At 44.2% G+C, this 72,089-nt stretch overlaps 2 protein-coding genes across 5 annotated transcripts; one reads left to right on the top strand and one right to left on the bottom strand.

Annotated features, from left to right (window-relative positions):
• Positions 1-41,311: 41,311 nt before the first annotated feature.
• On the bottom strand, positions 41,312-50,132 carry dusp11 (dual specificity phosphatase 11 (RNA/RNP complex 1-interacting)). Of its 4 annotated transcripts, none has more exons than XM_018734410.2 (10): positions 49,661-50,132; positions 48,538-48,788; positions 48,226-48,301; positions 47,733-47,864; positions 47,414-47,537; positions 47,214-47,274; positions 42,818-42,864; positions 42,594-42,669; positions 42,267-42,389; positions 41,312-42,140 (listed from the first exon to the last, which is right to left on the bottom strand). In XM_018734410.2, exons 2-10 carry the CDS (start codon positions 48,570-48,572, stop codon positions 41,834-41,836), a joined length of 981 nt encoding a protein of 326 aa, XP_018589926.1. In that variant the 5' UTR covers positions 48,573-48,788; positions 49,661-50,132; the 3' UTR covers positions 41,312-41,833. The 4 variants fall into 4 exon arrangements, with proteins under 4 accessions (XP_018589926.1, XP_018589923.1, XP_018589925.1 ...); XM_018734407.2 differs by lacking the exon at positions 49,661-50,132 and adding an exon at positions 48,885-48,995; XM_018734409.2 differs by lacking the exon at positions 49,661-50,132 and adding an exon at positions 48,885-48,995 and having other exon boundaries at positions 48,538-48,785.
• Positions 50,133-51,691: 1,559 nt separating this feature from the next.
• LOC108923620 (caspase-7-like) lies at positions 51,692-56,316 on the top strand. Its single transcript, XM_018734489.2, has 4 exons — positions 51,692-52,023; positions 53,899-54,062; positions 55,257-55,392; positions 55,894-56,316. Exons 1-4 carry the CDS (start codon positions 51,816-51,818, stop codon positions 56,202-56,204), a joined length of 819 nt encoding a protein of 272 aa, XP_018590005.1. The 5' UTR covers positions 51,692-51,815; the 3' UTR covers positions 56,205-56,316.
• Positions 56,317-72,089: the final 15,773 nt, after the last annotated feature.

The raw sequence follows: 72,089 nt of genomic DNA, 5'->3' as shown, positions 1-72,089 counted from the left end.
GTTCATCTGCTGGGCAAGGAGGTCACTAAGCCCAGGGTGAAGAATCATACACAGCAGCAGGCAGTGAAGGCCTCTTTCTTGTAATTAAACCCTTGCTTTTTTAACTACTGCCACATGGCAAAGGTGGTAACCATCACATCATGCTCCACTACATGCAAAAAACTTTCCTGGGGCATCATTGCAGCTTCAGAGTTTTGAGTTAATTGTGGCTGAAGAGGCCTGATATCATCAGGATTTTGGAAGCCAGACACTCAGATTTGAGAGGCCTGACATCATTGAGTTTTCAAAAGACTGTTATGAAAAATTCAGAACACTGAGATTTCAGAGGTTTATCATTGAGGTTTCAGAAGCATGACATTGAGAATTTCAAAGTCTGACATTATCCAGCCTTCAGAGACCTGATATCACCGAGATTTGAAAGGTCTGGAATCATCAACATTTCAGAAGCCAGACAAAGATTTCAATCTTTATATCATCAGGAGTTGGGCTTGAATTGAGAATTCTGTGATTTTCATTTAAGTTTTAAAGGTCTGACACCATGAAGATTACAGAGGTCTGGCACCTTCAAAATTTTATAGACCTGATATCAAGATTTTATACTGTAGATCTTCAGCCCTGAAGGACCACACGTGGTCTGTCCAACACAATCTTACTCAGAAGAGGACTTCAGATATCTTCTTTATTTTTGTAAGCATATGATTGAAAGTATGACTCAGCAGTATGAATAATCAAAACTAAATCACATGGGCTTCAGAGCACACACACACACACACATTGTCTGAACCACTTGTCCCATATGGGGTCGCGGGGAACCGGAGCCTAACCCGGCAACACAGGGCATAAAGCTGGAGAGGGAGGGGACACACCTAGAACAGGATGCCAGTCCATTGCAAGGCACCCCAAGTGGGACTCAAACCCTAGACCTACCGGAAAGGAGGACCCAGTCCAACCCACTGCGCCACTGCACCCCCCACCAGCTTCAGAGTAATGCTACAAAAAAACAAAGCTTTTAGCATCAGCAAGTTCTTGCTTTCATTTCCATCACTTACTGTTACTCACATCCAGGAGCATGAATTCAGCACTGCTAGACATTTCTGAGCCCAGAAACTCTACTGTTTTCTAATGAGAGTCTGTCACATAGGTCAAGCAATAAGTAATAACTCCCCCCATTGTCTAGTATGTTACAAGAAAATTGTAATATATAAAGTATTATATTTTATTTTAAAAAGTTACATGACATCTATCCACTGTCAGTAAATGCTTGTTAAATGGAGGGTGGCATTTATTGATAATAAAAGGCTCATAATGCATGATGGCGCCGCGAACGGCCGCCTCGGTGTGGAGCTCCACAGTTGTTTCCTCAGGCCATCTACCTCATGAACACCTAAATCTCTCCCCTAGAGAGTAAACCAGTGCAATACATAATGCTATTTATATTTATAACTATTTATCACATCATATCTCTTCTCACACTCCCTTGCATTTGTATCTAGTGACTATTTTTGTATATTGGGTACTTTATATTTTTAAATATTTTTCATCCCTTATTCACATACTCTATCTTCTCACCTGTCTTGTCACTGTCATTCTGTCTGTGCTGTGGTAGTTCCTGTCACCAAGACAAATTCCTTGTATGTGCGAACATACTTGGCAATAAAGCTCGTTCTGATTCTGATATTTAAAAATTGGTACCGTTTGCTCATAGGTACAAACTGTAACAAGTAAAATGTGACAAATGCTGAAGATTTAAACCATTTAAATAAAATAAGGCTTATTATTTGCAACAAGTTAAACTGATTGAATTAATTACATGCATATATCACCAAGGTCTGTAAGTATAAAGCAATACATTACAACTGAATTTCAATTGTATTTTCAGCAGCATTTCATGATCAGAACCTCAGATGTTTGTCAGCAGTCTTTAGCTATGAAGGTATTACCCATCCCTCTTCGTCTCCATTTGCCATACAGTGTACCAGTGAAGTGTTGTGAAACAGAACACAGACTGTAATATGTGTAGTTTATTTATTCAGCTGAATTTTTTTTCCCAAAGCTACTGACAATTATTTACCCATTTACAGAGATTACTACTTTTAATGAAGAAATTTAAGTACATTTCTCCAGGATACTACAGCTGGAGGTAGAATTCAAACCTGCAACCTCTGGGTCCAGTTGCAGCAGTGCTAACCTCTACACTAACAGCAGCACAGATTTTGTACACTAGTAGACATGCATGACTACCTACAGAGAATGTAACCTGCTGTGCAGGTCACCCTGGCCCTTAGTCCTTGTGCTGTCACCCTAATACATCACAAGTTGGGATGTTCTCCTGACACCTCGTCTAATAGTCAGACTGCTGTTTCCGTCTGGCATCTGTTATGACCATGGGGCAGCAGAGGAATTGATAATCAGTATAGAGATGCTGCCACTCTGCAAATATCATGGCACTAGCACAGCTGCCATCAACCAGTGGGATGAAACCTGTAACCACCTGAGGAGGTTTAGTAAACAAATGAATTTGCAAGTAGCTGATGAGACTGCCACTCATGCAGGAGGAAGAAGGCAGCTGCCAGGCACAGAAGGGGGAAGTATCTAGGCACTGGCAGGAAAATTTATCCCAAGAACGGTACTAGCCTGTGAGCTGCCAGGACGAGAACTGAAGAATTTTCAGTCTCTCATGCTCCAGCCCAGAAACATGCACTTCATGAGGAAGTGGGGAGTTAGGAAAAGAGTTTGTAGTCTTCAAATGGTGGTTATGGTTGGGGTTAAGGTTAGGGTCAGGATTAGAATTGAGGTTAAGGTTAGGGTTAGGTAAATATTACCCATTTAGAACTAATCCTAACATTTACTCAAATGAAGAAAGTCAGAGTGTTTACAACCCTTATGATGAAGAGGGACGTTTTCTTTGAGGATGTAAATTACACAGTAAAGTAAGTGTCTTGTCATTATTGGATTTTAAAACTAACATATTTCTTCAGTACCACCCATGATTCGGCTAGATAATGTAAAATTTCATTCAACTCAACAGCATTTGTATACCAGTTTGATCGCATGGTTCTTGTGCTCACTATAAAATGTACTGGCATCCTCATAACTCTTTCCCTTTTTCATTCTGAGTGTGGCCTACGATCTTACACAGTACGTGTAAAATAATGTTTTATTTATCATCGAGGAAGCCAATGGCCCAGACAGAGACCAGGTCTGATGAGTGACCTGTGCAATGCATTGTGGGTGTCAACACCACTTCATCACTTCCCTTCTTTACAGCACTGTAGCTGTCAGGGGCAGGATCCGGTTTTCCGGATTATGCCAGGAGTTCACTTATCAGCCATCACAGAAAGACAGAGGAGGAAACCTACAAAGCGGAGAGCAAAGAGTCAGACCTCCAGCACAAATCCTGAAAAGCAAATACAATATGATTATATAGCCACTGCTATAGCATCAGTTCCTGAACTCAGCTTTTAGATTTTCGTTTTCAGATTCACAGGAGTGCTTGAGAAAAGTATGAATAGGTGTATTTGTCAAGTCTTAGAAGGTTGTTATTAATTAAGTCATGCATTCATAGCTCATGTGAACATTTCTGCTGATTGATTTCAGGACAAGCACATGACACTATGTGTTGGTACAGGCGCGCATGAGAGCACAAACTCACGCCTCAGAGACTCAGGCAACAGCGGCTGTCCAAGCACTTCTGCCCAGAGTCTATAATTAAGCACTCTCATGTGTTTTACTTGATAATTAGTCACTTGTTTGACTCCCCTGGGTGTAATCTTCCCCTCCCTACTGCCGTTTTGCAATAAAAATGGGATTCCATTTAACATGCTATTTACCTTTTTATCTACGGTATTAATTTTGCTGAGTATTTCTGGGAACAAAACACAGTAACCATCCCATACATTTAAATTCATTGTTATAAAAAGTATTTTACAGGAGATTTCACATGAAATAGGACTAGGTGAGGCCCTGCCCTAAGTGGGTTTGCAAGCATACAAATAAGAAATGTGAGCTGAAAGTGCTCTACATGGAATAGATACTCTGGATGCGAAATAAGGGAGAAAAAAGATTATGGGGTAAACAAAACTTATGGAGGAGGGAGTATCAGGACCAAGGGAGGGCACAAGCTATGAGATGACAAGGGCTCATGTGGATGACGAGGATTTGAATGGTGGTCCAGGACCATTGAAGAGCAAAGGTTATGGCAGGAAGAGAGCTTAAAATGAAGAACCAGGATTCATATAGAGGACCAAGATCTGGGGAAAAGTAAAGACTGCAGGACAACCACAACCACTTCATTGTGAAGATGCTTTAAGAAATTCAGTGTCTTCCAGCAGAATATAATGTGCAATGTATGACTTGTCTTTGTACAGATATTTTGTAAGTGTACATTCTTCTTGTGACATAGAATCTGAACTATATGTAATTATTTTCCTTTTTTAAATGATTTTTGAACCTCTATAAATATTTATGGCAGTTTATGAAAGTGACTGAAAATAGCACACGTGGGTTCACTGAACAGACCACTCACAACTAATCCTTGCTCCTTGGGCATTCTACCCATCTCCCTGAATCATCATGAGAGCTGCCATAAAAGCAAACAGTGAGGAAAAGAATGGTTTGCATGGCTCAAGATGCAAAGTGATGAGGCATGTCCCAAAGTGAAGCTGTTCAGACCTTCGTGTCTTCAGGCACTCAGAGGTTTGCCAACAGCTTAGCTAGATCATACAGACACAGCCAGCACCAGAAATGATGAAGGCCTCCCCATTGCCACTGCTATTGCAAGTGCTATTGCTATTACTTTGAGTGAATTTCAACTCTTAGCAAGCGTCTTCAGAAGGCTCTGAACTCCACTTGTGTCCTTAATGATGAAAGGGCTGTGTTATTGTGTTCTGTTATTCATTATATATTGAAGCAACAATTTGGTCCTGCAGGTAGATTCTGCATAACAGCCATATGATCCACCCTTATCTCACAACAAACTCAACGCAACTCATGGCCACTTGGTCCAGTCCATGGTGATATCACCATCAAACCTTTCCTGCTGATACAGAATGCTGCTGCACAAATTGTGTTTGACCTGCTGAAGCATTCCCATGTATCCCTCCTCCTTGTTTCTCGGCATTAATTTCCTATAGCTGCCTGGATCAAATTCAAGACTCTGGTTACGACCTACAAAATCATCAACAAATATGCTCCCCAGTATCTGCAAGATCTGATCACTTGCCACACCCTAATTAGGCTGCTAGGCTCCTCTGCATCTGCCCCCTTGGTGGTCCTGTGCATAAAAGGTCCAAAGCCACAGAAACAGGCATGAAAGTTTTAGGTTCTGGCTTCAATGTGGTGGAATGACCACCGCCCCCTCACTCATAACTGTTGAATCTCTCTGTACATTTAGAAATTGTCTCTTTCCCCTGATCTTGTAAGTGCTCGAGACACATGTAAGTGTGTATGTTTAATATTTTTTTAATAAGAAATTGTTTAATAATGGATAAACATTTATGCAGCTACTTGTGTCATGTAAACTGGTTCATAAGTGAAATGTGACAAACTGATTGTACTCTGGAATCACATATCTGCATCCAAATCTCTCCTTCTGTTGATGAAATGCACTCATTGTATTTTTGTTCTAAGGTGTACTTCACGTTGGAAAAAGAGTCTACTAAATGAATAAATGTAAATCTAAATGTAAATATAATCATTTCAATAGCATTTGATAGGTTACATCCATCTGGTTGCTAGCTATCCTCTTATTTTTTTCCTACAGCTTTTCCAAGCATCACTGTCTTCTCCAGAAAATCTAGTCTTTTCATAATGCATTCAAAGTGGAATTAACTTACTCTCATAATTGAGTATCCAGTGAAAGTTCTGGACTTGATCCAATATACATCTCCTTGTTTTCCTGGCCACCCATAGTATCTTTAAAAATCTTCTCCAGCAGCAGTGACTTCTGAGAAAAGACCGTACCACTCTGTATTCCCAATTTCATATAACTAGGTCTTGAATTTCTGTGTGAAAGCCTTCCCAGTGTACACAATGGGAACACTGGGAGACCAATGAAATGACTTGCATTTGGAACACCAATGAAAACTTTAGTCAGCTCTTCACAGTGGTGGGAGAGTCAACTGCAAAGAAACAAGTTCTTTCCTTTCTTATCCTTATTCAATGAGCATCCTCTCCTATAAATGGATGATAATTCACAAGCGCTGCTGATTACCGCTATTTGTAATTACATTCGTAATCACAATTACAAGTGCATTCAAGTAAGGTGAACATTTACCCTCCAAAAGCTCCATCATCAGTTTAAAGCAGAGCTTTTTCTTAACAGTGTAGCTTTTCTGTCCAGCTGAAATATAACACTAAGGAATTATTGGTTGTGTAGGTGACAGAAATAGCTATGCCAACATGAAACAAACGCAAATTTACTGTCAAGAGCGAAGGTCAAGCTGTTCTCTGCTTTCATTTCATTCTCTTTGAAGTCATTTTTCACTGAATCATTGGTATAACAAAGATAAGGAAAATTAGCCTTTTAAGTTCAATCCTTCCAACAGTTTGTTATCATTCCAGCTTTTTAGTGGGTCCTCTCATCTTTGGTAATATATGTGGCATGCAATTTCATCCATTTATCTAGAAGGATGCTTTACTGAAAGTAATTCATCTCAGGAGCTCCTTTCTCCAGAAGGACAGCACCCAGGAACCCTTCTGACCCCTTGTGTTAACATGGCGAGAAACTTGCACAAGTCCCCCGAGAGCTACAGGTGAGTGCCTCCTTCTAATGATGCATGCCAGGCCCGACCAACAGGGGCTTCGCGTTACCCTAGTCGAGCAGTGCCGAAGCCTGTCAGCTCGCATCTGCATCATGGAGGCTGTTGAGTCAGAAGTCGCCTGCGGGACACGGAAGAGCTTCATCGGAGTTGACATCCTTCCCCTCTCCATCGAAACCCAGGGGCTGATTCATAGCAACATGAAAATGGCAGCAGGCAGTGGACACAGTACCTGCTCTATGTTGGAGTGAGGTCTGTGCTTCGGCACCAAATCCATCGGAGTGGTCTTAGCCAGTCTATTTTGGAAGTGGGTGGGGAGGTGCTTCTTGCATTTTTCCATCTCTATCAGTGGTATAAGGACTGAAGAGGCATCAAAGCCACCTGGCAGTGACTGGGAACTTGAATCAGCTTCGGCTCATCTGTTAATTTTATACAGCTGCCACAATGATTAAAGACATCATCTTGGAATTGAAGATCCTGGGTTTGAATCCCACTTCTATTATATTACCCTTGATCGAGGTACTTGCCCTGAATTGATACAGTAAATATAATTCAGTTGTATATATGGGTAAATCATTGTAAGCAGGTTAATATTCAAACTTATTTTTTTGGACATTAAGTTGCTTTGGTTAGCATCATAATAACAGATTTTAGTCTCCTTACTACTGAGGACTCATTTTACTGACACTTCTCAAAAGCAGCTTACACCAGCAGGTATGTATATCTTGCTCGAGGTTATAACAGCAGGAGCAGGACTTGGACCTGGGCGCTTTGAGTAGAAGGTGGTAGGCTAACTCTAACCACTGTGCTACCTGCTGGGTCCTGCTACCTACCTTCTCTTTTGCTTGTTTACACATATTCATTTACAATATATTGTATTTTAACCAACACAAATACTGCACTGTCTTCCCTCGCTGTATATTTATATAATAATTGCTGTAATCGGAGGCCTGAATCAGTCAATTAGCCCACAGAGAGCATGCTTTCTAGTTCACACACACAAAAGCAACAGCATTTTATTCCCTGAACCTCTTTATGAATTCCAGTTCTGACCTCAGTGCTAATGACTGTCCTTCTCAGCAAAGGCAATTCAAGGTCTGCTTTTCTTGCAGCAATTTCAACTTTTTTAATAGTTGTGTAAATGAGCCCAATCCTTCCTCTATCCTACCCCCTGTCAGTCCTGCATTTTGGAGTCCTATTGGCCACCAAAGCCAATGTATGATCAGGCTGATATCCCATTGGCTAAATCAAGGATTATAAATTTGCATGCTGCTGCAGAAATGAGTCCCATTGGCTGATGGAGGTGATTTGCCACCCCTTTGGCTGGCGAAGATCACACTGGTGCTCTTCTTTTGTGTTCCATTTGATTTGTCACCATCTGACCTTTCACCTTCACAACCTGAAGATGGCAAAGCAACTCTGATTCCACTTCTCTAGAGCCCAACCGTGGACATGCACCTTTTTTCAATTATACATCAAAGGCACTCAGAGTTTGTTTGATGTATTATGACTTCTATTGTCATTTGGCAAGACAGGCAACCTTTTAGCTGATTATTTACAGCATCCTTATATGTTTCTCTTGGTTTAAGACGTAAATTCAAAGAAGTGAAATGTAATGAATAATGGCGATCACAGTGATTCACGGATTCAAAAATGGAGTGGGGTACTGACACATATTGGCCCTCAAGGAAAAAGGGAGATTTTCACTGTTGGTGTGAGAAAAGAGGACTGCAGTACCGGTGTCAGATACACGCTTTTTGCTGGTGCATCCCATATGCAATGTGTTATCATTTCCTCTGCACCCCTCACTGAGCCATCCACAGTGATGCCCTGTTAGCCACCTCCACTCTCTGTAGGCAGATTTTGTGTGTGTTTGTGTGTGGGGGGAGGAGACAGGCAAATGATACAAGCACTAATACAGACTGGAGGATGCCACTCTGTCCTTGAAATGGTTTGTTTCTTGACATCCACTGTGACAAGGACTCATCCTCTCCATGAAATGTCACTCATGTCAAAATAATTATCCATTGTCTGTCAGGTCCACCAAGTCGGGAGTCTGCTGTTCTCATTAGAGACCCTCTCTAGAATCACATCTGTAACTATGCTTTTCCGTAAGAAAGGAAACTAATGTCTCTGAGCATTTTGGCCCAATTGAAATAAGCATGAGGCCAGTCTGTTATTTCCAACCAGTCTTATTTTTAGACCAATCTTAAAGAGAACACCCAAATGGCAACATCGCCCCCCTGTGGAAACAAACTGTGATGCCCTTGAGTTCCACTCACAGCGAAGACATGCAAGCAAACTCAAAGTGGAATATGGCCCCATTCACACTGAACTGAAGCGGTGGAGGTGCCACGGTGGCTTTCAAAGTGGCACCAGATAGCTGCTCGGTTCAGTCTGCTATGCTGCAGTTACTCATTGAATCTGCTGCATAAAAGACACATCCCAGTAAAAGATGATTAATGAAACAATAGATAATTAGCATGTCTTTCATGCTACATTTAAATTTATTTATTTTGCAGATGCTTTTCTCCAAAGTGACTTTCAATGAGCTCTATGTAGTGTTATCAGCTATTCAGATCTATTCAATCTAGTATACTTAAACACTACAATAAATCTGGTTTATTTTTCCCCTTTGAAAAGCTTAAAGTTTATTTTCCCCTTTCAAAGTAACCCTTTGAAAAACATGCAGTCTTATACAACATGGAATCAAACCCCCCACCCCAGCACAAAGTGGGTATCTACATCATACTACAAAGTCCAGCAATCTGCTGTTATCTAAAGAAATGAAGTCCTTTTGTCCAAACAGAGAAAGACAGTAGGTAGTATAGTGGTTTAGAACCATCACCTTCTAACTGAAAGACCCTGGTTCAAATCCCACCTCTGGTTAGAGCACCCTTGATCAGGGTACTTGCCCCCACTGATAAAATAAACCTACCCCAGTAAAAGTAAGTGTCTTAGTGTACAAACCTTACATTACAAATGGCCTTGCAGAAAGGTGTCAGATAAGTGAATGAGTAAAGTTCAGAGGGATGATTGGATTTGATCCTATGATCTTTTGATCATTACTTCCAGTTCCTTAACTTCATTGTGCTTTTCTCCCTCGGTGTTCAGGGCAGCAGTGTAAGGATGGGGAGAGCTTATCCAAAGCCCTTGTGTCCTCAATCAGGTAACCTGACAGCATGCTGTGAGCTGGTCAGCTGCAGCAGGACTTGTTCATTGCCATCCTATTAACATAAGTTTGGAGGGGTGTGTTAGGAAGAAAAGACTCAGTTCAGCAAGATACTCAGATTGCAGAAAAGTTCATTTATTCATGTGCGCCATGGGTGAGCCTCCTAAAGAGAGTCACATGCAACAACTAAGCAAGCAGATATTTATACACATTCTAGGGCGGGTCTTCGCAAGCATAGGTAAGATACATGGTTTGTTTCAACATTCCAGACATGTCACTGTGCCCCTTTGATTTCCCATCCTCTCATAAAACACTTCCAATAATCGTAAACCCCTTCCAACAGTCGCCAGTTTATCGCTTTTATCTCCTTTCTTACAGAAAACAGTCATCTGGGCTTTTACGTAAATCTGCATTCCTTGGATATCTTATTGACACCAAAAAGGGACAAAATGACAGCAAACTGCTGCCTGGAATGTGGCACTTTCTTGCATAGGCCGTTTCACTAGTTAGACATTCTAATACAAAAGCATAAAGGCATAGCAAAGCTTTAGAATCAAATTTTCATTCCACAGGTGTCATAATCATCATGTCTCAGGCTAGACTCAGCGCCACCCAACTCAAACTGTCTTGATGCTGACAATGATGGGACACATAACACTGCTTCACAATGTGTCATCCAGTAATTAGGACTGCAATTTTCAAAATACAAGAAATTACAGTGAAGAAAAGGCTGGATGTTCAAATCCTTGCATTCTTTCAACACGGTACTAAATATGTAAGATAGCTGGAGGTTAGTCCCTCCCTGTGGTCAGCCATGTGCCTATTGGGCTGTGGTGGAACTGGGGGAACAGCACTGTCCTCTAACTGTGCTACATCACTCAAAGAGGCCTATATTTTGACATTAGCGTGAGGAAACAGTGCATGAAAACTGTTTTCTTTGCTTCAGTTGCAAGAAATTTGAAATGTAAGTGGCTGCATGTGAGTAATTGTAGATCTGTTATTAAATTACCTTTTCATGATAATGTATAACTACAGTTTCCATAAATTCCCTTTAGATAAAAATTCGGGCCATTTATCTCCGTAGCTACTGCTGGATGTTGTATACTGTTAGCCTTAGCCGTGCACAACGGGAAAGATCAGACATGACAGGGCTTTTAAAGCACGGTAAACAGTGCTGTTTCCCGGACAGGGCTGGCGGCCTGGATACTGGCATCACTGGGAAGGTGGTGGGCAGTGCTGGGTGGTGTTGATGCAGCATGAGGGAATTAGGATTGGCTCCCAACTAGTCTGAAACCCAGAGCAGATCACCAGCCCAGTCTGAAGCCCTGATCTCCTTCAGCCCAATCTGAAGCTCAAATAACCTCAGGTCCAATTTGAAAATCATATATCATCTGACCAGATCTGGAGCCCAGGCAACCTCCAGCCTAGTCTTAATCCAAAAGTAGATCACTTTTGACCCAACCTGAAGTTGATATCACTTTAGATCCAACTGTAATTCCAGATAACATCTGACAAAATCTGGAGCTCAGACTACCTCCAAGCCAGTCTGAAACTAAGAGCAAATCACCTTTGACCCAGTCTGAATCTTAGAACACCTCAGTTCAGTCTGGAATCCAGATCACCTCCAGCCTAACCCAAAACTCAGATCATTGAAGTCACTGTGTGAGAAAAGTGCTCTGTAAAAATAAACTGAATTAAATTGAATCACACATGAAACCCATAGCAGATAGTTTCTAACTGGATTTGAAGCTCAGGTCACCTCCAAACCAATCCAAGGCCTGCTCCATCATTCCCCGTTCTCCTCTGTCCACACTGGACTGATAGCCCAATTTATGGCTTGAATTTTGTTAGTTATAAGATACATCTTCCGGATGCGCTGGGACACATCCTAAGTAATGTGACCTGGGGGTCATCAGGTGCTTCAGGTCTTTCAACATCAGACATCCTCGCTCAAGCAACCCAGCCAGGGTTGATCAAACCCCGACTTGGGTCCCAGCTGCAACTGACTATGGATCCACTCTCTTAATCCAGAGCCTCCTAGTGACTCTGTCTGTGGCTTCGGTATCTGATCTGATGGCCTTTCTCTTCACCTCCCTTGTGATGCCCAGCAGCATAGGGATTTGCAGAGCAAGCGCCCTGCAAATCCCTGACAACCCACCTCAATGGGCACGCAGTGTATCCGCCAGCCTTGCCTCCGACATTGTTCCACAAGCTCCTGGTACTTTGCACGTTTCTGCTTACTGGCTTCCTGTAGCAACCTTCTCCAGGAGCATTCCAGCAACTGCTCAGAAGGTGTTCCAGGGATCCTCTCCCAGTGCAAAGAGGCAGGAGGGCAATTCGCTCTCCCCCAGACATAAAGGTTAGCTGGACTTGGTAAGGTGTCATATATTGCTTGGACCAGGAAACTGACTCGATGGGAGTCAGCCTGCCGGATGGAGGCAGGCAGACTCCAGTGGAATAGCTTTTAGAGCATATAATCACTCTGTGACACAGTGCTAGATATCAGTGTGCAGGCTCTGCCAGTGGCAGTGTGCTGCCCTCTTTTTGTGTCTTTGTGTCCTCATGAACGTAGCTTATTCATCTCTCTGTTTGTTTTCTAAAGAAACCAACAAGAGCTCGTGATTTAACACTTTTATCACACTTAAACACATTTCCTGAAGCAATGCAGAACAATTGACTCCTCTTGTGTGCAACAACTATTACAATTCCTGGATATGGACCTCTAATTGGATAAATTCTCCCAATGGCAACACCCAGGCCTTTACTGTGTTTTCACAAGTAATATAGTCTCTTCAACAAATTAATGTGATTGGGATTATCCCATTTGTAGTAACAAGTTCTCCAACATGAAGTTAAATCTTATTGTTCAACACGAGCAGCTCTGTTGGAAGTTTGTGTACGTGAATATTTATAAGTGCAGTCAATTTTACCCTAACTGCTTTGGACGTATGCAGAATCGGTGCCACCAATTATTCAGTACTTAAATATATCAAATGCCAGCCTGCTCGTGAATATTCAGGACGATAGTAATGGAGAGCTGTACCGAACCCTCCGCTACAATGTAGGAAGTCAATGCTCCATCTTGCCATTGATGTAATGATGCACGATGTCATAAGGACAGTCTGGGTTCTGACCCCATGCCCATTTCCTCATGCCCAAAGAAAGTAAAGGAAATGAGAGCCATCATAAAGGGCCTTAACTATGTTACATCAGGGGAAATCTTTTGTCATTGAAGTTCCACCGTTACTGAGAAGGCATTCCAATCACTTAACTAACTATGATAGCTGTTCTAATTAACTTATAAAATGTAATGGAACAAAGCAAAATAAAATTGAACTGAGTGAGAGATGGAATGCGAAGAGCAAAAAAGTGATTGTGGCTGAACACATTCACAGAGTCATACTGCGACTTCGAAGAGTAACTGAAATGAAAAAAGAAAAGGACATAAAATAAAAAGTAGAGCTGAAGGTGAGAAGTGCTATCTGGCCTCATTTAGCGATGCTGGGTTGTATTTGTGTTAGAGTAGCATTTTATTGCAGTATTTTCTTAATTATGCGAGATGTTTATCACTGACCTAAGCAGAAACTAGCCATGCTTTTTTTTAATGTCTCATTGGATCATTTGTTTCAGTTTTAAGCTTGACTGGTGAATAATCTTTGATCACATGGTGGAAATGCAGTCTTTTTAACAGGAATACCTTAAGACAGGGGGGTTATCCCTGAAGCACTTTGTGACTTCCTGCTGCTGGTGGTACTCTGTGTCACACTTTCACTGAACTAATGAATTATTTTATTTTACTAGCTGCAAAGTTATTGATTTCTCCAACACAGCTAATATTTAATTGATACCTTAATTCAAGGTGACGTACCATACTGGATACATTAGATTCCCTGCACTCATTCAACTACTCATACAGAATCCCTGGGTAACACGCTGTCATGTTTCTCATGCAGTATCTGTCAGAACGCAAGTGCAGTTTTTATTAGAAGTCGTGGTTTCGTTGTGTGGGGTGAATTCGAAATCCAGGTCGAAGAGCCACGCAAAGGCAAACGTCATCTGTGATGCTGATCTGAAATCAAGGTTGAAGGTTCAAGCAGAGTTTAAAACCAAAGCAGCAGCAGGGACTGTTGTCTCAGTGAGATTCTACAAGCACTGCAGCTAACTCTGCTTCTTTTAAAGGCTGTTTTAATGAGGTGCAGATGTTCTTCAGGTACGTGAAATTAGTTCTGATGACCTTCCCCTGTGGTCCACTGGTGTCCATCTCCCCAAGGTCACGGCACTCATTCACACACTGTCTGAACAATTTTATGTTCCTTAAACTTTCTCAAAGACATTTTTTTGGAGGAAACCCCTACAAATACAAGGAGAACATACAAACTCCACATAGACTGAGCCAGATTCAAACCGATGTCCAAATCCACTGCACAGGTGAAGTGAGGTATCAGCCACGCCCAGTATACCCGCCACTTAGCTAAACGCAGAGATGAACCATTTCCTCACCATCTCAGGCTACTTTTGATCTTTTGTGAATGAAATAATAATATAATTTATTTTCAAAGCTCTAAGACTATCACAAATATGTCACTCATTGCCGTCCCCACCAAGTCCTTAAATTTCTGTGTAGGACAACTCAGCCAGTGATGCAGTATGTTTTAGAGTGATTAACTCTGACTCACAGGAACCAAGCAGCATGATTAATAAACAATGAGTGTGATAAGGGTAACATAGCGCACCAGTAAAAGAGTGGGAACCCATTACTAGAAATGAGCTTGTTTTCACAAGGCATTTGGTGAACAAGTTTGATCAGCTCTTCTGGAGCAGCTCCCAGGGATGCAGGTGTAATATCTGTACATGACACAAACACTTACAATATTTTTTACAATAACGTCCAGACACAGACGTAAAGAGTAAGGATTCAAACGCAGAGTATAAATAAAAGTGCACAGTGCGGATTAACAAGAGAAGTACAGAGATGATATGATGAACATAGGACAAAGAGACACAGAGTGTTCCTATGAGGACAATAAGTGGAAAATGCAAATGGGACTAGAGAGGGTACACAGAGGCAGTGGACAGGGCTGTAACACAGAACCTGAAGGCATGGAGGATTGGTTCAGACAAGACAAAAATAGAAATGCTCAAATGAAACTTTGAGGAAATATCCATCCATCCATCGTCAAGAACCGCTTGTCCCGAGCAGCGTCGCAGCAAGCCGAGGCCCTACCTGGTGACACAGGGCAAAGGGGGGAGAGGACACAACCTGAACGGGATGCCAGTTTGTCGCAAGGCACCCCAAGTAGGGCTTGAACCCCAGACCCACCACACAGCAGGTACTGGCTGAGCCCGCTGCACTACCATGCAGTCCCCTCCCCTTTCAGGAAATAGATAGATTAAAAAAAAGATAATTTGCTGAATGCAGGAATGGAATGCTGATTAATAATCCGTAACCTGCTGGTACCCCTTCACCCCTTTTATAGGGCTGGTCATTAATTTGGGATCAGGTGAGCTGATGGGGCTGGATGGATCAGGAGCGACGTCCCTCATGATCATTTGAATTTTTCTGGGTCATGATAGCAGAACACTGCTGTGTCACTTTGCTTTCATTTTTCTGTACACTTTGTCCCATACAGGTGTTGTCCAGGTGTACTCAATCTTTTGACTGCTCTCATAGCTATAGAAGCCTTCAGTTTTCTCATTCAATATTTATTCTTGTGCTTTGCAACTGTTAATATATGTTAAGAGTCAAAATATAAACTTAATTATCTTAAGATAAAATGGAATTTTTAAGGAAAACAATTGAAGGGCTTGAGGATTCATGTTTTGCCGCACCTTACTCAGCTTTTCCTCATCCTCTTCAATCTGTCTGCATCATTTGACACTGTCAACCACCAGATTCTATTCTCTTCTCTTGGTCAGCTTGGCATCAAAGGAACAGCACTAAGATGGTTTGAGTCCTACCTGTCAGACAGATCCTATCAAGTGGTCTGGCAGGGCTCCCATTCTTCTCCTTTGGTTCTATCAACTGGTGTCCCACAGGGCTCAGTACTGGGCCCTCTACTCTTCTCTATCTACACCTCTACCCTCGGCCCTGTCATCGCCTCCCATGGATTCAACTACCACTGCTACACCAATGATACCCAGCTCTTCCTCTCATTTCCACCTGGAGCTTCAGACATCTCCACACAAATCGTTGCCTGCCTGTCAGACATCTCTGCATGAATGTCTGACTACCACCTACAACTCATCCTTCACCTCCCAGCTGGCCTGTCTTCCTGTCATGGACTCTCTATCAAATTGGATGACTCACTCATTTTACCTGCCTACTCGGCTATGAATCTTGGAGTGATGATTGACTCAAGTCCATTTTTCTCTTGGTCATCGGAGCCACAACACAGACTTGCAGATACATCCTGTCCTGCATAACATCCGCAGGATCTGTCCTTATCTCACAGCGGACTCTGCGCAAATACTTGTCCAGACCATGGTGATATCCTGCCTGGACTAGTACAACTCTCTCCTGTATGGCCTTCCTGCTACTGCCATCAAACGTCTACAGCTGATACAGAACGCTGCTGCTAAAGTTCTTTGACTTGTTGAAGCGTTCACATGTATCTTCCCTCCTCGATGCTCTGCACCAGCTTCCTATAGCTACCTGGATCAAATTCAAGACCCAAGTTATGGCAACAATGTTAGCCGTATGGCTACAAAAGCAACAATGGAACTGCTTCCAGCCAGCTATCTACAAGACATGATTATCCACTACACTCCAACCAGAATGCTACATTCTTCCACATCTGCCCGCTTGGTGGACCTATGCACAAAAGGTAAACCACGAAGGTTCTCATTTCTGGCTCCGTTGTGGTGGAAGAACTTCCCCCTTTCACTCAGAACTGTGGAATCTCTGTCCACATTTAAAAAGAGTCTTAAAACTCACCTCTTCTGGAATCACTTTCCCCATGATTTCTTTAAGCTCATCTAATGGACTATAACTTTGAGATCATGCCTGTTAAACAATGGATAAACTTTTATGCAGCTACTCCTGTAATGTAACATAAATGTTTATATACCCAGCAACACAGGGTAAACTTTGCAAGTGAGTCTGGACAAAAGTGTCAGCTGTGGTTGCCCTGCAGGTGATTGACAAGACTGTCGGAGGTGACATTTCCCCACTAATTTTGGTACCATTTGTTCTCATTTTCAGGGTGATGCCAATGAGGCAGAGGTATCTGTCACTGTTAGTGGATGATGGTCCCGGGGGGAGCAGTGTAGGAAGTACCCCTGTTTTTGATGTTCACAAGCCCAAGCTTAGCTCTCTAAAACCACGAGAAGATGAATCCTTGGAGCCAAGAGAAGTATCACTCCACTGCTCCCAGCCCAATGATTTATGTGCACTTCTGAAGTCCTGGGCCTTCTGCATTCCAACCAACATCAGAGCATTAGCCATCATTATTTATTATCCAAGAAATAAAGTTTCCTTAAACAGCGAGCATTTTTCAGGCTTTCGCACTAATACATACAGATACCGTGGAGATCCCTCAAAGGTACAACAATAGATCTGGGGTTTTAGGTGGAGTTCCACACACAGCAAAGTGCCAAGCCAAGCTAGAGCAAACAGAGCCGTGAAAGGAGATTGTTCAGACAGAACAGAGATAGGAGTAAAAAGGTAACGGTAAAGAAAGCACATGAACGAGTGCCGAGGACCCAGAGCGCATAGCGGCAGGTTTATAGACAGATGCTTCCCAAGGCTCAATTAGCTTCAGATGCTCCAGAAATAGTCCCATTTGCTTCCACCTGCCAAGGAGTGTGTGTCGATGTCTTCAAAGTGGGTCACGGATCAAGAGCATGGATCCAACACCAAGACATACTTATCATTCTATTGACAGGAGAAGCAGGATACTGCTGATGGCTTTATTTATGGGTACAATGTGTATAGCTGGGGAATGTGAATCTGCACAGAGCCAGCTTTTTTTAACTTGATGCTGACCTTTTTGTCTGGTCTCAAAACTATTCTAAACTTCAAAGGAAGTTGAAACAAAACACAAGACTATCTGAGTATTTCATTGTGTTGTGGGATACTGTATATCAGTAATTATTATTGGTTATTATTGATGTTTGTATACTGAGTTGTTCACAGTCATTTACCCACTTCTACAGCTGGGTAATTTTTACCATGACAGCTAAGGGTCAGTCCTTTGATCAGTTTTCAGATCCACAGACAACTGCTCTAACCGCTAACATCTAGGAAGAAGTACTATTTAAGAATTATCACTTGAATCCAAGTCTCCATATTTCATCATTGCATCTCCTAAGAGCTGGGATTCACCACCAAAACCATTGGAATCCAATATCCTTATGGGCCAGGAGTGGAGATGATCACCGACACCACTGCTTTCACAAAGTGGGTCCTCTTTCCTCCTATAACTGAATTTCCAATATTGCAGTGTTTGTGTCAGGAGCACACAAAGCTTCATTAGGCTACAGGAATGACGTGTGTGTCTGTAACTCCCAATATCCCTCTGTTCATCAGACATTTCCCAAAAGGCTGCTGGGATGAAGACGGGTGAAACCTGTTTCCAGCTTACAGAAGTCATTCAAAAGTCAATAAGCCCTGTCTTTATGATGTCTTTCTCCTAACCACCTCTATGTGTGTGTGTGTGTTTGTGTGTGAGTGTCTGTGTTTGCACTTTCTTTGTTTACTTTCTGCAGATAATTCTTAAGAAATATGCAAACCCTGAAAAATCACTCAGGAAAAAGAGGAAATAGGCTTTTTTTCAACTTTAACAATAAAAACATGAAAGTGCAACTTTTTAACATGAATGTGTTTTTAATTTTGTGTGCAGCTAAGAGTTAGAAATATGTGAATCCCACTGTGACAGGAAAAAAAGTGTGTGTGTGTCTGCACTTGGGTATGAGTGTGTCTATGTGCGTGTGGAACATTAATTCCACTTGATTCCTCTGACAGCTGCGCGGTCGCCCACATGCACGACACTGAGAAAAAACAGGCACAGAACGCATCCAAGAGAAGTTAAAAAGGTGGAAGTGTGTCAGTCAGATGTCAGTGTGCCTCCCACACTCCTTAGTTGCTGTGGGGCATTTCAGGACTAGAACCACAGTAATGTTGCAGAGCAGGATACAATAAGGTCAAACACCCCTTCGGAACGGAGCCATCCCTCATTTATGTTCTGTTCAAGCACAATACAGCAAATGCAACCTTCCGATCATTCAGTTCCCCATCACTCAGTCAGTGGAAGCCAACTTTTTGACCTGCCTTCTCACATTGATCTCCATTGTTTGACTCACCCACTTACATTATCCTGCCCTCTATAAATGAACACCAGCTCTTTGACACACATTGTTTTACTAAATTCCTACTGTTTGACCCACCGACTCACACAAAACACCTACTCTTTGATCATCCTCTTTCTCTAGATGTCTACACCTTGACCCACCCACTCACGTTGGCCTGCCTTCTCAAACCGAAAACCCACCCACTCATGATGAGCCACCTTCTTAGATCAACCACCATGTGACCTGTCCTCTCTCATTTGATGAATGCTCCTTGACCCACCTTCTCTCACTGAGGATCCACTGTTTGACCTTTCCACTTACATTCAGCCACCTTTACTCACTAAACACCCACTGTTTGATAAGCCTACTGAGTTTCCCCTGTCCTCTCTTACTAGACTCCCACAGTTTCACCCCCCCATTCATATTGATCAACCCACTGACTTGGGTGCACTCACTCACTATTTACCCTTCCTCTCAGATCAACCTGCCGCTCATTTTGATCCAACCTTCTTCACCCACTTTCCTTGGGGACTGCTCTCTTCAGCAAATAAATCTTATTTACTGTGCATCAACAGGTTGTTTGTAGATAATTAGGCCGAGCTGCACTAGGTAGTTTAAAAAGGAATTTCATTATGACCATCTGAACGTGTCACATAGCACACTCAAGCCAATCAGAACCCAGTGTGGTTAAAGTGCTTATTAGACTGAATGCCTCTGCCCAAATGCAGGAGTGCTTACTCGGTATTCTTGTCACCGGATGGACTGTCCTGCAGGCCGTTTGGTTAATTAGAAAGGGGGCATGTTCAAGCATCCCAGCAAGGGAGGTCTTGCAAGCCAATCAGAGCAAGGGGACAGGGCAAAAAAACCCATCTCTTACCAGATGAGGCTCGACATAATTATTCCTGCATGAGAAGTAAATAGAGCTTAAATTGGGTTCTGCATTAAATATTGATCTCCCTCATGATGTTTGCCCTACAACAGATAATCAGATATCCATAATACATCAAAAGCACACAAAGAGATCGGCTGAACTCTTCGGTGCAGAAGAAGCCAGTGGAAACATCAGTGTTCACACACCGCAGCCACTATTCACTTTTGACTTACAGGTGCACACCTCTTTTGTGCCTTGATGTGTGGAGAACAGACTGCTGAACATACTGACTGGCATACCCCTTTATTATAAAACATGTAGCTGTAATACAAAAGTGTTAAATTCAGACCCCTTTCCATAGATCAGGGGAATTTTGGCTGCCAGACATATAACAGCCTCCATATTTAGGAATTTCCAGAAATGACTGCATGAAACAGACCTCTGACAAGTTGAACGTCCAAACCCACAAGGTACCAGTGCTGAAATGTTTCAAACTTCCACAGAATCAAAGCCCTTCAGCCTTTCATAGACACACTTTCTGAAACCACTTGTCCCAAGCGGGGTCGCGGTCAGCCAGAACCTAACCCGGCAACACAGGGTGTAAGGCTTGGGGGGCAGCACATCTAGGACGGCACGCCAGTCCGCCACAAGGCACCCCATGGGGGACTCAAACCCCAGACTCACCAGAGGGCAGGACCCAGCCAAGCCCGCTGCACCACCGCACCCTCCTTCTTTCACAGACAATGTTAGGAAATTTAAAGCTTTTAAAGTCCATTAAGAAAACGTCAGCAAGTCGCATGTCCCCTGCCATTTCCCCCAATAGGGCACTTGTTTACCCATTATTTTATTGCACCTCTGATTGCAGAGTGATCTGGCGGAAATTTTTTGTTTTCATATCGATGTGTTGCTGAAAGTAGTAAAATCCCACAAAGTTCTTTTGTGCTACATGGTTAAGAACTCCTTCAGAGCTGTGCATGTTTCCAGATTACACAATAAATCTGATGTAAAACCCAGTTCACTTTGGAGGCCACAGATTCTGCATGAGCACGAATGCAGATGATGAAACGACCCTGAAAACCCCTTGTTTCAGACACTGAGCCCCGTCCCCAAGAGTGGAAATGCACCCCTTTGCTTTCATGTCTGATGCTTTCCTAATCCATAGTAATAGGAGGACGGTTCAGTGGTGGGGTAGTGTTCTGGCTCACACACCCACGCACAGAAACACACTTTTTGTCTCAGACACTGTCTTCAAGTTCTGAACATTCATCTGAGATGAAACCCTGTCTTGCGGTGTAAAACTGGAACAGGCATGAATGGGAGAGGAGCTAAATAGCATGTTGTCACTGACAAAAATAGGTTTGTTTTACATTTTTTAAAGATTTTTTTTAAATTTCACCATATATATTTTGTCTCCTTATGGGTCCTATGAAGCATTCTTCTGGTCCTTCATGTTATTTCAGCAGGAGGTGCAGTTTTTTGAGCCACTAGGTTCCAGTCAAGGAACCAGGTTTGAATCCTATTTTAGACTGAAGTAATTTTGATCAAATTACTTATTGTGTACTGTTAAAGTAAACATTCCCCCAGTCATATCAATGGGTAACTAACTGCAAAGTTAATCATCTTTTACTGTAAGGTGCCTTTGACAAGTGTCAAATAAATTAATACATAATAATATCAAAGCTGGGGGGCGCGGTGGCGCAGTGGGTTTGGCCACGGCCTGCTCTCCCGTGGGTCTGGGGTTCAAGTCCTGCTTGGGGTGCCTTGCGACGGATTGGTGTCCTGGGTGTGTCCCCTCCCCCTCCAGCCTTATGCCTTGAGTTGCTGGGTTAGGCTCCAGCTCCTTGTGACCCCGTATGGGACGAGCGGTTCAGAAAGTGTGTGTGTGTGTGTGTGTGAGATCAAAGTTGGGGGGTGCAATGGGTTTGGCCACAGCCTGCTCTCTGGTGGGTCTGGGGTTTGAGTCCTGCTTGGGGTGCCTTGCGGCAGACTGGCATCCTGTCTAGGAGGTGTACCCTCTGGCCCTGTGTTGCCAGATTAGGCTCCGGCTTGCCGCAACAAGCGATTTCAGACAGTGTGTGTGTGTAATATCAAAGATTATAAAACTTATTTAAAGCCCATAATCACAACTGGATCAGTGAGCTTCACTAATATAGGAACAGGGTTTAAGATCTTTGACCTGTAGAAGAATGCAGGTTTAAGTCCAAGAAGGAGCCCTGCTGTTGCATCCTTGCAACTTGCAACTCAGCTGAGTTTAAAAAAGTCCATATTAATAAATACGTATTGTGTACACCATTTAGGTGTACATCATACTAGAAAGCAAAATAATTTTCAAAAATATATTTGCTCAACATATTCCCAAGGCATGCCAGAAAGCCCGTTGTGAAACTGCAATTTCGCCCTGCGTTAAAACACTTGCTTACGTAAATCAGAAAGGTCCTTTTGTGGTGCCTCTGAAAGGAGAGGTGTTCTGGTTGTGACTAACCAGAAAATAGAAGTGTGAGCCATCTTTAATCAGATGTGCTTTTGAACACAACACCTCCTCAAATAGAAGCATTAATTATAGGATGTGCGTCACACTTTCCACTTCGAACCAAATCAACAATGCCGACACAGAGGCTGTGTGGTGGCAGTATAAGTTTGTTTCCTGCAGCACTGGCCTGAGGCCTTTTGGGTGGTGGGTGTTTGTCTATACCTTGGGGGGGTTTCAGGGGCTCTCATATGAAAAAACAGCTCATAGGAAGTGTGTATTCTGGATATTTCCCAACCTAACCCTTGAACAGTCTAGCTTAAATGGGTAAATGTGAAAAGCAGCAGCTTTCAGATGCAAGTAGCATTATCAAGGGCCAATAACCTTCTGCTAACAACTTTCATTTGCAGTTGTTGGCATGTGCTTCAGGTGAATTTGGATGGATGAATGGATGGATGGATGGACTCCAGAAAACATTAAAAAGACAGATGTTCTAATTATACCTGGTATGATGTGGGCATTATTTATTATGACTATTTTGATTATTTTGCAGGCTATTGTCCTTGACTCAAACCTGGAAACCACAAGTTTCTCTTGCTTTTAAAAATAATGTTTTATTCCCTGGGGGGGTGCGGTGGCGCAGTGGGTTGGACCACAGTCCTACTCTCCAGTGGGTCTGGGGTTCGAGTCCCGCTTGGGGTGCCTTATGACGGACTGGCGTCCCGTCCTGGGTGTGTCCCCTCCCCCTCCAGCCTTACGCCCTGTGTTGCCGGGTAGGCTCTGGTTCCCCCGTGACCCTGTATGGGACAAGCTGTTCTGAAAGTGTGTGTGTGTGTGTGTGTGTGTGTGTGTGTGTGTGTTTTATTCCCCCTTTCAGCCTGCACTGCAGTTTAATATGGCTATGTTCAGCTTGCTTTTTACCAAACAAAATTCTCAGATATGTGGCTCGTGATACAATCCGGCAACTGTAGTGCTTATGAACTGGGAAGAGATGGTCAGTGCTGATCTGGAACCGAGAGCTGACGAATTTCAGGGACATAAAAGAAAGACCTGACTCCATGGTTTCCACCTCGTTACACCTTGCGAATGACAAAGATGCAGTTGTCCCAGGTCTGCATTACACTCAGGGACCTCAGACAAGCCTGGACCAGGAGTTTCTAGGAGACCAGACTCTGCCTTGATGAATGGTCAAAAAAGCAAGAGGAAAATAGCTTTCACTGATGTGTAGAACAGCTGTTTTTATACCAAGCTACAAATATAGCAGGTAATTTCACTCCTTTACCCATTTATACAGCTATATATCATACTGAGGAGATTCGTATTTTATATCTTTCACCAGTACACAGCTGTGAGCTTTAGGTTCAAGGGAAGTAGCTATCTGTCACACAGGGTTTCAGGGTCTCATCCTGGGCAGTGTCAAGCTCCTGTGACTAATTTGGTGTCTCCACCACCAATTCAAAGCCACTGTGTCCAATCCAGTGTGGGGAGGGTTGAATCCCCTGCCTAGAGCAGTGCTTCAAACAATTTTTTGCAGACTGTGTGAAGCTGTCATAGTTGGTTCCAGAAGGAAGTGGCGGACCCAAGTGTGGAGTGGAATTCGTGCTTTATTCAGCGAAATCCAAGAGACTTGGTCACAGGACAGGCTAGAGGTCTTCAAGGTGTGAACGTTGTAACAGGGACAATCCAAGATGCAAAGTCGGTACACAGGCAAGAGATTTATGATCATCAGGAGGTACGAGGACTAAAGACTAGGGTTACGGGACAGGGAAAGGACTCAGGGATCAGGAAGGAGTAGAGTATCGGTAAGGAGGTTGCAAGCCACAAGGAAGAAAAAGGTTCTATGTCAGCTCCTGGTGTGACGCTGCCTTTTATGCATCAGTCTGTGCCGCGCCCCAGGTGTTCCGCATTGGCTCGGCAGAGTGGGCATGACAGAAGTGACCAAAGGGGCAACCAAGAAGTCATATATAAAAATCCATTTTCAGCCATGAAGTGCGTTCACATCAGACTTAGGGATGTGAATATTTACTGTTGTTTCTCTCATGACTGAGTCTAATTCATTTCCTTCTGGAAGCCCCTGGGCTGCAAAAGCAGGTGTGTTTTTGAAAAGTGAACTGAGATCAAATTCCACAGGATTAATTGTTTTTAATTATAGATCTGTAAAACAAAGACTTTTATCTCCTCATACACTGTGTGTTGAAAGTCAGAAGGCTTTGAATGTCAGTACACTGGCTTTTCGACTTACAAACTCAACCATAACCTGACATGACCACTTGGACCGGTTGCAGGGGGAACACAGGTAGCATAGTATTTAAAAACCTGGTCGTATCACCTGCAGGTCTCTGGTTCATGCCTCATTCAGAGTACAGTACTTGATAAAGGTAGGTACTCTGAATTAATCCAACAGAAGTACCCAACTTTATAAATGGTTCAAATACTGTAAGATATATCCACTAAGAGGACCAGCAAAAGGTGTACATACATTCCAGAATTAGTCTGAATTATTGTGCAGATCGAATTAAAGGATGTTAAACCCAAACACATCCACATACTGCAGGGGTGTCCAGCAGGCAGCCTGCCATCTCACATAATAAAGCACACAAGTATATTTGTAAAATCATTAACATGTATTATACTGACTATAAATACTACAAATTCTGGTGAATCACGTGATATAATATAATACACTTAAAGACAGACACACACTTGATCACATACCATACCTATCCATCCATCCACTTCCATTAATCATTTCTCCAGGTGATAGGTTTTTCCAGAAACTATCCCGGAATCACTAAGTGCAAGGTTGAGGTAGGGTACACCCTGGCCAGGACACAAGCCCAACACCACACCTAAATAAAATACAATAAAATAAATCACAACTCCATCCATCCATCCATTCATCCTTCTTCTGACCCGCTTGTCCTAAAAGGGTCGCGGTGGCAGCAGGGAGAGCAGAGAGGCCCAGCCGCCCCTGTCCCCCGCAACTTCCTCCAGCTCAACCTGGGGGATCCCCAGCCGTTCCCAGGCCAACTATGAGATTTAATCCCTCCAGTGGGTCCTGGGCCGACCTCGGGGCCTCGTCCCAGTTGGCCGTGCCTGGTATACCTCCAAAGGGAGGCGTCCAGGGGGTATCTTTATCAGATGCCCGAACCACCTCAACTGGATCCTTTCAATGTGAAGGAGTAGCGGCTCTACTCTGAGCTCCTCCCAGATGTCCGAACTCCTCACCCTGTCACAGAGAGTGAGTCCCAGCACCCTGCGGAGAAAACTCATTTCGGCCGCTTGTATCCGCGATCGTATTCTTTCTGTCATCACCCAGAGTTGATGACCATAGGTGAGGGTAGGGACGTAGATCGACCGGTAAATGGAGAGCTTCGCCTTATGGCTCAGCTCCCCCTTCACCACTACAGTCCGGTACAGCGACCGCATTACTGCTGCCGCTGCTCCCAGTCTGTGGCTGATCTCATGCTCCCTTCTTCCCTCACTCGTGAACAAGACCCCAAGATACTTGAACTCCTCCACCTGGGGCAAAAACTCTCCCCTTACCTGGAGGGGCATACCATCCTTTTCCATGACAGAATCATGGACTCAGACTTTGAGGTGCTGATCCTCATCCCCACCGCTTCACACTCGGCTGCAAACCATTCCAGTCCGTGCTGGAGGCAACCCTGTGACGGTGCCAAAAGGACAACATCATCTGCAAAAAGCAGAGATGTCACCTTCCAACTCCCACACAGAATGCCTTCCTGACCTCGACTGCGCCTTGATATCCTGTCCATGAAAACCACAAACAAGAGTGGAGACAAGGCACAACCTTGGCGGAGTTCAACATCCACACTGAACAGGCCTGACTTAATGCCAAGTATGCGGACACAGCTTTCGCCCCGTATGTACAAGGACCGAATAACCCGCAGTAGTGGCCCCGGTACCCCATACTCCCAAAGCACCTCCCACAGAATTTCCCAGGGAACACGGTCATAGGCCTTCTCCAAGTCCACAAAACACATATAGACTAGATTAGCAAATTCCCATGCCCGTTCAATGATTTGTGAGAGGGTAAAAAGCTGGCCCACTGTTCCACGGCCAGGGTGGAATCCACATTGTTCCTCTTCAATCTGAGGTTCAACTATCGGCCGGAGCCTCCTCTCCAGCACCCCGGCATAGACTTTCCCAGGGAGGCTGAGAAGTGTGATGCCCCGATAGTTAGCACACACTCTCCGGTCCCCTTTCTTAAAGATAGGGACCACCACCCCAGTTTGCCAATCCAAGGGCACTGTTCCCGAGGTCCATGCAACATTGCAGAGGCGTGTCAACCATGACAGCCCTGCAACATCCAGGGCCTTAAGCATTTCTGGATGAATCTCATCCACCCCCCGGTGCTTTGCCACTGTGGAGCTTACCAACTACCTCAGTGACTTCCACCAGGGAAATGGACTCTGACAGCCCGAAAGCCTCTGGCCCTGACTCCTGTAAGGGAGGCATATCACTCGGGTTTAAGAGTTCTTCAAAGTGCTCCTTCCACCTCCCGACAATGTCCACATCAGAGATCAGAGTTTCTCCACTCCTGCTAAACACAGCCTGAGCGAAACTCCTCTGACCCCTTCTGAGCTGCCGGATGGTTCTTCAGAACCTCTTTGAAGCCAACCGATAGTCGTTTTCCATGGTCTCTCCAAACTCCTCCCATGCCCGGGATTTTGCTTCTGCAACCGCAGCTGCTGCTGCCTTTTTCGCCTGCCAGTACCTGTCTGCTGAGTCAGGAGTCCCCAGAGCCAACCAGGACCTAAAGGCCTCCTTCTTCAGCTTGACGGCTTCCCTCACCACCGGTGTCCACCAGCGGGTTCTCGGGTTGACGCCCTGGCTGGCACCAACAAGCTTTTGGCCACAGCTGTGCCTGGCTGCTTCCACAATGGAGGTTTTGAACAGGGTCCCTTCAGACTCCATGTCCCCTACCTCCTCCGGGACATGGGAGAAGCTCTCCCAGAGGTGCGAGTTAAAATCATTCTGGACAAGGTCCTCTGACAGTCGTTCCCAGCACACTCTCATTAAACGTCTGGGCCTACCGGGTCTGTCCATCAGTTTTCCCCGCCATCTGACCAGATGGTGATCAGTTGACAGCTCAGCACCTTTCTTCACCTGAGTGTCCAAAACATGTGGCCTCAAGTCAGAAGAAACGACTACAAAGTCGATCATTGATCTCTGGCCCAAGGAGCTCTGGCACCAAGTACACTTATGAGCATCCCTGTGTTCGAACATGGTGTTTGTTATGGACAAACTATGACTAGCACAGAAGTTCAAAGACATTTCACCATTCGGGTTCAGATCAGGCAGGCCGTTCTTCCCAATCACCCCCCGCCAGATTTCCCAGTCATTGCCAACGTGAGCATTGAAGTCCCCCAGCAGGACAATGGAGTCTGTAGGTGGGGCCCTGTCCAGAACCCCTCCCACCTTCTCCAAGAAGGCCGAATACTCTGAACTGCTGTTTGGTGCATAAGCACCCACAACAGTCAAAGTTTTCCTCTCTGCGACCCTAAGTCGCACTGAGGCGACCCTCTCGTCCACCGGGGCAAACTCCAACTGTATGGCAGCCAGCCAGGGACTTGTGAGTATCCCCACACCCACCCGGCGCCTCTCACCTCGTGCAACTCCTCAGTAGGAGAGGGATCACCCCTTATCGAGGAGTTTGGTTCCAGAGCCAACACTGTGAGTGGAGGTGAGCCCCACTATATCTGGTTGGTATTTCTCAACCTCCCGCACCAGTTCCGGCTCTTTCCCCCAAAGTGAGGTGGCATTCCACATACCAAGAGCCAGTTTTCCTCACGAGGGGCCATGACGCCATGCACCACCCCGCCCCTTCCCGCTGCCAGGTATACATAGCACCGGACCCCCATGCTGGACCTTGCAGGTGGTGGGCCTACATGACCCCCCAACTATGCCTTTTCAGGCTGACCCCGGCCGGGCTACGTGGGCGCACTCAGTCCACTTTGCAAATATGTCCAGGTTGCCTCAGGATGCTTATGGACAAGAGGCTCAGAGGTGAAGTGGGTGGGTGACCCATAAAGAAGAAGATCCTTCACGGCCCACTGGCTCCTTCCAGAGGAGGAGAGAGTTAATCCAGGGCTCTCATTTGGCCTATTTGCTCCCCAGGGGTGTGTGGTTGGGCTTTGCTGAGAGGCTGGGCCCAGGACGTATAAATCATCAGCACTTTCATCCATCACACCACATGCCGAAGGTCTCCCCTGCCAACGAGGGTCCACGTAACGAGATGAATCAGTACTCAAAGTACGCAGCTGCCTTGTTAGCCCTGGCTTGGTGCACAGAACTCTGAACCATGTCTTGGTGCGTTAATGAACCAGTGAAGTGAACCTCACGCAGCACCTTCAATCTGCTCTTTTCATCTTTCCCAGCTGTACAGCAGCCAAGGTGTACAAGTGCAGCTCAAATCCATGGCCTGTGTTTTTACTGAAGAAACCCTTAGGTGTTTCAAAACACTGAGACTATGGAGTAAACAGCTTTGTTACTGCACTGAAATGTTAACTACCATGAGTGCAAGTAATCAAGTCAAGAATTAGCCACCACTCCTCAATTCTGAAGTTTGCCAGGATGCGCACGTTTAGTTTCTTCCTGACAGTGCAGCTGTGATGATCTGTATCAGGACACGTCTATTTACCCTGATGGGCATGATGTCTGCACAACACTCCCAATGACACAGCTAGTCATGCTGCTAATACTGCACATCAAGACACATTAGTACACGGGGCTCTGCAGCATCAAGCCAATCGCCACCCACAGACTGGAAGGGCTGTAATCTTTCATAAGGGTGCTTTTGAAGTGGTTTACAACCCTTTTGCCCACAACATTTGCCTAGCACTGCATAGCACAGTCAGCACCGAGGGGAAGCACTAGCACAGCAGCTAACAATGGAGGTCTACGATGAGTGAAAAGGGGACAGCGGGGTCATGTGGTCTTTTCGCATACAAGTTTTCCCTCACTGGGGAACAGTAGCCATTCATTATTAAGATGTTGCACAGATGATGCATTGATGCAATGCAGCTTATGGTATATGATCCATCCATACACCTGGACATTTTTAATGGATCAGCTAGGATAAGTACCTTGATCAAGGGTACAAGAGGGTGTCACTACAGAGCAGTGAGTAGCATAGTGGTTTGAGATGTTAACCGTGACATAGTAGAACCTGGGTTTAAATTCTTGCTATTGTAGTACCCTTGAACAAGGTACTTGCTATAAATTGATACAGTAAAAATCACCCTGCTGTATAAATGGGTGAAGCCTTGCAGGTATCTCAGTGAATAAACCAAGTATTAGAAGTGGCCTTCAATAAAGGTGACAGACTGCTATTAATACTACAGCTGTATAAATATTTTAACCAACAACCTTCAGGAAATAAGGTGATGTTCTCAAGCACTACCTGCTTATACACGTAGACAGTTTTCTTAGTTCCACTACACATCATTTTAACACAGTTGACAGCAAGAATTTGCACTGTTTTCCTCCTCTCCCACCACCGTAGGAAAGCTCATATGCACCAGTCATTTTATTACATGTAGGTTTATGACATGTAGGCTCGGCCACACTTCTGCTAATTTCTCTCGTTCAAATTAACCGTAGCATCGTTTAACTCTCCTGGAGGCACGTTTCACTAGATGCATAAACAAGTTCCTCAAAGCAGAGCGAGAAAACTTTGTGGCTGACTCAAAGTAATCACCGAGCCATTCATCCTTTTAAGCTCAGACCTCAAATCTCTTGCAATTTATGCTAAATTAAAATATCACAATATGTTCACGTTCACATTAATTCCTGACCTGTACAGCCACTGGGAAAGTAGAAGAGACGCTCAGATTCTCTCCGAGAGCCCATGTGAGATAATCCTGCAGGGTGGGATGTGCTCAGAAATGTTTCATGCCCTGCCTTCAGCAATGTCATGAAATCCAGATACTATTTGTACCACATCCCCTCTGGGCCCATGCTGGTAGGTCCAAACCAACAAAGGCAGTTTCATTTCCACCCTTCGGCCTTTCATCTTGCATTCTTTTAATTTGCAGAACTTTCAGCAAAATGTTGTATGTCCTCTGGTGATCGGTTTCAATTACCAGACACCAGAAGTGCTCAGAGACATGTTCAGCTATATACCAAACTGCTTATGTTGAATGTTGACATTCAGTAAATCAAGCAGAAAGGGCACCATTAAACATGGTAATGTGGTTCAGTGCACCAAGGTAAATATGGGAAACAGTTGCCCCCCCCCCCAATGCAAACCTCTACGCCCACTTTATGTCTGTTTTTTGACACAATTACACAATTGGACCATCGAGATCTTTGTGTTCTTGGCGCCCCCTTGTGTCACACTCTTAATAAAACAGCCACCTGGGCCACACTTGTTAAGACCTTTCTAAATGACCAGTAATTTTTTAATGGTTAAGTACCATGTGAAGAGATTTTGAGCAACACATAATGAGCCCACCTGGACCTCCCTATAGATTCTGAGGAAGTCATCATCATCCATCATTGATCACATTGTTATTCATCATTGATCATTTCTGAACAACAGACCAGTAGAAACCACATACGACAAACCTTTGATTAGCATATCCACTGGTAGGAAAAGCTCATCACGTCAGCTTGGCAGAGCACAGTCTTTAAGATTTTCAATTACATACACATCAGAGTTTCTCAGGTTTGTCTGCTTTTCCCAGTGGTTTACCTTACTTAATTTTACAGACACTTTGCTCTGAAGCAACTTCTAATGAACACTGTGTGGTGTTATCAGCCCAAACCCCCCACACACCCACACCCACACCCCCACCCCCACCCCCACACACCATCTGAAACCGCTTGTCCCATACAGGGTTGCGGGGGGGCCGGAGCCTCACCCGGCCACACAGAGTGAAAGGCTGGAGAGGGAGGGGAGACCAGTCTGTCGCAAGCCACCCCAAGCGGGACCTGAACCCCGGACCCACCAGAGAGCAGGACTCAGTCCAACCCACTGTGCCCCCCTCAACGCAAACCTTATTCACCAAAGTGACTTGGTGCTATAGCCTATACACTAGTTACAATGGGTCACCCATCCATACATCAGGAGAACACACTGAATAGCATGTCTTTGGACTGTGGGAGGAAACCCACGCAGACACAGGAAGAACATTGAAACTCCACAGAGACTAAGCGGGGACTGAACCCACCTTCTCTCACACCACCCACACCCTGTGAGACAGCAGTACTACTCGCTGTGCCACCGTGTTGCCCTTCTGCCCACTGTGCAACCAAATCGGCTTCAGATGAAACAATCGCCATATAGGTATGATGACTTGTTTCATCATCCATGCTACAGCAACCATTTCCAGATGACTCCTCAAATCTTGTCTCCCCAGTCAGCATCACAGGCTGTGTAGGATCTGTGTTTCCTGAAGTTACTAGGAACATAATCTAATGTGGACTATGATGTCAACTAAGATGTCAACTTCTTAAAACATTGCACCCAGTCCAATTATTTGTTAACAGTCTTCTATTTTCCTTTTATTTTATTCAAGTCCTCTTTGGGGTGCTTTGCGACAGACTAGCATCCCATCCTGGGTGTCTTCCCTCTCCCTCCAGCCCTGTGCCCTGCGTTGCCAGGTTAGGCTCCAGTTTGCTGCGACCCCCCTTGGGATAAGCGATTTTGGATAGTGTGTACATTTATTCATTTAGAAGACGCTTTTGTCCAAAGAGACGCACATCTCAGCAAAAGTACAATTTATGCATTACATTAAGAGAAGGAGACATAGCTGCAGATTGTGTATGTGTGTTATTTTGCCTAGTCAAACCTCAGACCTTCTCTTTAGTCATCACCCTGGATTGTGTTCCACTTCTGACCAGCTGAGCAAAGAAGAGGTGAGGACCCTTTACCAGGGAAAGCTCTAGGACCTGATGGCATTAGTCAAAGGGTGCTGAAGGTGTATGCAGAGTAATTGTGCAGGGTGAGAGTGTTCAACCTGAGTCTGAGTCTGGAAAGTGTTTCAGTTACGTGAAAAGTATGTTGCTTAGTTGCAGTTCCCAAGAAATAGTTACTGTCAGCTTTGAATTGGCTAGTTGCGCTGACTTCACACATCATGAAGACCCATATTTGAAAACCTTTAGTCAGCAGCACACTGGACCCACTCCAGTTTGCCAAACATGAGCACAGTGGTATGGAAGATGCTCTCCTCCAAATGCTGAACAGATCCTACTCTCTCTTGGACAAGGGAGGCAGCGGGATTTGTTTTTCGTGCATTCAACATCATAGACCCTAGGTTGATGAGGAAAAGCCTTTAGTTAGTGCAGGTAGAGACTTTTAATGTGTCCTAGATTATAAACTGGGAAGTTGGAGATGCACTTAGAGTGGTCTAACACTGAAACTCTGTACATGAAAGAACAGACACACACCTTTACTTTCTGAAGAGGTTCAGGTCTTTTACAGTATGCAGGTCACTGTTGCTGATGTTCTGCCAGTCTTGTGTCCAGGTGTATTCTTCTGTACACTGTATACTGGAGCAATGGTATTTCTCCATCTGACACCAGTAGACCAAATAAGCTAATGACAAAGGTTGGCCCATTCCTGGGAGTCAGATTAAAAGGAGTAGCACAGAGGAGAACACTAGCCAGGCTCCTGTCCATAGTGGAAAACAACTCTCACCTTCTGCAGGCTACCTTAGCTAAAAAGTCGAGCACTTTCAGCAACAGACTGATCCAGTTGTGTTTTTTTTTGTGTGTTGGGGCTACCTGAGGTAATTTCTATCAACAACCAATAAGTTCTATTCTGAGTCTTAGCCCTGCTAAGATAGTACCAACCTCTTTATTGTTGACCTGTCTGTACTTCTCCCTATTTATTTGCATGGTGTCTATTTTTGCACTCGTTTATACTTGTCTAAGTGATATTTGATGCTATATAGTTCATGTGTCTTCTGTCTCAGCTTCCAAGTATGTGTGCTGCTGTAGCCTCATGCAATTTTTTTTCTTTTGGAATCATTTAATTTCAGAACCGCTTGTCCCATATGGGGTCGCAGGGAACCGGAGCCTACCCGGTAACACAGGGCGTGAGGCCGGAGAGGGAGGGGACACACCCAGGACGGGACGCCAGTCCGTCGCAAGGCACCCCAAGCGGGACTCGAACCCCAGACCCACCGGAGAGCAGGACCGTGGTCCAACCCACTGCGCCACTGCGCCCTCTTTTGGAATCAATAAGGGTTTTTTGTCTGTCTGTCTGTCAATTAGCTAGCAAAAAGTAAGCCCTATGTTAGCAATGTTAAGCCCTATGTAAAGCAATTTAAAATTCAGTACATGAAGTGAGTGGCTGTTCAAACGGCCATTAACTTTGAAAAATAATCAATGATGAGCTTTCTAGGCTGGCAGTTATTAAAGAAGGGCGATGCCTTGTAGTGTGGAAAATCTTACACGCTACAAACATTGCCAAAATTAAAGAGTATCACTTCAGCATCATATTTGATTTAAGAAACCATCTAGCAATGAAGCCTCTGTAAATAGCATAATCTGTGTGCACAAAAACACTGGAGACCATCCATACAGCACATACTGTTACACACAAAGGCAAGCTGATTTTTAGGAAATTGGCTCCTGAATGGTATGGATTCCTATATTGGATGTTTTCCTGTTTAAGATGAGTTCCAGTACGAGACTGGTTCCTGAATGAGATGTGTTCCTGTATGACATGAGTTTTGTTATTGAATAGTTTCCTGTATGGGATGGATTTCTGTATGAAACAGATTTCTGTATGGAATAGGTTCCAGTATGGAATGGCCTTCTGTAATAGATTGGATCCTATATAATGTTGGTTTTGCTGTGAAATAGTTCCCCATATGAGGTGGGTTCCAGTATGTGATGAGCTGCTGAATGGGAACATTCTGTGCACATCCAACAATGAGCAGTTCAGCAGGGTGAGCATCATGTCTCTGTCACCGTGCCTGACGACCGCATGCACAACAACAACACGACGCAACACAACGACACAACACAACCCAACAACACGACCACCGCCACCCTCTCCCTTGACAACCCCGGGATGTAGTATAAAACACCTGCTACAACGCACTTGGCTGCGGAACTTCCAGCTGAGAGACTTTCTCCTCACCTATTTTCCCAAGGCTGACTGTTCTCTGTTCTATGGGTGCACTGTCGTGTGATACAAATAAAGTGAATAAGCATCAGCAATTGACTCTGCTCTCCTAAACCACACTCAACGTGACAGAAAATTCCACCTCATATGCAGACTCAGCGATGCTCAACCAGCTGCATTATGCCGTCTCTTCACACAATACCCTGCTGGGCTCGCATGACCAGTCCCTGCGCCAGATCGAGGGGACCATTCAAGAGATGGTACAAGTGTTCCGGGCCACAAGGTTTGGCTAATCCGCTGGACCCCCCGCGGCACCAGAGTCGCCGGACTCGGTGCTGATGGGGCCCTCAGCCGGGACCACCTCATTAACCCGGACAAGTATGACGGCTCACCGGACAACTGCCAGGACTTCCTAATGCAATACGTGTTTGTGTTTGCTACTTCTTTGCGAGTCTACCATGTGGACAAAACTAAAATCGTTTACTTGGTTTCTCTCCTCACCGGTCTGATGCAGTGCTGGGCTACGGCCGGGTGGAAGACCCGCACCCTCTCCTCCTATGACATCTTCAAGAGACGCTTCAAGGCGGTGTTCAATCATATACTTTCCACTCAAGCCACCAGTGGCCATCTGATGAAAATCTGACAAGGCAACCATTCGGTGGCCGAGTACTCCCTGGAATTCCGGACCCTGGCCAAACAAAGCAGGTGGAACTCTGCCTCCCTCCTTGCCAGTTTCCGGAACAGGCTCCACCCCCGGATCCAGGCGGAGCTCTTCTACCAGGCAGAGGAATGGTCCTTCGACCGCTTCGTAAAGACAGCGATAACCATTGATAATGTTGCCTGAGAGAACCCCCCGCCCGTGGCTGAATCCACCAGGTCACCGCTTCACATCAGCCATTGCGGGCTAGACCCTGATGAGAAGCAAAGTTGCCTCCGAGACCACCTATGCCTTTACTTCTGAATCCCCGGCCATTTCCGCACAACCTGTCCAGCTCATCCGCCGCAACCCAATGTTAACCCGGAACCCAAGGTCAGTAAACCACAAATAACTGCACCCGTGACTCTGGAGTGGGCGGGGAACAGACTGAAGATGCGCACGCTGGTAGATTCCGTTGCAGCAAGCTATTTTATGGAAGCCGGTTTTGCTTACACACACAGCATACCCAGGCGGGCTTGTGACGTATGCTTGTGGGCCGTTAGCCTCAATGTCCAACCAACAGGGACTGGATTAGTGGACTCGCATACAGAATTGCTGCATATGTTGACTGGGGCTTGCCACAGCAAAAAACTCATATTTTACTTGGTCACGTCGCCAGACACACCGATCATCCTGGGCTTCAGTTGGCTAGCTCCACACAATTCGGTGTTCCACTGCAGTACAGGGGACCTGGTCTCTTGGGGACCGTAGTGCGAACACTCCTGTTCCATGTCATGTCACATCTGATGAAACTGCTGGGGATACACCAGCAGTAGTGACACCGTCTGAATAGTGGGACCTAAGCGAGGTGTTCAGTAAAGCACGAACGACGGCGCTGCTCCTGCACCAACCGTAGGACTGTGTCATTGACCTCCTTCCGGGGACCACGCCCCCCCGTGGAAGAGTGTATCCCTTGTCTCTCCCTGAACAAAAAGCCGTGTGGGAATATATCACTGAAGCACTGAATGCAGGCTACATTCGACCTTCCACATCACCAGCATCCGCAGGTTTCTTTTCTGTGGGGAAGAAGGACGGAAGCCTGCACCCCTGTATTGACTATCATGGGTTGAATGCTATTACGGTAGGATACCCACACCCCCTGTCGTTAATCACGACAGCACTAGAATGAGTACATGGTGCAACAATTTTCACAAAATTGGACCTTCGCAGTGCCTACAACCTGATCCAGGTCAGGGAGGGGGATAAGTGGAAGACCGCTTTTAGCACCACCCTGGCCACTATGAGTATTTGGTCATGCCTTTCAGGCCGTCTAACGCGCCCTCAGTGATCCAGGCTTTTGTCAGTCACGAACTAGGGGACCTGGTGGACGACTGCGCCTGTGTACCTAGAGGACATTCTGATCTTCTCCAAGTCCTGGAAACAACACGTCCGCCAGGTAAGGACCGTGTTGCAGTGCCTCCTGCAAAACCACCTCTATGTCAAGGGGTAAAAATGTCTGTTCCACCAGTCGCAGGTGCCATTCCTGAGCTACATCTTGAGTGATGTGGGCGTGGCCATGGACCCACTAAAGGTCAGAGCGGTGATCGACTGGCCACGCCCGACAACCGTGAAAGCCCTACAATGATTCCTGGGTTATGCCAGCTTCTACAGGAGGTTCATCAGGGTCTTCAGCTCCATAGCTGCCCCCCTCACGGCCATGACAGCAGGTAAGGAAACCCGCCTAGCCTGGAGCGAACAGGCACAGTGAGCATTCCTGGAGCTGAAAAGCCGCTTCACAACCACAGCGATTTTGCAACACGGTGGACGTCTCAGAGGCAGGGGCCGTGGCGGTGCTGTCCCAAAGGCAAGGTGACCCACAAAAGCTGTACCCCTGTGCATACTTCTCACGGAAGCTGTATCCAGCTGAGCGAAACTATGACATTGGGAATCAGGAGTTGTTAGCTATCAAACTGGCTCTGGAGGAATGGAGGCACTGGTTAGAAGGGGCCTTGCACCTCTTCCTTGTACTGACTGACCACTTTAACCTTGAATATCTCCAGAAAGCACGCCAATTAAATCCACATCAGGCCCAGTGAGCCCTCTTCCTCACCAAGTTTGACTTCACTGTTTCATATCGGCCGGGCTCTAGGAACACAAAGGCCGTCGCTCTGTCACAGCTGTATGCCAGTGACGCATCGACCAAAGTCCCTGAACCAATGCTACCTGAGAACTGTGTTGTAGCCCCGGTGCACTGGCACTTCTTTCAGGAACTCTAAGGCGCACAGACAGCCGGGTTCAGTCTGCCCAAGGTGCTGGAAAGTAAGGAATACATACCTGTAAACATGCGACCAACACTGTTGCAGTTGGCCCACGACTCCCTCGCAAAGTGAATAAGCATCAGCAATTGAGTCTGCTCTCCTAATTCACACTCAACATGATAGTCTCATTGTGATATCTCCCATCTCACCACCCACCTTCATTTGTATTAACACCCAGCACTCAAACAGAGCACATTTATTCCCAAACAGCATCATATTTCATTGTCATAAATAAGTATGAAATGCAGAGAAGAAGCATTACACTAAGCAGAAATACATAACATTAAATTATTACTTAATTATTAATATATCATTTTGAGCCTTTTTCAAGCAATGTAAAAGATAATTTATTCTTCACAAGGCTGGTCTTTCAATTTTAAATAAGTATTTAAAATATATTTATACATTTACATAAATATATTTGATATATGGCTTCCACAATTTGCAAAATAATAAGCCTTGTTGCCAGCATCACAAACGTTTGAGCTAAACCTCTTATCAGTTCTCTTATCAACAGGCCTGTGGCGCTGTCGAGAGAAGCTCGTCATCTAAATATATCGAAACCAGAAGGTTGCACCCTTTGTCCTGAGGAGTAATTAAGAGTCTGCTTTTTCGTCTGAATGCCCCACCTATGTAAAGCAGTGCGTGTACATGTTTAAAATCTGTACTTTGAGTACAGCTATTCAAAGCACGTCTGACAGGTTTGTATTCAATTCAATTCATTTTTATAAAGCGCTCTTCTCACGCAATAACACAGAGCGCGTTTAACACAGGCATAAGGCAAGAAAAACAGATACAAACAAGGAAGACAGTCAGCTAATGGCTACCATAATGAAATACTTTTTATAAAACTATAAGTATACCTACTGGCCACTGGGGAAAGGAACAAAAACTCCCAACTGAAGTTTGAGGGAGAAAAAAAAACCTCTGGGGGTCCACAGGCTAGTGCTTGCCTACCCCTCCTAAGCATTCTAGAAAGTAACAATTGTAAGCCAGTGTGTAACAAGTAATAATGATTATGTTGCTAAATGGCATCTTGGATCCCCAGCTCAGCATGGAACGTCTCATTCATCATGGCAGATGGACATCATCCTCTGTCAGCACAGGATTCATCTGTCACCACTGGCTGGCCTCCTCAGATCTTACATAGCGAGGTAATGCTCAACAATAACAGAGTTAGTAATTTGTTACTTAAGTAAATTTAATATGCATTTTTATAAAGGTGAGTAAAAAAACAACCAAGGCAGGTGGAATTACATTTCGAGGTGGAATGCCTGAGCGAACATGTAAGTCTTTACTCGGGATTTGAAAACAGAAACAGACGGGGCATTTCTGACGGTAACTGGTAGACTATTCCACAGTTTAAGTGCTATATAACTAAAGGCGCGACCTTCTACTGAGGTCTTATTGATCACAGGTACTTTAAGGTAACCTGCATCTAATGAACGGAGATATCGTCCTGGGATATAAGAATTAATGATCTCACAAAGGTAAGCCAGAGCAATGCCATGTACTGCCTTATAGGTCAAAAGTAGGATTTTATAATCATTTTGTTTGTATGAAGCAAAGGGAGGGGGCAAGATTTGTTCAGGTGGAGAGATTTGAGGAAGAAAAGTGAGTTGATTTGGGGTTGAGCTCTACCTGGGCTGTCCATGGGATCTTTTTCAGCATCTTGGGGGAGGTTCTCATGAGCTTCCGATGTTCAGGATCTCATACGCAGCTTGGTAGTCATAATCTCCCGGGGGGGCAGAAGGATGAGAAATGGGAGAATTCATCATACCCTCAGGGAGCTCCCACAACAAGGAGCTCACAATGCATTACTTAAAGCTCATTAGATTGACTGGTGGGTCAATGGGGGGAAGAACTGGAATGTGCAAGGGCACTGGTGAGAGAAAGGGGATAGGGCACATTGCAATAGGAACAGTTGAGAAACATTAACTTCCCCAGGTGACAAAAAACTCTACAAACAACCCACTATTACCCTGAAAAGCCTTGCACCCTGTGCTTCTAGGATAGGCTACAGACTAAAGGGACCCCAATGCAGACAAACAGTTGTAACAATAGTGAGTGAGAAAGTGATAAAACTTTGTTAAATACAGTGTGTGTATATATATATATATATATATATATATGCTATATGATGTGTATTAATAGTGCAGAGGATGAGTCACAGGGATCTGTTGCATACCCCATAACACTGAACATGATAACAAAATCCCCCATGCTGTGATGCATCACATCTTGGAACTTAACCCAGCTGTGTTTTCATTTCAGTTATCAGTAGGGGGAACTGGCCAGAGCAGCACTTAAGGAACCAGTCAAAGGGTTGTCTGCTCAGATGGAGCCCCCACCCCCTTAGTACCCTTGAACTAGGTTCCTATACAACTGAATGATGTGATTAAAAATCAGCTGTCAGCAGGTAGATACTGTTGAAAGTGATCTTCTTCAGACAATTGGAAGAGTCTCAGTAATGAGGAACAAATAAGCTTAAATGGTTTGTTGTTGTTCTGCATAATCACACCATAACAGCTGGACATCTCACCACTCTCTCATATTGCAAACTTTCCCTTTTTAACTTGTTCCCATAAAAGACAATGCAGGGCCTCCTGAAAAGACGTGCCACATATTCCGGAAATTCTGATCGGAGAGAAAAGGAAAGGCATACAAGCAAGATAAACAGAGTAAACCTAAATACAAGTGAATACCATATGGTGAATTAAAAAAGTTAAAAAGCAATTCAATCAAAATGATATAATACAGGAGGAATCTGTAACAGAAATCATATCCTGACACAGTGAACAGGTAGAAGTACAATAGTAGCATTTCTTAAATTTTCAGTATTATATTGTAATGATTTTAGACTAGTCTAAGTTATTTAAATGAAAAAAGAGCTTTTATAACTATTTTTGGTTGCATGACATGTAACTGTTGTAGTAAATCATAATCCTATGATAGACCTGCACCTCTCCCAGTAGCATAAGTTTCACAGCACTGCAACATATCCTCTTACATCATCCAGGCACTGTGCCACCCTGTCACCCAAGACGCTGTGCTTTTAACAAAGCACAAATCTTAATTTCCCTAATAAACATTCAGGTGTATGGCAGGCCAAGAGCATCATCATTCCAGCATACAAGCTAACCATAGCAGGTCAATTTTAATTATGCTGAACTTAAAGGTATTTTCTCTCATAGAAACTAGTTTTCCATATATTTTATGGTGCTGCTGAGCTTATTTTGTTACAATGTCCATGCTTATTCATCATCTTGTAATACTGTGGCATAGATGACATATAAAAAATAAAAGCAGGGGAAAAAAGTTTAACATTTGGCAAATATGTACAATGAGGTACACTGATGCAAGTTATTTTCTCAGTGTTGCAGTTTACCTAAATTGATTTGGCTACCTATTTTTATTAGGCACTTGCTGCCGTTGGCTAGTGTGTTGTCCACTGCTGTATTAACACCAGTAATGTTTATGGACCTTCTCGTATGAAAAGCCAAACATCTGACACTTCAGTTTTTTCTTTCAAAATAACCTGTCAGTGAAGAGCTATGTCACTCTAGTTTGACCATCTAACTCAGGGCTTCCACTACAAACTATAAGTCAAATCCTGCAATTTAGTAAACACTCAGAATTCCATTCTGCTGTTATGCACAGTGGCAGATTTTTTTTTTTTTTTTTTTTTTTTTTTTTTTTTTTTTAATTAGTCAAAACACACCAGTTTTTTTTTTTCTGAATGGTAGGAGGTAATTTCTCAGATACTGGTTAAGCAAACCAGGAGCAGGCACTTAAAAGACAAATTAAAGTCCCAGCATAACTTATGTAAGAAGCATAACATCCCTGCTTCATCAGAATATTTAGAACATACATCTGTGCTTTCAATCAGTCCATGCCATTTCTGACATTTAATGGCTTCACCCACAAAAAACATCCCTACATTTAAAATTGGTTTCCTTCACAAATATTAAAACTGGTAAAATTAGTGGTTAAAACTTAAACCAACTTAATCCAACTCTAAAATTAAAAGGTTCCTAAAGCCATGGTTAAAAGCAAATGGAGTGGCACACAAAGTAATTCCCCTCCCCCACCAGTGTGGGACCACATTCCTCCCCAGCAAGTGAAGCAGTTAACAGATGGGGTGCATTGTAATTGTGTCCACTGTGACCACTCTATGTCTGACCAAGGTATACAAGGGTAAAGGCCCACCCCTGCATCAAGGCCTGTTCTTTTGTCTGCGGTAAGATTTCCTGTGGTGCCCCCTGGGTCCGTGATGAGGGCCTTCTGGTGGACCGTATGGAGGTCTCCCTGGAATCCAATCCGAAGGCCCTGGCCAAACATACTGATGAATGGGAAAGGGACTGAACTGGGGAGCAGGTGGAGATCTAGCTCCATAGGGTGCCCCCCAATGTTGATTGCTGCTGAAGAACTTGGGGGGCTGCATCTTGAATGGGGATACAGGAACTGGGAGGTCACAGGGGTAGAAGTGCATCTGATTCTGCCCTCCCCATTGGTGCAGAGGCCTGGTAAGGAAAGACAGTCAGTAGCTGTCAAGCACAACTGCTAAATCCCACATTCACAGTGGGACTATGGAAAGTATTTTAGCACGGTAACTGAGGTGCAACAACACAGTAAGGACTGGTGCGTACATGTAGTGGTCGTGGTATGGACTGTCATCAAAAGCTCCTTGCTCGCTGTGGGGTGGGAGCCAGGCTTGGAGGTCTGCTTTACCACGAACGGGCTGCTGCTCCGGTTTGTCCATGCCCTTGTTGCTATAGGAGACGGAAGAGTGAGATCTGTTAAATGAGGTGTGCAGAGTAATTTTAGCCACAAGGGATTTTATAAAAAAAAAAAAAAAAAAAAAAAACCAGGCTGCTGACCACAATGGTGGGGTGGGTGATTCCAGCAGTGAAACCTCAACATGTTTTATCACTCACATTCTAACCACTCAAAAGGCACTGTACTCAGAACCTCACCTTCTCTTTGGTCCATGCTGCAAATCTTGAAGGTAATTTTCCCTCTCTATACAATGACCCCTGGACCGGTTGAACACTAGACAAAACAGCACATGGGCTCAGAAATGCCTTTAGCATGCAGTCAAAAACTGATTTCCCCCCCCCCCAATTAGAGGTGACTAAGAATAATGTTAAAACAGGCTTAGCTTAGCAAGAGGAAGGTTATGTTTTTATTTCAAACTCACACTCAATCGCTTCTGCAGGATCCATCCCTTCAACATCAACAAGGTACCTGAAGAATTGAAAACAGAAACACACTTAATGATTAACATTATTAAGGAAAAACCCATTACTGAAAGTTTGTGAGCTGTTCATTGCTGTATCTGATTTGCATTTTCAGAAACAGGTATCACAAATAAAATACTCTAATACACAAACAGTAAAAAACTGTTGAACAGATTTGAATGAAGCATGTCCAAGACTCCTTTTCTACGTGGGTGCTCTTTACTAATGAATAAATGTGAATACTGCTATCTCTCTGCCCAGAAGGTTAACAGAGGTTACTCTGGCTCTGTAAGAAACAACCTTTACAAAACACTAATAAAATTCAATTAGAAAAATTTATGTATTTTTGAAAAATGTACAGACCTTTTGAAAATCTTCCAGATTCAGCAAAAAAGCTATTACCTGTAAACTGACTTACAAGTTCTGTTCAATCTAGAATGCCCAGGAGGGGTTGGCAGCCCCCGGCATCTGGACCTGCAGAGGTTTCTTTCCTCCTCCCTTGACTATCAGTTGGTTTTTTGGTTCCTTTCCTCCATGGCCAGTAGGCATACTTATAGCTTTAATAAATACATTGGTAACATGTAACGCTAGTCTAGTCTAATCTACAGTTATTTTTATTTGCCATATGTATTTGTTTTTTTGCCCTTTTGTATTTATTAAGCATTCAAGATATACAAGACAAGAGGTTATACCCCATGTGTATTTATCAACGGCTGTACACAAAGACCTAGTCCAACCAACATGAAACCACAGAGAACATCCAGGGTAGCCAACAGACATCTTCATGAGGCATGACCAAAGACCAGCTTAGCTTAGCTACCTTCAACACACTGAACCCAGCAAACCAAACCAACCAACCAAACCAGCAGGGTACCAACATGAGTACTTGAGGTTGTTAAGCGGGCACCTCCCTTCGTCAGTGTTTCATTGAATTAGGTCCACGACACCTCCGGGAGGCTCAACAGCACAGTCTGGCATCCCAGACCCATCCCCCTCCATATACGTTAGATGCCCTTCACCCTCAAAAAATACTGCACCTCCACTAACTCAACAACCGGTTAAATCACAGCTCCATACGTATCTTCAAGACACTGCACCTTCATACCCACCAGCAAAAACAGCAAATGCAATACTCCACCAATCTGAACTACCCTAATTAGTGAGTGACAGAGAAAGTGTGTGCTTCACTGATGTATGGATGAGTAACCCATTGTAGGTAGTGTATCTAGCAACATAAGTCACCTTGGTGAATAAAGTGTGTGGACTAGTAACACTACATCGTATCCATTGTAAGTCGCTTTGGAGAAAAGCATCCGCTAAGTGAATAAATGTAAATAATTAAAGGCCACACCTCCTTAATCACTGCCAGCTGCTTCCCATTACTCACCTCCTGCCACTAATTTTCCACCATTACTCACCTCCATCAACCTGCAACCCCAACTACCCTGCTCTCTTTTCAACCATAACCACTGATTTGCCTTCTCCACTGCTTCAGACAGGTCCTTCACTGCTGCCTTTAATGAGTGGCCTCTGATAAATTTCCCCAACAATGATGCAACTGATTTAGCCACAAACCCCCAACACCTACCTCCACTGGTATCACTTGAGCCTGCCATCCACCATCACCATCTGCATATTTTGACAGTATGCACTTGTAAGCCTCTCCAATACCATCCTCAAATGGCACTGTTAACTCTACAAAGTACAAAATCTGCTCATGCTCCAAAATACAACACCATGTCTGGACACAATGAAGTAACCGCAATGACCAGTGGAACCTGGAGCTGCTTGCACATATCAGCCAGCAGCTTCCAGTCCCCTGCGTTACCCCACCTACGGGCACATCTGCCCTTGCATAGTGTTACTCTCCTGCCCGCACAAAACCAATTGTTTTAGCAGTACTGCAAAGAGGAAAGGAATTCACCACAACATTCAGTTCAACATCTAAGAACTCAATTACAGCACCAAGTATAGCGCCCCTGCTCCAAACTAACCTTACACCCTGACAAAATGTGCCTCAGCATCACCACACCACTACACAACTTACAAGAACCATCACCACTTGCCCACTGCTTAACATTCTGTGGCATTGGCAGCACATCAAAAGTTGCTCCAACAATAAGCTTAAGGCAACTCGCCTCCATAGCCTATACATCTTGCCAGCATAATTTCCCCTTCTCCACACCTTCCCAGTTCACCCACTGACCCTGCTTAACTAATATGACTGCCTTTGCACACCTCGCCTCCTCTTTCTGCTCAATAACTAGCCGCCATTTGTCTGCCTCTGGGGCAGCATTCCACAACTGCCACCTACAGCCCAAGCAAGACCCTGCCTTCCCCCTCTGCAAGTGTCCAACCATGTCTGACAACATCAGCACCCCTTTAGTGCTTTGAACCGCATCTCTGGGGTTCCACACCCTACCTGTCCTCACCAATGGCACCACCTTATCTTTCGAGTCTGCTAGAGTCAGCTCCAGAATCACCACCACCACCACCACACACTTGTACTCTTCCACTAAACTTAGATGATTTAATGCACTGGTAATACGCACAGTGCCGTGAAAAAGTATTTGCCCCCTCCCTGATTTTTTTTTGCATATTTGTCATAGTTAAATGATTGAGATCAAACAAATTTGAATATTACACAAAGGTAACCCAAGTAAATGCAGTTTTTAAATGATGATTTCATTTATTAAGGGAAAAAAGCTGTCCAAACCTACCTGGCCGTATGTTAAAAAGTAATTGCCCCCTAAATCTAATAACTGGTTGTGCCACCCTTGGAGGCAATAACTGCAATCAAGCGTCTGCGATAACTGACAATGATTCTTTCACATCGCTGTGGAGGAATTTTGGCCCACTCTTCTTTGCAGAATTGTTTTAATTCAGCCACATTGGAGGGTTTTCGAGCATGAACGGCCTGCTTAAGGTCATGCCACAGCATCTCAATCGGATTTAAGTCGGGACTTCGACTAGGCCACTCCAAAACCTTAATTTTGTTTTTTTGAGCCATTCAGAGGTGGACTTGCTGGTGTGTTTCGGATCATTGTCCTGCTACATAACCCAAGTGTGCTTGAGGTCACAAACTGATGGCCGGACATTCTCCTTCAGGAACTCCTGGTAGAGCGCAGAATTCATAGTTCCATCAATTATCGCAAGTCGTCCAGGTCCTGAAGCCGCAAAGCATCCCCAGATGATCACACTACCACCACCATGTTTGACTATTGGTATAGTGTTCTTTTTATGAAATGCTATGTTAGTTTTACGCCAGATGTAACAGGACAAACACCTTCAAAAAAGTTCAACTTTTGTCTCATTAGTCCACAGAATATTTGCCCAAAAGTCTTGGGGATAATCAAAATGTTTTTTGGCAAATGTGAGATGAGCTTTTGTGTTCTTTTTGGTCAGCAGTGGCTTTTGCCTTGGAACTCTCTCATGGATGCCATTTTTGCCCAGTCTCTTTCTTATTGTTGAATTATGAACAGTGACCTTAACTGAGGCAAGTGAGACCTGCAGTTCTTTAGATGTTGTTCTGGGTTCTTTTATGAGCTCCTGCATGAGTTGTCGTTGCGTTCTTGGAGTAATTTTGGTAGGCCAGCCACTCCCGGGAAGGTTTACCACTGTTCCAGGTTTTCTCCATTTGTGGATAATGGCTCTCACTATGGTACGCTGGAGTCCCAAAGCCTTAGAAATGGCTCTGTAACCCTTTCCAGACTGATACATGTCAATTACTTTGTTTCTCATCTGTTCTTGAATTTCTTTAGATCGTGGCATGATGTGACATGAGATGTGCTTCACTTTGTCAGACAGGTTCTGTTTAAGTGATTTCTTGATTCAACAGGTCTGGCAGTAATCAGACCTGGGTGTGGCAAGTGAAATTTAACTCAGCTTTCCAAAAAATGTGGTTAATCAGTTCACTCATAGGTTTGGACTGCTTTTTCCCCCCTTAATAAATGAAATCATTTAAAAACTGCAATTTGTATTTACCTGGGTTATCTTTGTAATATTAATTTGTTTGATCTCAATCATCTGACAAATATGAAAAAAATAATCAGGGAAGGGGCAAATACTTTTTCACAGCACTGTGACACTAGTCTGTAATCTCATTATTTTTGTTTATTCACCCTATATAATCATTTTTTTTTTTTTTTATCTTTTGCCTTTGTTCAGTGCTGTCACATTGTGAGAAGAGCACTCTATAAAAATCTAATTGAATGTTCCTAACAGAAGCAAGTGGATTTTTTTTTAAGTTACTTTTCAACCATATTCACATACTCAGGTTTTGCAAAAAGTATAAGACATCTGTTGTGTGTCCAATTATGCATTACAGTGTATGAGATGTTATGAGGACTGACAAACCTGCACACCATGTATCCTGTGCGATTTAAACCATGGGTACAATGTACTCCAATCAACTTATCTGAAGGAGGAAAGAAAAAGAACAGAGTGTATGCAGTCCTGTTTACATTCAACTACTCCAACCACAAAAACAAAGTTTGGATATCTCAAAACTGCAGATTTCATGTTTATTTCATCACATGGACAAAATTCCTGTTTACCATTGGATTCATTTTCCCGAAGAAAGGACCTGACAGCTCGCTTGAAGCTAAGGATGGTTGGATCACTGGGCACCTGGTGTCCTGCGGTAAAAATCTTCACATGAAGTATGCTGTTCGGCAGATCCTACAGCAGGAGAAAGATGGTGGTACAGGTACCATAAGCCAACAAAAGGAAATAAGCTAGACCCAGCTCTCTCCTGGAATGGCTTTGAAGGCAGAAAAATCCACACCCATGATACAATGAATATGAAAGCACGTTTGGCAAGTGTCAGTCCATCAGGTACACAAAAAGCTCCTGTTAAAGAAAAATAGGACTCACTTCTGGCGTATAGTAACGTGTTGTGTACGTGAGATCAATGACAAGACCGAGCTCCTGCTGCTGCTCCTGCAGTTGTTGGACCAAGTCTAGGGGTCCAAAGGCCTTTGTAAGTGGCAAGAGTGATCTGAAGGACTAGAAGACAGATATGAGGTCAACACATCCTCCAGCATGGATGGGGAAATTAGAAAGCCCCAGAGGATGCAGTTCCAGGCTACCAGATGCACAAGGTGTGACATGGTGTGAGTCTCCAAGGGTGTAGTTTTAGGTCTTGGAGGCCAAAGGATATTCTAGTTTAGCAGTTAGATTTTCCAAATAAAGTTATAGCCCTCAGAATTGTTATCTCTTTACATATATACTACTGAGGGCAAATGAATTAGGACATAATTTTTAAGTAACTGACTGCAGAATTCCTTGACCTCCACAGGCACACCACCTGCATGGGAGATTCTGGAGAAAGGTGTAAAACAGGTGCATTTCAAGATTCTTGGCTTACTCGTTTCAAGGGAACCTTGAAAGCAACAAAGCGTGTTCCCGGAATCCTTTTCCCCAAGGCCTGATAGTCTGCCCATCTGCAACACAAAACACAAATCAATTTGTAATTATTAATTAAGAAATAAGCAGTAATTCTGAAAAAGAGAGGTCCCACTAGACTAGTAGTATTAGTCGCACTAAGGGGAAGCAGGTCTTTCTCTCCAATAATAGTGTGCTGTATCACGTTAGTTAGCCGGTTGCGGTTCTAAGCAGCTTTTTTTAACTAAAGTTTATTTCTTACTTTTAACTAAAGACTAAAAGTCAATTAACTCACCGATCTGGAATTCCGTTCTTCTTCTTGGGAGCCATTTTATTCCACCTAGCACAAGGCAAACTGGGAGGGACTGTAGGTACACCGGAGTCCGGGTGAGTGCGGCCTGTACCTGGGCCACAGCCTCGGACTGGTGGTGGGACTGGGGCCCAGAAGCGAAGCCTGAAACCGGGCCTCAGCCTAATGGCGGAGCGCCCCCTCCCAGGAGACGGCGCAGTTAATCAGTCAAACAGTCTCAATCATCCAGTAATCTGCTAATTTACCAGAAAACAACACTTTCAGCATCTTTTCAACCTCATCTCACACCGTGTACACCAAAAAAACCATTCGCGTTAAACTAATTTACTCACCAACCCAACAACAGCTGTACAAACATGCTCCTACACCACATACCCCCAAAGCAGCGTGTGTATGACATCACGGAGCACCGAAGGAAGCGTTAACCCTATAGTTCTACGTACAACTATAAAATTCATTTTTGGGTTCATTTCATTTCGGGAAAAAAAGCAACACTAACACACGTATTTACAAACCAGAGTACATGCAGTACCCTATAGTTCTGCGTACAACTAGAAAATTCATTTTTGGGTTAATTTCGGAAAAAAGAGCTATTGCTACTACTACTAGCACACGTATTTACAAACCAGAGTACGTGCAGTATTCCACCAAAATGTGAACATGATGATAGCAACATTAGGAGAATATATATTAAAACACGAGCACAATGAAAAAGATCATTAATAAAGTAAGAAGACCACCGTCTTCATCACATAATTTTTACAGTTTGAAATTACTTGCAAATAGGCAATTACTTTTAATTTAAATGTTCAAAGCCAAGTCTCTTCCTTGACATGTCATTTGTGTATGTAGTAACGCACCATAATCAATTACAAAATTACAGATATTTCTTTATTTTCGACGGGATTTTAAGTTTATCACCACATTCGTTTCCTTAATATTGATTTCAATGTTAGTCTCTTTTTAAATAAAATACTGCAGTTCAAAGAGTTTTTACCAGGGGACATAACGAATTCGAATAAACGCTGAATGGTTTCAGGGCTACTTTCACAAAAAGCACATTTATCATAAATATTTATCTTAAACTGTTGCACAACAAGGGTTTTACCTGGTAGATTCGATGGAGTAATGAAACCTCTTAACTTCTTAGTTATATTTGGGATCATCCAAACTTCAGGTTCTCTGCTGTTATACCAAGTTTACAGGTTAAAATTTTTAATAATGCGATTTATAGTTTCTGCCGTATTCAAAGCTGCTGTTATGGCTTTTTAAACTAAAGTGCAAAAATTAAAATAAGACCGTTTTTTTTTTGGTGAAGATGCTTAGTTTCCCGGTGTGTCTAAAAGAGTTGAGTGTTAAGTTTTTAGCTTAGTTTTAGTTTCTAATTTATCTTATTTTTTTATGGCAGTTGCATTACTACGGAAAAATCATGTTCTCAGATCAGTGTTGCATGATGTTGTTGGTTATGCAATTTAAAAGCAGTTCTCTTTTGTCACGGTTTATAACTTCATTTGATGATTCATTAATTTAAATATGTAAACACTGTCAGTGATTACCGATAAATTCATCTGTTCGTGAAATATCTCTGAAGAATACATGATTTTTTTTTTTTTTTATTGGGTTTAATTTTGTACCTGTAGCGTCCGGACGGGAGTCCGACACGGACGCGCGTTGCTATTACATCCGAACACGGACGAAATACAAAATGACCTCACGTGCAGTGTGATGTTAGAAGTGCACTGTTCGTACTGTAAGACACTCGGTGGAAGTGAAACAGGAAACACGAGACCAGGAAACACACACGATGTTTGAACTACGGTGAACAGTGAAACGCTATTCAGTGAGTTTGACCACAACCCCGAGACGTGACGAAATACCGGACAGGAACGATGGACCAGGACTGGAGGACAAGAGGCAGGGACTGACAGGACGGGCACTCGGGACTGGAACATGAACACCTAGGAAACAAGAGACTACGAATCGCCAAGAGAGCACAACAGAACTGCTGATTAAGAATCCGCGAGTAGTTCTGCTCCGCTAGCTCCTTTTATACCTCCGTGTCCTACGAGACTGTGAGGTGATACGTAAGCATTAACTAGCGGCACTGAGTGGCGCCGCCTCTGACCAGGAGGGGCAGTGACCCTGTGGGACGTGACAGTACCAGACTAGTTTCTTAACTTTGTATAAAAGCTCTTGTTCATATTAAGAGGTGTATGAATGAAAGAAATGTATAATGATGTCACAAATCCCTTCATACCATTAATATAATGAATGTAACTAACAAGAAACTTTATAACGATCATCATACCTCTGGAAGTCCTAGCTATAAACAGTTAATACATGCTGTGTTTCGGTAAGAACAAGTCTCGGATTTTTGCCTAACAAATTTCTGAAAAAGAAATCTATGCCAAGTAGCTGTCCCGGACTTTTTTGAAAAGTTGAAAAAAATGTCATGCATGGTGGTGGTGTTTTTGTTTATTACGACACACAGTACTCTCACACACACATTTTCAGAACCACTCATCCCATACGGGGTCACGGGGGAACCGGAGCCTACCCGGTAACACAGGGCGTAAGGCCGGAGGGGCAGGGGATACACCCAGGACGGGACGCCAGTCCGTCGCAAGGCACCCCAAGCGGGACTCGAACCTCAGACCCACCGGAGAGCAGGATTGCGGTCCAACCCACTGCGCCACCGCACCCCCTTCACAGTACTCTTGTGCCAGTTTATTCCAAGTCGTGTTGATTGCTATTATTTGGTAATTTCTGAGACGTTTTTTGTCTTTAAAATTGACTTTGTACATAAACGACTTACACTGATTTACCCATTTACACAGCAGTTTCGCTTTTACTGTATCAGTTCTCGGTAAGGGTAAGTACCTCAATAGAGCTTCAGGCGGTGGGAATTCGAACTTGAGTTCTTCGATTGCAAATAGCGCTTCAAATCCCTGCACTAGAATGTATGGAAATGAAATGAGGGAAACCCGATTTTTACATAAAGAAACTGTACAGTCAGTATTTCCTCAATGTCGCGCCGGTGAATTATGAGAAAGTAACTAAGTTGCGCAAACTGCAGACATTCACGCCCATGCCGAACCTGCTGCTGCACACACACTGCGTTACCGGCACTACTCGCGCCTGACGTCCAGCTATTTACTGCGCCTCGTGGGCTCTCGCTAGAGCTCACTTCAGCTCTGAGCGCATCGCGCTTCAGTTGTCACTGTTCAGTTTGTGGTGCACATCTGGCTGCCTCCACTTTGGTCATGTTCTGCTCCACTGACAAGAGCTGCAGGACCAACCGGGCCCTCCTGGTCTCCGTCACAGACTTTTATCCCGGGGTGGCCCTTTCCAGGAGGCCCGGGGCCAAGAAGGACACAAAGAGGCTCCACAATGTGTTGTCAAAGCTTGGCTTCAAGGTGCTCTTGGTGAACGACCCCACAGCGAGGGAGATGTGTGAGATGTTTAAAGCAGGTCTGTACAGGTAACCTCTCAGATAATCATTATTACCTTGACTTTGTAATATGATGAATGAACTCTTATCTGGGTTCCTTTTTGGTGGGTTAAATTTACCTTGTTTCTTTTTCTGGTGGTTGAATTCCTCTGTATTTCTGGTTTTGAGTTAACTTTATGTATGGATTGCCAACCTGTAATAACTGTTCACTCTCAGGTCATTGCGATTCTGGTCTTGGTGGAACTTTATGCAAAATAATGTAAAAACCTGGTTATCTAGCTCATCAAAAGTCAGGTTAAAAATCTGGGTTTTATTTTTGAATCTGATTTGAGTTTTTCTTCTCATATTAATGATGTCACAAAGGCTGTTTATTGTCTGAGAAACATTCAGAAAAATTGGACAAGGACAAAAGATTTTCTTTAGTGCCATGTAATACTGAGAAGTTGCCCAGTGCATTTGTCACTAATAAAACTGATTATTGTACTGCTATTTATTGTAATTCTGGTCTTCCAAAAAAGCTAGTTGATACTCTACAGTGGGTACAGAGAGTTCATATAACACCTGCACCCACTAATTTCATTGGTTGTCTGTAAGCTTTATAACAGTTTTTTAGATATTTTGCTAGTTTACAAACCCTTAAATGATTCAGACCAGAGTGCATTATAAAAAGTCTTTCGGAGTACGTTCCATGCCGTGTTCTCAGATCTTCCACTTATTTATAAATATACTTGTATAGATTTATTGCATATTCCAAAGGTCACACACAATAAAACTGGAGAAGCACATTTCTATTACGATTCATTGATATGGGTTCCTTTAAAAAACTGCTCAAAATTGCTTTTTCTGCTTTTAATCAACATTGTATTGTTGTTTTGATGTATCTTTTTTTATTTATTTCTTTTATTACAACTCATTTTCTTTTTTTGTAAATCATATAATATAATCTTTTAATATATCTTTCAATATAATCTTTTTGTGAACCTGCCGGTGGACTTTGGGGAGTCCACTAGCAGAGTTCCCACAAATGATTATATTTGCTCATGTTAGATACAACTACTGCAACAACCTGTGATGTCACATAACCTAAAGTGATGGTTTCGGTTATGTGGCAGTTCACTGCATGACCCTTTTTTGTCACTTCTGTTCTGATGGCTGTACATACATCATGGTGCATTCTGCTGAGTGCCCATTCGGAGAAAAGGTGACATTTCTTGTACAGGTGATCATAAGGAAGCTGCAGTGTATGTTTTGAGTCACGGTACCGATAAACTGGTCCACCTTACCAAAACAAAGCGATCTCATAGTGGATGCTGATATGGACACATTTTTATCTTTTCAGACTAGGTTAATAGTTACCTGTGCATTTTCAAGGTCCTGCCAGTTAGAGAGAGCCTTTTGTTTCACTCATAATTTCTTGCATATGCCTTTATTGTGCAGCTCACACACAAAGCCTACATAGTTACTTATTAAGATGGAATTGCATCTTTGTTTACATGCTTTTGGGTTAGTGGTAATGCTTATCATAGATAGGGTACATGTAGGTAAGACATGATGAATTAATGAGGTTTAAGGAAAGTATGATCACTTCCAGTCCCATATGCAGCTGGTAGCATAGTTGTTAGAGCTATTGCCTTTGGCTCTAAAGGTTGCAGGTTTAATTCCCATCTTTGGCTGTAGTACCCTTAAGCAAGGTATTTACCCTAAGTTGGTCTAGTAAAATTAACCAGCTGTATAAATGAGTAAAATCATTGTAAATACTTTAACATTGTAAGTTGCTTTGGAGAAAAGCATCTGTAAAATGTAATGTATTAAGAGGGGTAATAAAACTTCCTTCTGCTGTTGGAATAAAGGAAAGGAAGGTTTGTTCACAATGACCTGTCTCCTTCTCCATGTAGCCAGTGAGCAGGTGATTGAGGACTGCTTTTTGGGAGTGATCTCCAGCCACGGGGAGGAGGGTATGGTGTTTGGGGCCGATGGTGGCATCGTCAAGCTACCCCACATATTCAGCATGTTTGACAGCTCTGCTATGAATCGGAAGACCAAGCTGTTTTTTATACAGGTTAGTGTTGCTCTTCAGAGTCAGTGTTAACTTTATTGACTCAATTCAAGGCTCTTTGATGAAGAGAATCAGTTGATGTTGTATATAGAGGTTTTAATTCCAGTTAAAGATTTAAGATCATTTTAAGAGATTACCCTCAGTGTGGTTTCCCTTTTCACACAATCATGTTAGGGGGTGTATGAAAAGAAGTTTAAAGGGTAATACACAATGGTGCAGGAGCTTCCGTCTTGCCTGCAGCATCTGCATGTTTTTTGAGTGTAGACCTTTCAGATCTGGTGAGGTAAATGTGACCAACCAGAGACATAACAAAGCCCAATCCCACCTTTGGTCCCTCCAGGTTTCTTTGACCAGTTGCTTTAGATTTTAGTCAGGCAGCAGCTGATAGAATAGGGGTTAGAACTGCTATCTTTCGACCCAAAGGTCGTAGGTTTAAATCCCACCTCTAGCTATGGTACCCTTGAGAAAGGTACTTGGAATTTAGACTTTTAGACAAGCTAATTTACACAGCTGATTGTTTTTCTCCCACCCGTAGAAAAATGGGACAATTGGTTGCATAAAGGTTAGTACTGCTGCCTTTGAATCCAATAGTTGCAGGTTTGATTCCAACCTCTGGCTATAGTACCCTTGAGTAAAATACTTACCATAAATTGCTCTAGTAAAAAAAAAGTTACCCAGCTGTGTAAATGGATAAATAATTTAATTTATTACTGTTCCTCTAGCTAGCTAGCTGTCGTCTCTAGTGTCCTTTTAATTGTTCTAGTTTACAGATAAATTACATGTTCCATATAGCCTTTTTGTATTCATATTATATTTATATTTTATTTAAATCTTTTTATAGCATTGTGCATATTATATATTGTATGCATTGTTGCCAGACTCTGGCTTGTGTACTGCACTGTTTTGTCTTGTTTCTGCACTCGTCTGTTGTATTTATCTTTTTTAAAGACTGCGCTGTATGTTTTATGTGGCATGGAAGTCCAAGGAGAAATGAAATTTTGTTCTCCTGTATGTGTAACTCATCTATAGGTAGAATGACAAAGTTGACTTTGACTTGAATTGCTCCAGTAAAATTACAGTTTTGTAAATGGTTAAATAATTGCTAGTAGCTTAGCATTGTAAGTAGCTTTGGAGAAAAGTATCACCTAAGTGAATAAATGTAATGTAGTTTAGTCACTGCTTATCCAACTTCTGCAGGCATGTCGTGGAAGAGATTTAGACCCTGGAGTAGAAGTGGATACAGACTCAGTGGCCGACGAGAAGGACAAAGACAGCTTCTCTCACTGCCTCTCCATTCCCATCAACACAGCTGTCGGCTTTGCCACCTCCCCAGGTAAGACCTCCAGCCACTCTTGTCTCCAAAACACCACTCAGACTCCCTGCTCCCCTTCCTACAAACAAGTGGTTATGATTTGTTTCATCAGTATATGGCATAAGATACCATGTTCTGTTTTTCCTATTTATGGTAGCTATTTGCAAAGGCATTTCCAATGCTTCTATCCATAGCAGAAGTAAAATATTATGGCCCCATTGCTTTCAGCAGACATTAGGGTTGATGAATTGTTCTTCATCAATACCTTACAGGTGAGAGCACTCAATATGCCACAATTATTTTGAAAAAGGAACACTGATATGGATCAGAAATAGAATATCAGAATATGATGAAAATTGAGGAATGGACTTGCCAGTCTCACCTCTAAAGTTAGATTCTTGTGACCATGTTTAGACCAGAACCCACAAGATTTTGGTGATCTGAAATCACACAGAAGGCACATTAATCACAATTGCAACTGTTTGTACTGGAATGAAATTCAGCGGGGACTGTTTTTCTCAGGTTACAGTGCCTTCATGCACCCACTGGGCTCCGTGTTCCTCCAGACACTATGTGACCTCCTGGAGAAGGATGGAGGGAGGGATCTGGAGGTCACTCAGCTCCTGACACGCCTCAACCACTGTGTGGCATACAAGTTCCAGGCCAGGGGCCGAGAGCTGGCAGGCAAGAAGGAGATGCCCTGTTTTGTCAGTCGCCTCACCTGCCAGCTGTTCCCATTCGCTAGCAAGCAGGGGCCCCAGAAAGCCAAGGAGGACTCCTTTAAGTGCCTGACTGATGAGCCCAGGAGGATCCGCAAGCATTCTATTAGCTGACTTTAAGGAGCTCAGGTCTTGTAAAAAAAAAAATCCCAATTGTTGCTAGGGTGCACTCTGGCTCTCTCTGAGGACCAAATTCAATGTGAAATGAACTGACAAAGATATTTGTTGAAGGGGGACTTGTGGCTCAAGTTTTTTTAAAAAATATTGTGTAGTTCTGAAAGCACAAAACTATGTTGCCATAAATGCATCTATTTTATTCTATCACAGGATGAGGAAATATGTGCAAACTGCACTGCTGGTCCATTGCACTACGGCTTCATCTTATTTCACTCTGTAGATACCTCAGAGTGAAAGACTGGTGGAGATCGGTGGCTGGGTGTCACCACAGCACACACGTCAACTTTGGCTGTGTAATTATAAAGGTGGCCAAAATAGAGCAGTTTATTTTTTTTTATTTGAGTCTCCATTTCTAAAAATGTAAATTGTCATCCTTTACATATCTTCATGAGAATATATTCAGGAGCACTAATGTTGGCATATGTGGCCTCAGGCATCTTTCCTTAACATCTAGAGCAGACAAATTGCTGTCATAATGTGTGCAGGCCACCTCTGCATAGGAAGGAAGTGATACTTGTGGGGCCAAGATTACTGGTACAGAACATTCTAGGATGCCTGTCTCCAAGCTCTTGTCAATATGGTATGATTATGTGCAAAAGCCAGTTAGCCAGAGAGAGGTGGGGTGTGTCATCGGTGTCCCTGTATTCACCATTACCATCAGCTAATCATTGTGTGGGTAGGTGGGGGAGGGGAAGGCAGAACAAAAAAAACTCATGCTAACCAGAGCTTTTCAAACACTCCCCTCCCCAAAAACACCCAGAAGCCAACCAGGTGATCCATCATCTGGCGCTCATGTCTGACAGGTCTTTTTGGCGTACGTTTGGCATGTTCAGAAGGACAAGATGAGCAAAGTTTTTTGAACTCTTGCTAACTTACTGCTGCTTTCTTGATAAGAGGCTTCAGGTGCCATAATATGCACTTTTCCAAAACAATGTTGTAAGCCATTAAATTTTATAACACCTGACAAAAGCAAAGGTCGTAAATGTATATATTCTTAAAAACGGGACATGTGCTTGAGTCCAAAAGCCATTCTGAGCTTGTATTATAACATTTTTGTGAGAGAACTATATTGTTGGTGCCTATCGCTGCTTCTAAAGCACTTTCCTACAAAGTAAAACTCACTGGCTGTATTTATTGTACATGTCACAATTCTACATAATCAGTTGTTTTGTCATTTTAATTATATTGAGACATAGATGTCAGAAAAGTTTTGTCATTTTAAAAATATTGAGACATGAATGTCTGGTCCTCATATGAATGCTATTAGAAGATGAAGGTGAAAACTGGTCAATGAGGCCCCTGTCACGCTGAGAGTTGGATATGAGGAGAGCAGACTCAAGTGCTGATGCTAACTCGCTTTATTTGTATCACACACTGGATTGCACCCAGAGAACAGAGCAGAGCAGTCAGCCTCAGAAGACAGGTGAGGAGAACGTCTCTCAGTTAGAGGTTCCGCAGCCAGGTATGTCAGGGCAGGTGCTTTTATACTGCATCTCCGGGGTCATGCCAGGGATGCCAGCACCAGTGACAGACCCAGCCCATCTTTACATTATGAAGCCCCATCACTTTTTAGAAAGAAAGGTAAAAAATAACACATACACATTGTCGGAACCGCTTGTCCGATACGGGGTCGCGGGGAGCCTAACCCGGCAACACAGGGTGTAAGGCTGGAGGGGAGGGGACACACCCAGGACAGGACACCAGTCCGTCGCAAGGCACCCCAAGCGGGACTTGATCCCCAGAGTCACCGGAGAGCAGGACCCGGTCCAACCCACTGCACCACCAAGCCCCACCACGTAAAAAATATTTAATGTGAAAAAGGATTTTTTTTTTTTTTGTAAAATGCATCATAGGATTTAGGCAGTCTGACATGACTATATTTAGCTATAATGGACCCTTGGCTGAGGTAAGGGCTGCTAGTCCCCCTCTTGCATGGCCCAGGTGACCATATATTTACATTTATTCACTTAGCAGACATTTTTGTCCAAAGCAACTTACAACAGATACTACCTAGTGTTACTAGCCCACACACCTTATTCACCAAGGTGACTACACTGCTAGATACACTACTTACAAGGGGTTACTCATCCATGCATAAGTGAAACATACTCACTCCGTGACACTCACACACTATGGGGGAGCCTGAATAGCATGTCTTTGGACTGTGGGAGGAAACCCACGCAGACACGAGGAGGACATGCAAACTCCACACAGACTGAGCAGGGATTGAACCCACGTTCTCTCGCACCGCCCAGGCAATGTGAAATGGCAGCGCTACTCGTAACATCGGAAATTTGTTCTTTGCCATTCTTTATTCAGCAACATGTCATGTCCCAGGTGTGGAAAAAATTCATAAGTCAACCATTTGTAACATGTAAAAGTAAAGTATCGTTACAGTATCTTAGTCAATGATAGGAGCTGAATTCAATTCTGTTACCATTGTGAGATAACACTGCTAACCACTACACCACCTGCTGGTATAAAGAATGGTTTTTAACTGGTGTAATATCTAGTGTAATATTTTGTGTATGTTTCACTTTTTGCCTGTTTTTGCAAGTTCTGATTGCTTATTATCAGTTATTAGATTGTACTAGATATCAAGAGTGCATATTGTCAAATTCCATATATTCTGCTGTTTTTGTGACTGTGACACCAGTGCAAAAGCGTAGGCAGTAAAAAAATGAATGTTCTTAAATATTTATTTTATTTTTATTTTGCCTCTGGTCCCTTCTTAGGTGCTCTATTTCACTATTTGCATAATTGGAATGGCAGCATGCCGGAAGGCTGATTACTACATATTCCCAGAAATTCTTACCATATCTGATAAACAAGGTGGAGCTGTCTGAGTCATAGAGCAGAACACAGGACAACACACAGGTCTCAGCAGCTGAACCTGTCTAGAGTAATCAGTTCATTTCTCAGACGAGGACGTGGACTCTGCATTTTCACTTCTGCACTTAATTGCTTCATTAAAGCCATTGTGTGTACGGGAAACTCACCTTACCTGATGTGACGTGTTAGTCAGTCATTGTGTAACAGGAAACTATAAAATCTCCAGTGCTTTGTGTACCTGTTTGCTTGATTTAGATAGGAGTGTCAAATCAACTTCCTTCATTGTTGGCGGTAAATAACAAGATGGCAGTTGTTACACATGTTTACAGAATAAATTGGTGGGAAATTGTCATTCACTTTTTTCAGAGACATCATTTTTACTTTCAGTCATTTTAACTGTGATTTTGTTCTCAAAGCTAATAATATTAAAGTCTTTAAGTGTGCATGTATTCTATCTTTATTGACTCAGACACTCCCTTCCTGCCCAGGATCTGGTTGAAGGCAACACTCTTTTGTAAACATAAGTTGAATTTTGAACCATTCAAACCAAAGCTTCTGAACAACAGTACATTACACCAACAGAAGGAGAGATCTGGACACGTGATTCTGCAGTATAGTCACATATTGAATAAAACAGTATTCATTACACAAATGGCTGTGTAAAGAGGTTTTTTTAAAACAGGTATCAGAGTACACTCTTATCAAGCACATCAAAATAGGGGGGAGAAGTGAGTCCAAAAGAGTTGTGTTTTGAGACCCATCTTGATTGTTGAGAGAAACAGCAGCACTGAGTAAAAGAGGGTGGCCATTTCACTGCAATGAAGCCACAAACAAGAACCTTTGTGCTTTGATTTTGGACCTCTTGTGCTTGGGACCACCAAGCGGGCAGAGGTTAATGATCATTGCAGTCTGGCTGGGACATAGCAAACAATCAGGTCTTGTAGGTATAAGAATTCAATATTGCTTCTACTACAGGTCCGTTGTCTACCATTGGTTCACCTCCCTGTCCATCATCATCAGTCTTGTTATCACTTCCTCTGTCTGCACCAATCATCTCCAGGCTTCGCCACTTGATAAACCCCACCATTTGCCAAGTGAACTTTAGACTTTTGTTCTATGGCACTTGTGTTTGATCATTGACTTTAGTTATTTGATTGTTTAAGCTTTCTTTCTCTGATTTATTGTGATGATTAGTTATTTATTTTCTTTTTGTGGTGTTGTCTTTAGAGCAAAGAGGATGGTTCAAATTCAAATTTCATTTGTCACATACACAACCATATACAGTACAGCGTGCGGTGAAATGCTTTATACAGCTGTCCGACATAACAATCTAAAAAGACAAATAACAGGTGCTAAAATCTAAAAAAAAATACAATCTATTGACGTATATGTAAGACCAAAATATATAAATATCTATAAACAGATGTGCAATGCATTGTAAATATTTGTGCAGCATAAGATGTAGTGCAATATGGTGTGCAACAGTGCAATGTAATGTGCAAGATCGCGCAGGTAGTTCAGTTTGAGTTTGTATATATGAAATGGAATACCAGAGGTGGAGTGGTTCCTGGAGGTGACTGGTATTTAGTCCTTGGTGTTGTATTGATTGAGGGCCCGAACAGCCCGAGGGAAGAAGCTCCTCTTCATCCTCTCTGTATTGGCCTTTAAGGAGCGGAAACGCTTCCCTGACCGCAGCAGAGAGAAGAGTCCGTTGCTCGGATGGTTGAGGTCTTTAAGCATGTCATGTTACCTACATATCCAACAAATAGGTTTCAGCAGCCTGTCTAGACACACTAGGAAAGAGGTGGGTGCCACCAGCTGTACATTCCATTATTGGTAGAGTAGATTGGTTAGGATGTCACAGATGCTGAGGGCCCTTTTGTTTTGTCCAGTTGTCTATAGGTAGAATAGTCTACTAACTTGAGATGAGAAAAACCAAACCAAACTGTTATTTGCTTTGGCATGTCTTAGTTCCTTTTTCCACCTGGAAAGTGTCTTTGTGTTTCTGTAAATATTGTACATAGTCACCTGAATTTCTGAACCAATTAGTAGAATAAAAAGAGGCTGCACTTAGCACTTAATTCTTGCATGTGTGATTTTGTTGGCTCCTTGTTACCAATCGTCACCATTCACTTGATGTTATACCCTAGATGCCATAGAATTATAGTATTTTTTCAGCTTTTATTTTCTGTGATATTTTCAATGGTGGAGCATGTGGTATGGTGGTTAGCTCCAGATCCAGGTTCAGATCGTACCCCCTGCTGTGGTCCCCATGAGCTGCTCAGCTGTATAAATAGGCAAATAACCGTAAGTAGCTTAACATACCAACCTTTCACAAGTAAATTGCTTTGGAGGAAAGCAAGTTATGTTAACTCACACACACTGTCTGAAACCGCTTGTCCCAAGTGGGGTCACAGCAAACTGGAGCCTAGCCCAGCAACACAGGGCACAAGGCTGGAGGAGGAGGGGACACATAAATGGGCTGCTAATATTCATCACGAGATGGATTGGGTGTCTTTTGTTTAATAGAGGATCTAGTAATGGGTTGTTAATGGTGGTGTGCTCTTTATTGCACATACTTTTACATTGCTTGGGCTTTATGTGTGTTTTTTGTATGTTCTGTTTCAGATATTAAGGTCCTGGCCTACTGTAACAAGAAATTTATGTGCCAGTAATGGGGGAAGAACTTGTTACTTCGCTGTTGTTGCCATGCGTCAGTGGGTACAGAAAGTGAACACAGTAATGCTTTGCTGTGGTCAAGTCCTGCAGAGGAGCAATCGATGTCAGTTGCCAGGTGGTGCTGAGACTAACTGTCAAGAGGAGTTTTATAGTTTTCACAGCTTTTCTGTGCTGGACCAGAACCGTGCTGTGTTGTGTATAGCTGTGGCACATTTACTGCCATGGTAAGTGTTTTCTGTTGTTTGACTGCTTTATGGTTTTAACCATGGTAATTTTTTTAAACTCTGACTGGTATGTCTGTCTTACAGTGCCTGGGTGGTGCGAGAGGACCTGGGTTTGATCCCTGCGCAGTCTGTGTGGAGTTTGCATGATGTTATCCCCATGTCTGCATGGGTTTCCACTAGGTGCTCTGGTTTCCTCCCACAGTCCAAAGACATGCTATTCAGGTCCCCCCCAGTGTGTGAGTGACAGAGAGAGTGTGTTTCAGTGATGTATGGATGAATGATCCATTGTAAGTAGTATATCTAGCACTGTAAGTCACCTTGGTGCATAAGGTGTGTGGGCTGATACATGGAAGTAGCTTTGGAGAAAAGTGGCTGTTAAATAAATGTAAATGCAATGTAAATGAGAGTGGGGTGCTGTGACGCAGCAGGCTTGGCCAGGTCCTGCTGTGTGGTGGTCTGGGCTTTGAGTCCTGCTTGGGGTGCCCTGCAGCAGACTGGCCTCTACCTCCCCCCTCCCCCAGGGCGGAATTAGATGAGGACCAGCAAGAACAGTTAAGAGAGCTTCTGGATGCTTTCATGAACATTTTCGCGGCCAGGGATGAGGACTGCACCAGGACGGATCTGGTACAGCACTGCATCGAGACGGGTGACGCGGCCCCACATCCCCCATCCGCCTGCGACTGCATTACCTGGCGCTGCCAAAAAGATAGATTGCAGAGGCATTGTATTTGCTTATTTGTGTATCATAGAATATTTTTTTTAAAAAATGGTGGGAGGGTATCAGGATTTGTCTATCCTGTGTTTCATGCACCTACTCAAATGATGAACCTCGGTACAGCAAGCGGTAGGTCACAAACTAGGTTTACTTGAGACTTTCATGTCTGCAGCTATGTCTCTTTCTCTTAATGTAATGCATAAATTGTACTTTTGCTGAGATGTACGTCGCTTTGGACAAAAGCGTCTGCTAAATGAATAAATGTTAATGTAAATGTAAGAAAGTTAAGGAAATGGCAGCAGCGGGCATCATTGAACCCTCCAGCAGCCTCTGGTTAATGCCGACAGTCCACGTGCAGAAAAAAGACAGCAACCGGCAGTTTTGTGTGGACTGTCATCACCTGAACGCCATGATCAAGCAGGACTCATAACCCCTGCCATGGATTGATGATGCGCTGGACTGGATTTGCGGAGTGGCTACTGGTGGGTCACTTTTGCACCAGAGACCCATGAAAAGACAGTGTTGGCTGGTGGTTCTACACTACCACAGACTTGCCCCTTACCATCCCAAGGAACCCACACCGGAGCCCCCCATCGTGAATCTGCCAGGTCCTGTGGACTCACTGCCTCCACACAGTCCCAGGAGAGAGCATGCAGTTGCCTCAGTGCCTTAGGTACTTTGTTTTGGCGAGATTGATGGTCACCGGGATGAACGACTGCTGAAGGGAGGGGCAATGTGACGGCACTGAGGGGAGCGGAAATCACTCTCTGTAAATAGTTATTAGTGTTCATATCTGTACATAGTTTGGTGTTCTGTTATGATTGGTTGTTTTATTGTTTACATGTAGTTTGGTACAGGGGGAATTCTGGGTAATTCTAGCAGTGGTCCCTTAACTGTTGTGTGCAGTAGGGGGACTGTGAGTGACCTAGGGAGTGACCCACTGTTTGGTATGACTTGGTACTGTCTGAAGTACCTTTGTTAGGACTGCTAGAAAAAACATCTACACAGTTAGTTAATAAAGAGCCTGTTTCTTTTACCCTCACTCCTGTTGTATTGTTTTCTGAGATGAATATTACTTGGGAGAAAAGTTTCTGCTAGATGAAAAAATGTAAATCTAGATTTTGATGCTAATTCCTCTTCCTCTCTTTTCTGCTCTTCTGTTAATCCAGAAATAGAGCAGACAGCACATAGGCAGAAAAAGAAGTAAACATTGACAAGTGACAAACTGGATCTCACCAAGTAATGCCAGAAGGTACAAGGAGAGGATCATCATGGCAAAACCAGGACCTGAACAGGTTTCACTGGCACTTCAGAGCCTCCCTCTGAATCAGACTGTTTCGGGAACACTGTGACTTCCATCTCAAAAGGATCAAAGCAATTCAGTGTAGAAGACCTAAGCCCAATGCTGCATCTGTATGATCACCAAATTAAAAAAGAGACTGTGCTGCTCAACATAGAGGAAGACTGTAGTGGTCTACATCAGTACAGGACTACAGAGGTGCCCTGTTTTGCCTCAGAGCAGATAAACTCTGTCACTTGTCTACCCAAACAATATAAATCAGAGCCAAGTACAGTTATGGTAGAATTAATAATAACAATACAATATAATGATGTAATGATAATAACTAATAATAATGAATGTAACTACAGTATTTATAATAGAGGGACATAGAAAGAGATAATAAATGTTACTATTGTGATGATGAACAAAGGACACAGAGGAGGCTGGAGCCAAGTACAGGATCGTTTATTCAGAATCAAAGAACTAGACAGGTTCTCGTGGTCGGGGACGGGCAAATGGTTGGTCAGTCGGCCAACTGAACAGAGGCGAGGATGTGAAATCGTGGTCGAGGGACATGGTGGGCAGTTATCACAGAGATGTGGAAGGGGACTGGGGAACGTTGAGGAACAGGACGTGGAAGAGCAGAGTGAAGGAGGTTTGAGAACATGGGGGGTGGGGAGGGTTGTTGTCTGGAGTGAGATTCTGCAACTGGGAAGAAGTGTATTTTGTAGCCGAGTGCTCTCTGAGGGAGAGAGTGTGTGCACGTGCAATACATTGTTTGTTGGCATCTCACCTTTTGCTTTCTTATTTCCACTTTAGTTTCAGTTGTGATTGTTTTCCTTTTCTTGGATGTATCACCATCACTTGTATCACATTTACACTTTGGTGCCATGGTTAGGAGGGTAAAAACAAAAAAAATCAAATCCAAATACAATAATACACCAGACACTATTAACAGGAATGTGGTCCAACTGAAAAGAACCAAGTCTTTGTCCTACCTTGGGCTCATGCGTCCTGCCCATGAGCTGACAAACCTCTGTAGATGTGTAATGTTTTGATGCGCTTTGCAAAGTAGTGCCCGTTTATTATTACAAACCTATTTATCTACAATAACTTGAATTTTCAATATAATAGGCTTAATTATGAAGTTTTCATTTGATTGTTACTTAAGGGTTACAAAAAAAATCAACTTCCGGTCATTAAGGGGGTGGTTCGTAAGTCGGACGTAGTGATTCCGCATTGCAAATCAGGCAGAGATTGACAGTGCTCTGATCCAATGGCGTTGAGCACTGTCAGATTGACGGTACTCTAGCCCAATGGTGCTGGGGGCCACTGGAGGGGCCAATCATATTTGACGGGTGGGTTGATGCCACCCCATGCCGCCCCTTTAGACACGCCCCTGCTTCCCGGAACTGCCCTGGCGGAGTCCAACATGCACCGGGAACAGGTCTGACTTACTGCCGGCAATGCGAACCAAGCTCCTGCTCCGGTCATACAGGGAACGAACAGCCCGTAGCAACGAGCCCCGAACCCCATAATCCCGAAGTACCCCCCACAGGATGCCACGAGGGACACGGTCGAATGCCTTCTCCAGGTCCACAAAACACATATGGACTGGTTGGGCAAACTCCCACGAACCCTCCAGCACCCTAGTGAGGGTATAGAGCTGGTCCAGTGTTCCACGGCCAGGGCGAAAACCGCATTGCTCCTCCTGAATCCGAGGTTCGACTATCGGTCGGATTCTCCTTTCCAGTACCCTGGCATAGACTTTCCCAGGGAGGCTAAGGAGTGTGATCCCCTTGTAGTTGGAACACAATCTCTGGTCCCCCTTCTTAAAAAGAGGGACCACCACCCCGGTCTGCCAGTCCAGAGGCACCGTCCCCGAACTCCACGCGATGCTGCAGAGGCGTGTCAGCCAAGACAGCCCCACAACATCCAGAGACTTGAGAAACTCGGGGCGGATCTCATCCACCCCCGGAGCCTTGCCACCGAGGAGTTTTTTGACTACCTCAGCAACTTCAGCCAGGGTAATGGACGAGTCCCCCTCCAAGTCCCCAGCCTCAGCTTCCTCTACGGAAGGCGTGTCGGTGGGATTGAAGAGATCCTCAAAGTACTCCTTCCACCGCCCGAGAACATCCTCAGCTGAGGTCAGCAGCGCACCACTTCCACTGTAAACAGTGTTCGTGGAACACCGCTTCCCCCCTCTGAGTCGCCGGACGGTTTACCAGAATCTCTTTGAGGCTGACCGAAAGTCTTCCTCCATGGCCTCACCGAACTCCTCCCAAGCCCGAGTTTTTGCCACGGCGACTGCCAGAGCCGCGCTCCGTTTGGCCCGTCGGTACCTGTCAGCTGCTTCAGGAGTCCCATGAGCCAGCCAGGCCAAATAGAACTCCTTCTTCAGCTTGACGGCATCCCTTACCTTCGGTGTCCACCACCGTGTTCGGGGATTGCTGCCGCGACAGGCGCCGGAGACTTTATGGCCGCAGCTCCGAACCGCCGCCCCGACAATGGAGGTGTGGAACATAGTCCATTCGGACTCAATGTCTTCAGTCTCCCTCGGGACCTGGTTGAAGCTCTGTCGGAGGTGGGAGTTGAAGACCTCTCTGACAGGGGCCTCCGCCAAACGTTCCCAACAGACCCTCACTATGCGTTTGGGCCTGCCAGGTCTGTCCAGCTTTTTCCCCCGCCATCGAATCCAACTCACCACCAGGTGGTGATCAGTTGACAGCTCAGCCCCTCTCTTCACCCGAGTGTCCAAAACATATGGCTGAAGATCAGAAGAAACGACTACAAAGTCGATCATCAACCTCCGACCTAGGGTGTCCTGGTGCCAAGTGCACTGATGGACACCCTTATGCATGAACATGGTGTTCGTTATGGACAAACCGCGACTAGCACAGAAATCCAATAACAACTCACCGCTCGGGTTCAGATCAGGGAGGCCGTTCCTCCCAATCACGCCCCTCCAGGTATCACTGTCGCTGCCCACGTGGGCGTTAAAGTCCCCCAGTAGAACGACAGAGTCCCCAGTGAGAGTGCTTTCCAGCACGCCCCCCAGGGACTCTAAAAAGGCCGGGTACTCTACACTGCCGCTAGGCGCATAAGCACAAACGACAGTGAGAGACCGTTCCCTGACCCGAAGGCGTAGGGAGACGACCCTCTCATTCACCGGGGTAGATTCCAACACATGGCGGCTGAACTGGGGGGCTATTAATAAGCCCACACCAGCCCGCCGCCTCTCACCTTGGGCAACGCCAGAATAGTGGAGAGTCCACCCTCGATCGAGAAGAGTGGTTCCAGAACCCAAGCTGTGAGTGGAAGTGAGCCCGACTATATCTAGACGGTATCTCTCAACTTCCCGCACCAGCTCAGGCTCCTTCCCTGCCAGTGAGGTGACATTCCAAGTCCCAAAAACCAGAGTTGGCTCCCGAGGTTTGGGTTGGCCGGGCACTCGGCCCCGACCACCGCCCAAATCACAACGCACCGGCCCCTTACGGTTTCTCCGGCAGGTGGTGAGCCCACCGAAGAGCGGCTCCACATCATGGCTTCGGGCTGAGCCTGGCCAGGCCCCGTGGGCATAGACCTGGCCACCAGGCGCTCGCATGCGAGCCCCTCCCACAGGCCTGGCTCCAGGGTGGGGCCCCGGTGACCCCATACTGGGCAGGGTAAACGAAAGCCTTGATTTTTTCTTCATAAGGGGTTTTTGAACCGCGCTTTGTCTCGTCTGTCATCCAGGACCTGTCTGCCATGGGAGACCCTACCAGGGGCATATAGCCCCAGACAACATAGCTCCTGGACTCATTCAGGCACTCAAACCCCTCCACCACGGTAAGGTGGCGGTTCACGGAGGAGCCACAGAGAATGTATACAAAATATTTAGTATCACCAGATTTATTCCCTTGCATTAAGTGGGTCAACATATTTCTGCAGGCTGCCAGTCATTTATGAGATGGTCCCTTTGGCAATAACTAAGGTCTGAAAATTGTTGTGTACACAAATGGACACAAAGAAAGTTTTTGTACAACCCTGCCATTTTTAATTAGTTGTACCTTCATCCAGGTGAGTGTATGCCATCAGGCTTCTTCAGCTGTTACAAGAATTTGCACCACGAGTTGTATTCAACCTGCCAAAGAATTCCCATATCTCCTTGACTCTTTCAGTGGCTTCCTGTAAGCACTTGCATTAAGTAGTAGGATTATGGTTACAACCTACAGGATAGGAGTTTCACCCTAAAAATTTATACTGATGAAAGACTGATACACTGATACATCTGAGGTCCTCCAGCCTTTGTTGCCTGCTCGTCCTCCTCATAAGGAGCCTAAAACTCCATATGTTTGCAGTCTTGGACCGTATGTGGTGAAATGAACTTCCTCTGTCCCTCAGTACTGTAGATTTTCTTCCCAGATTCAGGAATGGTTGCAAGACTCCTTTCTTTCTGACCAATTTTACACCCAACTCCAGAAACCTTTGTTAGTCCCTTACCACCTGCTACTTTTTGTCTGTTTTCCTATTTGTACATCATTCCTGTAGGTACCTACTGGAATTTAATAAATATTACCTAACTGTTGCTGTTACAGTGAGTAATTGGTTAATTTATTGTCATTCTTCTTGGGTTTGAAGTTTGAGTAAATGTTGAGCGAGTTTGAAGGTAAATTGTTTTTCATGCTCGTAGGTGAAATGTGAGTTGGTACCATCTATTGGCAGATTCTTGTATAGTGTCTGTATTACTGAGATTTTTACACTTCCTCTCTGACAGGAAGTAGGAAATACACACACACACATTTTCAGAACTGCTTGTCCCATACGGGGTCACGGGAACCGGAGCCTACCCGGTAACACAGGGGCGTAAGGCCGGAGGGGGAGGGAACACACCCAGAACAGGACGCCAGTCCGTCGCAAGGCACCCCAAGCAGGACTTGAACCCCAGACCCACCAGACAGCAGAACTGTGGTCCAACCCACTGCGCCATCACACCCCCAAAGTAGGGAAATAGTTCTATCATTATCTTCAGTGCACACGGTGAACTCCTCTCCTAATCGTCAAATCTCTTCCATCCTCAACCCTGCAACAACATCACCTGTGTGTTTCAATTCCATTTCACTTTATTAATCTATAGTCCCTATTTGTCACAAAATGTTATAATTTTGAGTAATTTAATAACTTACTAATGGTGTTATTTTACTGCAATACGGTACAAAAATTTTCTCATAGAGTTTTAATAAATCGGAGCAAATCTTTAAGGATTATTTTGAGTAATGTATATTGACTTTGTATATTAGGCCAGTTGTGATGCTTTATGGTTTGCATACTTTTTTGCATGTAAGTTACTGATATATTGTATGTTCATTTCTTTGTCTTTAGTTTCACCCCTTGCCTAAAACCATTAAACCTGTGGGCAAAAGAAACACTTGTCTTCAGAGTCATGTGAAGGCTAGGAGTTTAGCTGACTGTCAAACAAGTAAGGCTGTGTAGAGGACAGTACATGTATGCTTAACTTGTCTTGACTTATATACTTATATACTTCTATACTTAACTTATCTTGTAAAGCCCTCTATCTGTTGTAGCCTGAACTTTTGTTTACTTTGAACTGTATGTCATTGTAGGGAAAAGCATCCTCCAAATATATGTTCTAAGATACATCCTGAGGATGCGCTGGGACACAGAGATGTGACCTGGGCTCATCAGGCATTTCAGGTCTTTCAAAAGACATCCTTGCACAGGCGACCTAGCCAGGGTTTATCAAGCCCTGACTTGTGTCCCAGCAGCAACTGACTATTTATTTGTTCTCTTAATCCAGAGCCACCTAGTGGCTCTCTCTGCAGCTTCAGTAGCCAGTCTGATTGCCTTCCACTTTGCCTCCCCTGTGATGCCCAGTAGCATTCCGGCTTTGCACACTGAGCGCCCTAAAAATCCCCAACAGCCCGCATCAATGGGCACCCAATGTGTTCACCAGCCTTGCCTCTGACATTCTTCCACAAGCTCCTGGTACTTTGCACTTTTCTGCTCGTTGGCTTCTGCCATGCACTATTCCTAGGGCACTGTGAGCTCCAATATGACCATTTGCTTGGTAGTCTCTAAAAAGATGATCATGTCTGGGTGGAGAGATACGAATATGATGTTTTCTGGGAACTTCAGTTGTCCAAGTTTACTGTCAGCTTCCAGTTGGTAGCTATGATTAGATGTCCTGTCTTCGCTCTAGGCTGTGGGTGGGCCTTATGGTCTGTCTTGACAGAGGAGATATTATTTCATGGAGGGTGGTGATGCTTGGTGGCATTGATGGCTGTGCATCATTGTGGTATTTTATATCCAGAACAAATCTTTGAGAGTTTTGTAAAAGAAAGGTTCCTGCCAGCCTGTAGGGTATAAGTTGACAAAGGTTAATTGTCAATGGTTAATTCTTAATTGAAGTGGGAATTGTTATAGGCTGCCCTGGGTCTAACATGGGCTTTTTGGCACGGGAGCAGAAAAGGTTCCACAGTGAGATTGTGACACGAACTGCTGTTCTTGATAAACTCTTTTATTTGTGCACTCCAGTTGTTCCAGTGCTGTGTTTCAGTAAAACCTCCAAAGAACGGTGTACCTTCCCTTTGGACATCACAATCATATTCTGCAACTGCCTTTAGCAGTTAGTCGTGACACCAACAGTAACCTTCTCCAAGAACTTTTGTACAACTGATCAGAAATATATCATAAATGTAAAATACCTCTTCGGTGGGCTCACCACCTGCCGGAGAGGACATAAGGGGCCAGTGCGTTGTGATTTGGGCGGTGGTCGGGGCCGAGTGCCCGGCCAACCCAAACCTCGGGCGTCAACTCTGGTTTTTGGGACTTGGAATGTCACCTCACTGGCAGGGAAGGAGCCTGAGCTGGTGCGGGAAGTTGAGAGATACCGTCTAGATATAGTCGGGCTCACTTCCACTCACAGCTTGGGTTCTGGAACCACTCTTCTCGACCAAGGGTGGACTCTCCACTATTCTGGCGTTGCCCAGGGTGAGAGGTGGCGGGTGGGTGTGGGCTTATTAATAGCCCCCAGTTCAGCCGCCATGTGTTGGAGTCTACCCCGGTGAACGAGAAGGTCGTCTCCCTACGCCTTCGGGTCAGGGAACGGTCTCTCACTGTCGTTTGTGCTTATGCGCCTAGCGGCAGTGTAGAGTACCCGGCCTTTTTAGAGTCCCTGGGGGGCGTGCTGGAAAGCACTCTCACTGGGGACTCTGTCGTTCTACTGGGGGACTTTAACGCCCACGTGGGCAGCGACAGTGATACCTGGAGGGGCGTGATTGGGAGGAACGGCCTCCCTGATCTGAACCCGAGTGGTGAGTTGTTATTGGATTTCTGTGCTAGTCGCGGTTTGTCCATAACGAACACCATGTTCATGCATAAGGGTGTCCATCAGTGCACTTGGCACCAGGACACCCTAGGTCGGAGGTTGATGATCGACTTTGTAGTCGTTTCTTCTGATCTTCAGCCATATGTTTTGGACACTCGGGTGAAGAGAGGGGCTGAGCTGTCAACTGATCACCACCTGGTGGTGAGTTGGATTCGATGGCGGGGGAAAAAGCTGGACAGACCTGGCAGGCCCAAACGCATAGTGAGGGTCTGTTGGGAACGTTTGGCGGAGGCCCCTGTCAGAGAGGTCTTCAACTCCCACCTCCGACAGAGCTTCAACCAGGTCCCGAGGGAGACTGAAGACATTGAGTCCGAATGGACTATGTTCCACACCTCCATTGTCGGGGCGGCGGTTCGGAGCTGCGGCCATAAAGTCTCCGGCGCCTGTCGCGGCAGCAATCCCCGAACACGGTGGTGGACACCGAAGGTAAGGGATGCCGTCAAGCTGAAGAAGGAGTTCTGTCGGGTCTGGCTGGCTCATGGGACTCCTGAAGCAGCTGACGGGTACCGGCGGGCCAGACGGAACGCGGCTCTGGCAATCGCCCCGGCAAAAACTCGGGCCTGGGAGGAGTTCACTGAGGCCATGGAGGAAGACTTTCGGTCAGCCTCAAAGAGATTCTGGCAAACCGTCCGGGAACTCAGAAGGGGGAAGCAGTGTTCCGCCAACACTGTTTACAGTGGAAGTGGTGCGCTGCTGACCTCAG

The sequence above is a fragment of the Scleropages formosus genome, chromosome 6, assembly GCF_900964775.1.
Source record: "Scleropages formosus chromosome 6, fSclFor1.1, whole genome shotgun sequence".
NCBI lineage: Eukaryota > Metazoa > Chordata > Actinopteri > Osteoglossiformes > Osteoglossidae > Scleropages > Scleropages formosus.
This window is presented reverse-complemented; position numbering and strand designations above follow the sequence as displayed.

Coding starts and splice junctions, on each gene's coding strand:
- dusp11 (XM_018734410.2), bottom strand. CDS start 48,572: ATGGCTCCCAAGAAGAAGAACGGAATTCCAGATCG. Junction 47,275..47,413: donor TCGGGAAAATGAATCCAATG/GTAAACAGGAAT, acceptor TTCCTCCTTCAG/ATAAGTTGATTGGAGTACAT. Junction 42,865..47,213: donor ACAGGATACATGGTGTGCAG/GTTTGTCAGTCC, acceptor TCAATTCTTCAG/GTACCTTGTTGATGTTGAAG.
- LOC108923620 (XM_018734489.2), top strand. CDS start 51,816: ATGTTCTGCTCCACTGACAAGAGCTGCAGGACCAACCGGGCCCTCCTG. Junction 52,024..53,898: donor GTGTGAGATGTTTAAAGCAG/GTCTGTACAGGT, acceptor TTCTCCATGTAG/CCAGTGAGCAGGTGATTGAG. Junction 55,393..55,893: donor CGGCTTTGCCACCTCCCCAG/GTAAGACCTCCA, acceptor TGTTTTTCTCAG/GTTACAGTGCCTTCATGCAC.